The sequence below is a fragment of the Chiloscyllium punctatum genome, chromosome 37 (genome assembly GCF_047496795.1).
Source record: "Chiloscyllium punctatum isolate Juve2018m chromosome 37, sChiPun1.3, whole genome shotgun sequence".
Lineage (NCBI taxonomy): Eukaryota > Metazoa > Chordata > Chondrichthyes > Orectolobiformes > Hemiscylliidae > Chiloscyllium > Chiloscyllium punctatum.
In genome coordinates this window covers 19,295,255-19,356,202 of record NC_092775.1, presented here as the reverse complement: position 1 = coordinate 19,356,202, position 60,948 = coordinate 19,295,255, and the positions used below count along the sequence as shown (strand labels likewise).

The 60,948-nt window shown below is 40.5% G+C and overlaps 1 protein-coding gene across 5 annotated transcripts; it reads left to right on the top strand.

The window, feature by feature from the left end:
- Nucleotides 1-242: 242 nt before the first annotated feature.
- On the top strand, nt 243-28,671 carry slc2a10 (solute carrier family 2 member 10). 5 transcript variants are annotated; one of them, XM_072556374.1, is made up of 7 exons: nt 243-418; nt 5,973-6,125; nt 6,235-6,316; nt 12,551-13,969; nt 17,242-17,364; nt 18,010-18,145; nt 24,850-28,671. In XM_072556374.1, the coding sequence occupies exons 3-7, from the start codon at nt 6,289-6,291 to the stop codon at nt 24,899-24,901; spliced, it is 1,758 nt and encodes a 585-aa protein (XP_072412475.1). In that variant the 5' UTR covers nt 243-418; nt 5,973-6,125; nt 6,235-6,288; the 3' UTR covers nt 24,902-28,671. The 5 variants fall into 5 exon arrangements, with proteins under 5 accessions (XP_072412475.1, XP_072412479.1, XP_072412476.1 ...); XM_072556375.1 differs by having other exon boundaries at nt 267-424; XM_072556377.1 differs by lacking the exon at nt 243-418 and adding an exon at nt 471-541.
- The last annotated feature ends 32,277 nt before the right edge of the window (nt 28,672-60,948 follow it).

Genomic DNA, 60,948 nt, shown 5'->3' with positions numbered 1-60,948 from the left:
CACGGGATATAATTTCCTCGCCACACGGCCTATTTGCAGTTTAATAACAGTATAATTTTTGACGTCATTTCCAATTCAGTCATAAGTAACCAGTTCTGCAGAACACAGTTCGCTTGAAATGTTACCTCTGCTTCTCTCTCTATCGGTGCTTCCAGAACCTGCAATTTCCAGCCCTTGATGGGTTTTTCTCTGTCCTATCCCTGACTTCCAACACATTCAGTCCTGAGCTTCTATTAAACAATTTTGATCAAAATCTGTTGGCTCTCGGTCGTAAATGTTGGAGTCTGCCGCTCTCTGGCGGTCACTCCGCATAGCGATGCTAACATCTCACTAACTCGTTCGTTGCAGTTTAAGTTGTCTGCCACGTCGACTTCGGGACGTCGAAACCACATTCCAAAAGGCTGAAACTCGGCAAAATGTAACGGTATCCCTTTTCCCGTAATGCATTCGAAAATGTTCTCTCCGCTTGTTTGTTTTGACTGCAGGCGAAAGTAGCTAACTCTGGGAGAAAGCTGTAATTGTCCGAAATGTTAACGGAACGGTAATAGAGAGAGAGAGAGAGAGAGAATGCTCAAAGAAAATACTTTTAGGCCATGATTTCTAACGAACCGAATATGTTTAGCAAAGAAAGACAGATCTATTTGTCCTTTCTCAGTACATGGCGTGTTGCAACAGAGTGAGATTTCCGTCTGATTTGATGCAATACGGTATTCCAGTAATTTTGATGCTTTGGGTAATTTGTAATTTAAGAGCAAAGCAAAAATATGGGGAGTATTGTTTTAACACCTGGGAGTATAATCGTGCAAGGATGGGATGGTGAAAGTTGTACAAAAATGTATTTGTTGCAAACTTTACTGTTTAAAATAATGCAGCGAAGATGAAGGTTTGTACCTTTGTGTGTTTTTGGCAATGTATCCATTCCTCTCCCTTTTAGTTTTTACTATTTTAGGAAGTGGAATCCAGTTTTCTGCCTTTGCTGATACCGCTGTAATTTGGAAATGGGATTTTGGTTTGCACTGAAGGCTTATGTAAACGACACATAGTTCTGATTCATTCGTTCCCCAAGTCTGTCCAGACAGTGGTTCTACATCAGGCTACTGTTGCATGGACGTCCGCTTCTCTCGCATCTCGGCTCGGGACCTGCCCTCATGCCTCCTGACTCTGCGCTGGGAGCAAGTGGACCAGGGAGGGCATTATATCTCAGGCGAATTTCCGTGGCGGAATTTTTTTTTAACTGCAGCCGTCTGTACACTGGCAACAAAGATAGAACCGGACGATAACTCCGTGCACTGCTTGATTTTAAAGGAAATAGCTGCAGAAATAGCGCATGCACAAATTGTAATCTTCCAGGAATCCTTAAAGTTGGGAAAAGTTCCAGAGAAATGGAAAACTGCCAATGTAAAACACTTTACAACCTTCTGGACTTAATATTGGGCTCAGCACCTTCAAATTGTGAACTAACTCCCATTCCTTTCTTTTAGCTTGTTGTGTTCTGTGAAACCATGCCCACCCCAGTCTGGCAATTGGACACACCATTGATCAGCCATTCTCACGTTCCAATCACTTAATCTGCACCATCAGCACCCTGCCCACACCACCACCACCGCACTCCACACCACCACTACCGCACTCCACAAGAGTCATCTAGACTTGAAATCTTAGCCTGCTTTCTGTCACTGATCACAGCGCCAGAGACCCGGGTTCAATTCCTGCCTCGGGCAACTATCTGTGTGGAATTTGCACATTCTCCCCGTGTCTACGTGGGTTTCCTCTGGGTAATCCGGTTTCCTCCCACAGTCCAAAGATGTGCAGGTTAGGTCAATTGGCCATGCTAAATTGCCTGTAGTGTTAGGTGCATTAGCCAGGGGTAAATGTAGGGAAATGGATCTGGGTGGGTTGCTCTTTGGAGAGTCGGTGTGGACTTGTTGGGCCGAAGGGCCTGTTTCCACACTGTAAGGAATCTAATCTAACCCACTGTCATACCTGAAACATTGACTTCTCCACCTCCTGATGCTGCCTGGCTTTCTGTGTTTTTCTAGCCTTCTGCTAGTCCACTATGATTTTCAGCATTATTTTTCTGTGCAATACACCCTATTCAAAAAGGAATAAGACAAAAAAAACTCTATTGGTGAGTTAATTTAATATCTGTTGTTGGGAAAATGTTCAAGTCCATTGTAAAGGATGCAATAGCAGAATGCAAGGGTCAGTCCAAGGAAGTGATGTATTGACTGAGAGTACTGAGGGAGTGCCATACTGTCCAAGTGTCAGTGGAATGACTGATATTAAGCTAACTCACTGATTGTTGTTAGTACATTTATCTGCTTCCCTTTTGAATAGGGTGTTACATTGGCAGTTTTCCGCTTCTCTGGGACTTTTCCCAACTCGAAGGATTCCTGGAAGATTACTACCAGTGCATCCATTATCTCTGTAGCTACACCCTTTCATATCCCAGGATGCATCCGTGCATGTCCAGTGGACTCATTGGCCTTTAGCCCCCAATAGTTTTCCTATTGTATTTATTTCCTCTCCTGTTTTTGGCCTTTAATTAGAGTCCATAGAGTCCTACAGCATGAAGACAGGCCCTAGTAATTTTGGGATGCTGTTAGTGAAGGTTGAAGTGAAGTATTTCTTCAATTCCTCTGCAATTCCCTGGTTCCTGATTATTTGTTTCCCAGCCTCATTCTTTAAATGGCCTATGTTTTTTGGCATCTCTTGCTTATATTTTTACATTAGGTGCTGGTTTACCCTCAAAGTTTATTTTTCTCCCATTTTTGGTCATCTTTTGTTGGCCAAAACTTTCTGAATCCTTTGGTTTTACCACTAACCTTCCTCATATTTTTTTTTCTTTAAGTTGAATGTTATCCTTATCGCGTTCCTAGAATGCTTCTTCCTCTCAAGATTATGTCTTTGCTCTGCATCATGTACGATTTTCTTAAACGTCGACCCTTGTTCGTCAACTGCTTTTTCTGTGAAACTACTTTCCCAGTCCACTCCAGCTAATTCTATCCTGATTCCTTTGTAATTAAATTTAGCACAGTTGTTTACAACCAAAGTTTCACACACTCAAGGTGAATACTAAATTCTACCATTTGATGATTGCTATTTACCTGACCTTTTACTCTTAGATCAATTAATCAGTGGGGGAGGCAATGGCCTAGTGGTATTATCACTGGACTGTTAATTCAGAGACCCAGATAATGTTGAGGGGAACATGATTCGAATCCTGTCACAGCAGATGGTAGAATTTGAATTCAATAAATATCTAGAATTAGGAATCTCATGATGACCATGAATTATCAGAAAAACCCATCTGGATCATTAATGACCACTAAGGAAGGAAACTGCCATCCTTAGCTGGCCTACATGTGACTCCAGGCCCACAGCAAAGTGGTTGCCCTCTGGCAGTTAGGGATGGGCAATAAATGCTGCCCAGCCAGCGAAACCCTCATCCTATGAATGAATAAAGAAAAAAAAAATCTGTCTCATTACACATAACCATATCCAAAATAGCCTTATCCCTGGTTGGATACACAGCATATTGTTCTGTGAGACTGTCCTGAAATCATTGTATAAATTCTTCCTCAGACTTTCTCTACTACTCCGACTCTTCCAACTGACGTGAAGGTTAATGTAGCCTTTGAATAACATACTGACTTTCTTATATGCCCTCATTATCTTCTGCTTTATTCTGTGTCTTACTGAATAGCTAGTGTTAGGGGATCTGTAGACTACTTCCCCTTTTTGTGCCACGCCTTCACCCAGATGGAACCTGCATCATCCATCCTAGATAATTTCTTGCTTTTGTACTTATTCCATCCCATGCTCACAATGCTACCCCACAACCTTTCCTTCCTGACTGTCTTTTTTGAAAAGTAACATACCTCTGAATATTAATTCCCACTTGATCTCCTTGTAACCATATCTTTTTAATAGCTATAAGACCATATCTGTTAATCTGTATTTGTGCAGTTAATTCATTTCTTTTGTTCTGAATGCTACATGCATTTTAAATAAAAAACAATTAATTCTGCCTTTTTACCATTTTTGGTCCATTGGCCCTATTTCCTGGTTTTCTCTATGTTTGTTAATTGATTTCAGTCATATTCTGGGTAACTTTATCCAAAATTCCTGGCCTATAATGCCATCATTTCCTAATGCTCTGTAAGCCTACATTTCCACTTTCCCAACCTCCCCTTTTATTAAATTAAAGCTTTCTCTACACCCTTAGTTATTCCACTCGTCAGGACTAGTCACACTGGTTCAAGTGATGACCGTTCCACCATAATAGCTGCCGTCTACTCTAGTATTGATACTAGTGTCCTCTGAACTGAAGTCCATTCTACCTGCACCGATCTTTGAACTAGGCATTTAACTCCTTGGCTTTATTTATCCTTTGCAATTTTACCCATGGCTTAGATAATGATCCTGAGATTATTTCCTTGGAGGTTTACATTAGCTTTTCATGGTTCAAATTGTTTCAACAGAGTCTCCTGTCTAGACCTACCAGTGGTCTTAGTACCAACATGAATGATCCCTCCCCATGTTCCTCTCCAGCCTGAGGAGCTGCCCTTAATTCTCGTACCAGTCAGGCAACACAGCCTTTGGCACTTGCATGCATGGCTGCAGAGAATACTATCTATCCCCCTAATTATACTTCCACCCACCACTACTGTGGTCCTGTGTCCTCCTCTCATTTGAATGGCTCACTGTGCCTTGGTGCTGTGGTCAGTTCACTCATCTTCCCCGCTACCCCCAATCTCCTCCCTGATCACAGACCTGGGCTGGTGGGTGTGACTGCCTCCTGGACTAAAACATCCTAGTAACTTCCCCTTCACTGATGTGGTCCAGTGTTTTCAGCTCGGACTCCAGTTCCTCATCTGACATCCAAATTCCTTATGCCACAAACACTACAGATATGTTTTCCCTCGATAACCTTAATGTCCAATAGTGCCCATATACTGCAGCAACATGGGGATAATTCATTCACAAGAAGCATTTTGATTGTCCATTGTAGGAGTTCTAATGCTATCCTTTGATATTGACAAAGTGAACATCTGGGGCTTTCAGTCCACCTCGGTTCAAAATAAGTTTCAGTCCTTTTGTTCCAGCAATACCTGTAGTGGGCTGGTCTCAGCCCCAGAGAGCGTTCAAAGTCTGATTGTAAGCAATACATTCCAGATGATGAAGATCAATGTCCAGGTGATTACCTCTTGGATAGCCCATTCAGTATGTGAGTCTCAGCCATCCTATTTAAACATTCCTTTGATAAATTCCAGTTGAGCTTGCCTCTTTCAAGTCGTGTAACCTTGGATGCTATTTTATAGTGTCCCAGCTCACAGTTAGCTATTAAGAGTCCAAGGCTTACGTTAGTCAATGAGATTTCAAAGATTAGTGGCCTGTATTTTATCATCATGTACTGTGGATCTGAAGTTACATGAAGACCAGTCCAAGTAAAGATGACCAATTTTTTTCCCTATAGGGCATCAGTGAACCAGTTGGGCTTTTACAATGACCAATGATGGTCGCATGGTCTTTATGACTGATTCTTTTTGTTAATTCAATTTAATTCCCCAAGCTCCCTTTTGTAGTTTATGGTATACTGTATTATTTATGAACGAATGTGTTATTTCTGGTTTACTATGCTCTTTTTAGTCAAAAATGATATTTGTATGCACTTCTTTAAAAATAGCAACTTAAGCTTCAGCAACCAAATGTTTGCATGTGGTAAAAATTACCAGCCATTAATCATCAAATTGAAGTGACTAAATCAATCAATCCTTCATGCTGAATTACTCATGTATCACTGTGCCAATTAGTGCACTTAAATGGGTTTCTATGGAAACTATAACCTCGCTATTCAGCAAAGCAGGATGATGGACGTCATGTCATATCAATATGTATTGATTCCACTGCTAATAATGAATTTACTTATTTTAATTATGCACTGTGTCTCTTTGTTTTGTCCACTGTAGGTCTTGATGCAACTCTGGCTATCAAATCCACTAGTTACCTTGACTACAAATCTCTTTGATGTACCTCAAGAGGTTTCTAGTGTTCATAACACGTCACTTACCAACCTTCATTTTCCCTTGTGTTCAATTGCTGTCAGCACAGAGCAGCTGAAGGTAAAGAGGAATAAGTTACAGTACCGCAGCTCAATAAAGTGGATATACAATAGGAAATTACACTTTTGACTCCGACTATTAATATTGTGTATTGCTGATCCTTTCCCAGGGAAAGAGTGCATGCTCTACAAGACACGAAGCTGCTGATGTATTTTGAAGAATTATGTGGCTTTGCTGTCATGGGGACATGGGTGAGTGGTGAAGTTGAACATCTCTTGGGCTTCTTTCACTGTGTCTGAATTTGTTGAATTCCACCATGCAGCATATCACTGTCAATAACAGTAAAATTACACAATATTTTCCCCTCAAATTTTGTTAAAAGCTTTATTGTATAAGCTGAACATTTTCGCATCAGAATGCTAGTATCGTTATTTTTGGGCTTTGTTAAAGCTGACACTGAGTAGGATAGCACAGTAGTTCAGATATTGGCATAGTAGCCTTGAGACTTGGACTATTAACTTGTTGACTGCATTCAAATCCTACTGTGAGAGCTGGAAAAGCTATATACCGTTAATTAAAATAAATCAGAAATGAAACATTAGTAATGGTGACCATGATGCTTTTTTAATCATTCATGGGATGTGAGCATTACTGACTAGAGTCTAGATTAGAGTGGTGCTGGAAAAGCACAGCAGTTCAGGCAGCATCCGAGGAGCAGGAAAATGGATGTTCCAGGCAAAAGCCCTTCATCAGGAATAGAGGCAGGGTACCTGCAGAGTGGAGAGATAAATGAGAGGGGGTGGGGGTGGAGAGAAAGTAGCATCGAGTACAATAGGTGAATGGCGGTGGGGATGGAGTTGATAGGTCAGAGAGGAGGGTGGAGGAAGTTAGCAAAGAGTACAATGGCTGAATGGGGGTGGGGATGGGGGTGAAGGTGATAGGTCAGAGAGGAGGGTGGTGGGTAGGTGGAAAGGAAGATAGGCAGGTAGGACAGGTCAGAGAGGAGGGTGGTGTGTAGGTGGAAAGGAAGATAGGCAGGTAGGACAGGTCATGAGGGCAGTGCTGAGCTGGAAGGTTGGAGCTGGGGGAAGAGGAAATGAGGAAACTGGTGAAATCCACATTGATGCCATGGGATTGATGTGTTCAGAGGCGGGAGATGAGGCATTCTTCCTCCAGGCGTCGGGTGGTGAGGGAGCGGCGGTGGAGGAGGCCCAGGACCTGCATGTCCTTGGCAGAGTGGTAGGGGGAGTTGAAATGTTGGGCCACAGGGCGGTGGGGTTAATTGGTGCGGGTGTCCCGGAGATGTACCCTAAAGCAGTCTGCTAGGAAGCATCCAGTCTCCCAATGTAGAGCAGACCGCATCCAGAGCAACGGATACAATAAATGATATTGGTGGATGTGCAGGTAAAACTTTGGATGTGGAAGGCTCCTTTGGGGCCTTGGATGGAGTTGAGGGAGGAGGTGTGGGCCCAGGTTTTGCAATTCCTGCGGTGGCAGGGCAGGGTGCCAGGAGGGGAGGGTGGGTTGTTGGGGAAGGGTGGGGCGTGGACCTGACCAGGTAGTCATTGCCCATCCATAATTGCCCAGGGAGCAGCTAAGAATTAAAGTAAAAGTCATATCTAGACTAGGACAGGTAAGAACAGCACATTCCTTCCCAACCGGACATTATCGAATCAGATGGCTTTTTCCCCTGACAATCAACAACAGTTTCACAGTCACCATTACAATCTGAAGTCCAGCTTTTTATTCAATTGAAACTTCACCATCAGCCATGATTGGATTCAAATCTGGGTCCCTATTACATTACCCATGTCTCTGGACTAATAACCTAGTGATATTATCACAAGTCTATCATCTCCCCTGTTAGATGCTACCAGATTGTCATGTTTCTGACTGACTGTAGTATTAAATCCACTGTCTTTACCTAGTTAGGCCCACACATGACTTCAAACCCACAACAATGTCATTAACTGTGTTGGAAATGACTGACCATGCCACCCAGTTGCATTCAAAAAGAAGCTTATCAGCAACTTCTTGCGAGAGGTTAGTAATGGTAAATGAATGCTGGCCTTGTCAACAATGCACACATCATCAGAAGGGAACAAAAAATATTCTGGTGAAAATACTGCATGTATTGTGCTAGGAGCAATAGATAAGATCTGTCCTTTTTGAAAGGAAGATGGATTATATTGGGAAAAGGTATGTGCAAAGCACTATCGTTCATCTACGTTTGAATAGTGGCGAATGAGTTGATGCTTTGCCTTTCTGATGTTGCAGAACAGGTCTTGGACAATGTCAAACAAAACTCCTGCCTGTAATTTGGGTAGATAAAGTAGCTGCATTTGGAATTATATTATTCAATTGGGTTGCATTATTTAACGTTTCCTGTCAGAATCATAGGGAGGACTGTCCAAAGAATGCTTCTGGAGAAGGTTCTGGTTTGGAGTTAATAGTTTGGTGCGGAATAAAAACACTACTGCCAGCCTGCTGCACTTTCTCTTGTTCTTGGGAGGTACCAGTGATGATTGGCTCGCTCACCTTTGGAAAGTTGCCTGGAGAATTGTTAAAACATATCAATTGACCTGTGAGACTTGTCCAGTGGAGGTTGTTGACTTCAGAGTGGTCTTTCCCTTTTAGGAGCCTGAGATGTGGGACCTGTACACCGAATGTGCTTTATTTAGCAGGTGCTATATTATAGCAATGAAGAAAGACATGCTGCAGACCATCGCAATGATTGTGCAGATTGTACTTTGCAATGTTCTAGTTTATTTGTTGGATATTCTAAAAATGCCTGATGAGACACTAGCAGCAGCAGCTGGATAGGATGTTTGCACTGTCTATAGGTAAAGTCACCAATGTCCCAAAGGACCACTCTCTCATTGTAGAGAGACAAATGGTGGTATGTCATCATATCTCAGGTGAGGGGAATGGTTGAGGAGGCAAACCCTTCATGGTAACCTCAGTTGGTGTGGTAATTTAACCCACTATCTTGATGTCACTAGCCATCCAGGCGACTGAGCTGACATCTTGTAAGTACTTGCTCTGCTGAAGTGTGAGCTGACACATCATCCTTCTCTTTGACACAAAGATGAAGCCTGTCAACAATGACAGTGGAACACATCTTGGATATGGGAGGTATTGACAGCCTTTCGAATAGCTCCTCATGGTTTTGGACATTGAAGGTTTTGTGATCTTGCTGTAGCAGGAAGGAGCCATTCTCCAACCATGATCCACTTCAGGAACCAAAGCATGTGGAGCTAGATTAGAGCTCATAGACTTGTAAGACAGCAGCAGAACTGTAAGATCACGGTACAATTCATCTCCTTTATTCAGTGTTGATACCCAATTCCAGTATATCACCCATCCGTCCAGCTTTGCACATTAGTATAACTTGTCACACAGATTTCTGTGTCTAATCCTGTTAAAGGCATGGCAGTACTTCTGACACATGGAGGATTCTGCATAATAATCAGTTTGAATATCATAGAATCCTTGCAGTATAGAAGCAGGCCATTCAGCCCATCAATTCCACACTGACCCTCCAAAAAGCATCTCACCCAGACCCACCCCCTTCCCCTGTAGCCACCATGGCCAATCCACCTAGCCTACACACTATGGACAATTTTGCTTGGCCAATCCTCCTAACCTGCACATCTTTGAACTGTGGGAGGAAACCAGACAAGCCCACACAGACACAGGGAGAAAGTGCAAAGTCCACACTGATAATCCCCTGTGGGTGGAATCAAACCTGGGCCCCTAGTGCTGTGAGGCAGCAGTGCTAACCACGAAGCCACCATGCTGCCAAAGGGGACTATGATAATAAGTTCATTAATTAAAGCTTACTGCTATTTCTGCACATGCTGTAAGGATAAACACAGCTTTCCTAGTGGTCTAATGGTTAGAATTGGATGCTGTCACCACCATGCCCTGGGTTTAGTTGCTGGTAAGTGAGCAACTATTAAAGAGTATTGTGGTACAGTGGTAGTGTCCTGGTCTGCAGACCAGAAAGACTAGGTTCATGAGCTACCTTCTCTGGAGCTGTGTCACAACATACTTTTAAAGAGTTTTATGTTATCAGAAATTTTTACTAAAATAAAGGGTGAGGAAGAATGGGTAGGTGGGGCAGAATCCATTGCAATTGATTTAGAAAATACATCCCAGTTCAATGAAGAAAGTAGTCAGTTGTGTCATTGATCTCTCTGTCCCATTTGATCTTTGCTCCTTCTCCTTCGGTTTGTATTGCAATAATATCTGCTTATCTGCATTGGTGCTGTGCAGAAAGTTCTCACTATTTCAGCTGATCCCTCCGAGGCAGACATGAAGAAGTAACTAAGCAGCCCAGCTACCTGATGTACCATTTGATCTTGACATAGGACTGATTGATCACTGGCCTAGTCTAATCTTGATTTCTGCCAGCCTCTCTGTGTAGGTTATGCAAAAACATGATGAGTTGCAATTTCAAAGCGTAACATAATCGTCCAGCAACCAGCTTTTGTATCACGCTTGCATTTGGAAAAACCAGGTAATGTTAAATCAGGGTTAATGAAGCACAATGCTCCTGGGGGAGAAGGCATTACTGTACAGAAATTGACAATTGCATTTTATCCACACTTACATGAAACTCCTTTTGATGTTATTTGTGGTACTGATGCAATAGAGGTGATCTATTAAGGGGTACAGCAAACAGTACTCTAGTGTCTAGTTATCTGGCTTTGTGACTCTCTGGCAATACTGAACCAAGGATTGGTTTAGAAATCTGTTGCTCCCATGAATGTTGGTGTCTAAAGACTATTTTTGGCCTTGACAGGAAGAGGTAAAACTGTCTCTTTGCCATGTTTCCGGTTTTTGGTCTGCTAAGGGTGAACGTCTGATGGAGTAATTTGGTTTTTATCACATCCTCTACCCTTGGCAGTATTGTAAGAAGTGTGTAGTGCAGAATTAGTTACATGTATTTACCTGACCTTGCGACGCAGTAATTTAGCCTTGTGGAACATTTACAGGATCCAATTCTCCATTAAGGCTGAACAAAGGGTGCTTAACCAATGCTTAATCATGCAGTTTATTAGATAATTGGCAAATTATTGATGCTAATAAAATTGCTAGGGCAGAGAATTTTGTTGGTGCCTTTTTGTCACTTATTTGTCACACAAATCCCCATGGACTCTCACAATGGAGGAAAAACATAGCTCAAAGCAGTCACCAGATAATTGTATTGGTGTCAATGACTTCAGACACACATTTTAGATCCTGTTTCCCTCTGTGGTATGGTTTGTAGTTTAAGTTCTCTGATAATTCAAATTTCTAACATTCAATTGATCGTAATTCATATTAATCTCTAGATAAAGTTATTGTTTTTAATAGTTTGACTAAGAGAAAGGGGGGAAACACAGTTGCAGTGAGTTGAGTTAAGATAAGAGTCCCTATCACTAGGGATCAGTGTATTCAGCCTCTAAGCTGAATATGATCAAAACAGTACTCCAGGATCCAGCCTTGAACTGAATTTTTAATGAAATGAATAATATTCCATGGACACAGTGAAAAGCTTCTGCAAGTAAGTGGCTCAATTTTCATATTTTGAAAGTTGTTTGTGAGTACAGTATTACCTTATAATCACTTCTTCATGGTTGAATAACACTTATCTTTCAAACTTCCTTGTATTTGTCTTCCTGATACATGAGTTACTCTTTTCATGAACTATATCTCAATATGTTTGATATTGCTTAGTCATTTCCCTTACTCGGGTCAGAATTGTTAGTAGCTCTTCATTTTCAACTTTCAAATCCCGCCCCCCTCTCCCCCCCCCTCTCCCCCCCCCTCTCCCCCCCCCCTCTCCCCCCCCCTCTCCCCCCCATAGCCTCTTCTTACCTCTAATTCCACAGACCTCATGGGTATCAGTGCTCACCTAATTTTGGCTTCCAGCTCTTGTCCAGTTCTGGTTTCCAGCACATGTCTTGGTGTTTGTGCCTTCAGCTGAGAAGGCCCTAAATCCTGTGATTTCCTCATTATCCACCCTAGCCTTCTCCAGCTTTTCCACCTTAATGTACTCTTCATCTAATTGTATGTTTATTTGGACTAATCTAATTTTTTATGGTACAGTGTTAAATTTTGTTTCATAAATATAGTATGTTTTACTATGTAAATACAAATTATTGTTCATGTTATTCAATATTTACTTTGAGGACCTCACTTAAAGGAATATAGTGATCTGGTTCAAGAAGTAGGTGGGGCATCAGCTGGGGATATACTTGTGCCTCTATAAATAGGTATAGTTTAAAACTTTAGTGGTTGGGGTTAGAAGTATGCTTGTAATGTGTTTCTCTGTTAATAAATGTTTTTAAAAGTGTGTAAAGATTGGTTCCAGCTTTACCTTTCCACCAACTGGCTTTCTGGCATCACAAGGTTTAAAACTGTTATTCAGTTCAGCTAACTTGCCTTAGGTGAAGCCTGATAGTGGATGTTTTTTGAATGTTTGCTTTCAATTTCAGGTCGACTTTCACATGTCCTACTGCTGTCATCGACAGTGGCCCTTCTTGGCGGACTGATTTTTGGATATGAATTAGGAATCATCTCGGGTGCTTTACTGCAGCTCAAGGAGGTCTTCAGCCTTAGCTGTTTGCAGCAAGAAATATTGGTCAGCGCTCTTTTGATCGGAGCTTTTTTTGCTTCATTGATTGGAGGGATAGCTGTTGATTTTCATGGACGAAGAAACTCAATCATTCTGAGTGCGGTATTACTATGTATTGGAAGCACCATTCTCTTACTGTCCTCCTCATTCGTGCTGCTAGTGAGTGGCCGGATAACTGTTGGATTTGCCATGTCTATCTCCTCCACAGCTTGTTGCATCTATGTTTCTGAAATCGTCAGCCCTCATCATCGAGGAAAGTTGGTGTCTCTTTATGAAGTTGGTGTCACACTTGGCATCTTGAGTGCCTATGCATTAAATTACATTTGGGCGGATATAAGAAATGGATGGAAGTACATGTTTGGTCTGGCCATTGGCCCAGCATCATTCCAAAGCATCAGTGTTCTCCTCCTTCCCTCAACTATTGAGAGAGTCAGAAGTCAAGGTGATGATTCACAGAAAATTCTGCTGCAGTTACACAATGGAGACCATGATGACCCAGACTCAGAGGATTTTAATCCAACACAAGGAATCAGCCAAAATTACAGTTACCTTGACTTATTTCGATCCAAAGACAACATGAGAGCCAGATTGCTGGTGGCACTGGGTTTAGTGTTGTCGCAGCAGCTCACTGGCCAGCCTAATGTGCTCTACTATGCTTCAACCATCTTTAGATCGGTAGGATTTCGGAGCAATGCTTCAGCAGTACTAGCGTCAGTTGGACTGGGAATAATCAAAGTTGTTACAACTGTAGTAGCCATGATATGTACAGATAAAGTTGGAAGACGAACATTACTAATTGCTGGCTCTGTTGTAATGTCCGTGTCAGTCACTGTGATTGCATTCTCAAGCCAGAGAATTACAATGGAATCCCACACAAGCTGCAGAGTAAATGCCAGGGCTAATGGCTCACACCAGACGTTAAATCCTAGTACAGCTTCCTCCAAACCAATTCTTTGGAAATCAAATCCAACATTCACCAATGAAAGTTCACAGATTATGAATCAAACTTTGGCTTTATCTGTCCAGGGTAAACAGCAAGCAGCAAATAATGAGGGAATGAACAGCAGTTCACTCAGTGAGCCAGCAATCCGATTTATCAGCACTGCAGACTCTTTAAATAACACTTCACATGAAGATTTCCATTTGAGGAAAATAAGGAGTCACCTGATACAGTCGGCAGTAAGCTCCACTCACACCTCCAAACATTTAGCCTTAAATTGGATTACACTGCTTTGTATGATGGCCTTTGTCAGTGCGTATTCAATTGGGTTTGGTCCAAGTAAGTGCACTGCTATTTCATCTGTTTCAATAGTTGGAGGAAGGTGTTGCTAAATAACAGAATAAATAAATGTAGAACTTGTGGGAAATGACACAGCAGAGGCAGTTTGTAAAATAAACTGGAGATTGTAATGTCCGGTACTATTTACAAGGGACATTAGCTCAGATAACTACATCAAATTGCAGTATCTCAGTATCATTGCTGACTTGTAGGAATTGTTGAAGCTCAGACCTTTTTACTGACATGACTACATCATGTGTGAAACATCAATTCTACTTTAGCTGTCAGCCCAAAGGCAGATCTGACCCACAGCACCATTTCCCAACCCTGAATGGGGCAAGGGGTCAGGACCTAACTATAGCCCAACTGAAATAGGGATTGAACCGCATGCTGTACCTCTAATCTGATCCACAGTGGCCCATCTAGTCAACTGGTGCCAAGAGTGTTGATATTGCTTTGGCTACTAGTTTGGGATAATGGTCGGCATAGACTGGTTGAACTTAAGGGTCTGTTTCCACGCTATTTGACTCTATGGCTCTATGCTTCTGTCTGGAACTCCGGCTATGGATTGTGATGTTAGCCCCATCCAATTCCTTTCTACTCCAGTGCTGACCAGGAACCTTTCTCACTTTTTAACCTCTATTATTGACATATGTTGGAAATTTTGCTAATTTGATTGTCTGTTTGGCCAGGTTATAAACGCACCCTGCTTGGCCATCATGTCCAGGTTGCAATTTAAACCCAGAGCTTTTGGTTCAGAGGGAGGGACTGACCCAAATGCCACACACTGAGCCAAAAGACTTGTGAAATATTTTAGAAATTGAAATAACAGTTTAGCTTGATATTGATTAATCGTCTTCTTTTTCCCTTCTGCAGTGAAGAATTTTGAAAGGCTTGCATTTGTATAAAGCTTTTCATAACCATTGGACATCTCAAAGCACTCTATGCCAAAAGTAATTCATTGGTCGCAAGTGGTTCCCCATAATAGAAAGAGATGAAGAGGAAACTTCTTTTCTTAAAGCATAGTAAATCTGTGAATTTTTTTGCCAAAGAGGCTGAGTAATTAAATATATTCAAGGCTTCAAAAAATTATAGTCAATAAAGGAATCACGGATTATGGCAATAAGGCAGGGTGGCAGAGCTGAGGGTTATCAGAGCAGCCATGATTGCACTTAATTACAGAGCAGACTGATTGGGCCGAATGGCCTTGTTTTGCTCCTTTGCCTTATGGAGGCAATTCTTTGAAGGTCTCTAGATGACTCCCACCATTAACTTTTTTCCCTTTGCTACTCCTCATTTTCTCCCCAACTGATTCTTATCACGAACTATTCTATTTATATAACCACTTATTACAGCAAAGTGACAACACAACCTTTTCCTTTCTGCCTATTCTTTCAATATTTTGAAAACCCTTGAATGTTGAGTTTCCAGTCGTGGTCACCCTGTAATCCATAATAGCTATCAAGTCATGTTAATTTATTTGCATTTATGCTGTCAACGAATCTACCTTGTTACATGTGTGCTGCATGCATTTATATAAAGTTTTGACTTTTTTGCCATTATTACTTCCTCTGGTTCCAATTTCCGTTGCACTGTTCTGTGTATGTTTTTACCCATTCCTGTCACGCTGTGATTCTCATTCAGCTCTTAAGTACCCTGACCCCCTGCTCTCTCATTTCTTTTTGATTTTTTTTTAAAATGCCCTGCAATTGAACCTTGCCTCCAACCAGTTAGACACTGGTCTCAGCATGGTTCAAATGAAGCCACCCAATTGCAACAGATCTCTCTTTCCATAGTGCCCCTTGAGTTGGAACCTGTTTCTTTCACACCAATACTTGACCCAACCATTTACCTCTAATTTTATTTGCTTATGCCAATTTGCACAAAGCAGTAATCTGGAGATTATTAATTTAATGATTCTACTTTTCAGTTTATCTCTGAGGTGCTCATCAATATTCGGCAGACCTTCTTAACCAGTTCTTCCTATTGTCCTAACATGGATCACAATGCCAGATCCGCCCCCCACCACCACCACTCAGTTATTTTTCCAGCCAGAAGAGACGTCTTGAATCTTGGCACCAGGTTGGAATGGCCACCCTTGGGACTCTCTGTATTTGTAGCAGAGAACAGTTTCTATTCCCCTGACTATACTATCTAGTGTTACTAATGCATTTCTCTTTTCTTCTCCACCCCCCCCCCACCCCTCACCCTGACCAACTTGAATGGTGCTATGCACCACAGTACTCTCTGCAGTCTAAACCCTCATCCACAAAGCAAGAACCTTGCCCCGATTGAAAAAGGGCGCTAACTGAGTCTTCTCCAATGCTTAGTTCTGAATCCCCTTACCTGCCTCAGAAAGCAGCCCTAGGATTATGGTAACTTTTGTCCTTATCTACCTGTCTCACTTACAGTCACACCTTCCTGCCCCTACCATAGATAAAAATTTGATATGACTAATCTAAGGGGTATGACTGGCTCTTGAAACACAGTGTTTGGGTAACTTTCCCATCTCCAATGTGTTGCCGTATCTGAAACTCAGTGTCCAGCTCATCAACTCCGAGACTAATTTCCTCAAATAGCCAACTCTTTCTATTGATGTAGTTGTCATGGATCACATTGGTGTCTATCAGATCCCATATAGTACAGTTACAACACATCACTTCCCCAGCCATTTCTATTCTATTTAATTCATAAATTTGGATGTTAAAGATTTTTAAGTGAATTGTTTAACTATGCTGTTTAACTGTAGTAATGTCTCCTGATTTAAACCACTTGACTTATCAAAAGAGACCTACCTATCTTTGAAATCAGACTTTGGCTCTGCCATGTACAAGCAAGATAAAGGGGTTCTTTGTTCCTGGTTCTTATTTCCTGTCAATGTTGCCCTTCTGCTGCAAGTCTACTCTTCTCTTTATGAAGTTGCTGTCTTCATTTCCTCAGATTGTTTGAGAAGCTGTTGACCTCACTCTCTCTCATGCTCCTTGTGAAGCTGCTGTCTTTGTGCTGTCTCATGCTCTTTATAAAGCTAATGTCCCCACACTCTGTCACACTATTTCTGAACACCAGGGTCCTCACCGCTCTTGCTGTTTTAGGTGCTGGTGATTGAGGAGAAAAGTATTTGAGATTCAATCAATAAATGAGTTTGTTTAAACCTGCCTTTCCTATTTTTGTTGCCTCATTGTCTGATCTATCCATGATAGATTCAACACTAAGCTACAATAGCTGCAACAGTACCACAAACTTTACAGAAAATGCTCTTATTTTTGTTTTAGTGACTTGGTTGGTTCTGAGCGAGATATTCCCTGCTGGGATCAGAGGTCGGGCATTTGCATTCTCCAGCAGCTTCAACTGGGCGGCAAATATAATTGTTACTGTCACGTTCCTGGATGTAATTGGTGAGTGAGGGATGACTCCTTGTGTTTATTTTGGGCCTTATTGTGTCAGAATATATCCACAGAATTTGTGCAGACTGAATGACTGCATTTGGAGTGTACTGGCTGCTGCTACCTGGGCAAATGCAACAACTTTCTGCTGCAGCAAATGTCCCAACATAGCAGTTGCGAATGACTGGTCATTCTGATTGAGGGAGGAATGTCAGGTCCTGAGTATACTCCTATGTTTTCTCACTGTGGTCAGAAATTTCATCCACTGAGAATATATGTATTTCTTATTAAATAATTTGGTATGCAAAGATTTAAGTTCCTCGAATCCTGCTAACAGACAGCGAACCAATGTCTATTGGCGGGAATGGGAAGGAAATGTAGATGGATGTCTTTTATTTTTAAATAAAAGTATAATAAGATTGAATCCTGACCTATTCAAGATATAAGTGTGTCATGTGTGTATTAAGCTAAAAGATTATCTATTGAGGTGACTAAATGCATTGTTTTATAATAGTGGAATGACCCCAATAGAAAGTTATTATTGATTGCAAGTCGCTGAAGTGGAAACCCATTTCCTGGGTGAAGGCCAATATTAACATTGAAAAAACTTTAAGAGTCCACACCTGAAAAATAAATGTTATCTTATTCTTTATACAGATACTATTGGACTGTCCGGGACATTCCTATTCTATGGACTAGTGGGATTTATTTCGGTTGGTTTTATATGTCTGTACCTGCCTGAGACCATGGGAAAGTCACTGGAAGAGATCAACAGATACTTCATGGCTAGAAAGTAAATCTATTCTTCAAATTTTAAAAAAAAAGGCAGGAGTTGAAAAAAAGATTCAGCATTAAGTTGTGATTTTAATGGCATTGGGTTGTAAGTAGAAGGAAGCAGGCCTTTCAAGAAAAAGCATATCTTATTAATACATTCAATGGTACAGAATGCATTGCTACAGAATATCTGCTGTCTGTAAAGACAAGACCTCTGAATCACTCACCAGATCACATGGGGTCTCTCTCTGTCTCTCAGTGGCATCCCTACTGTCTATGAGTTGCTAAACCTGACTTGTATATGATATTACTATGGCCTCAGGAACTACTTCAGCTTGTGTGATGATTAAAAGCATACTGTAGACATTATTGTATACCGTTCACCAACCAATTAAGGTAATAGACCTCCACAGGACTTTAATCTAGTTTAAAACTATAACATTCAGTTATATTCAGTCATGGGGCCTGAGGCTGTGGGTTTATATCCCAGTAGACAATGACTCTTATTTAATGCTGCTCCTTGCTATTTCATCACCTTAAACTCTATATCCTATACAGGGGCTGAGTCTAAGCTTTCTTTAATACTTTTCCATTTAATGGTGTTCAAACCATCATGACTTCACTCGTTCCCAATGTACAGGTGCCACAAAATTTATCGCCAACCAGAAGTTTGCTGAGAGTGTGAACTGGAAAGACACATTCTTGCTGCCTGGCTGCAGGAAACCATAGCACTTTTGAAAACATTTTACATTTCTTTTACATTGTGGATGTAGCTGTTTGTTATGAGATCAATGTAATACATACAAGGGGACAAACACAAAGAATCCTGGAGAAGCTCAGCTGTTCTGGCAGCATCTGTGGAGAGAGAAACCGAGTTAATTTTTTGAATTCAGTTTGATTTTTCTTCAAAGCTGGCAGTAATGATATAACTTCCTACTGCAACAGCCAGTTAAGAGTGCTAATGTTATTTCTTCAATCATGTTTCAAATGTGTTCCAATTATGTGCTAGCTGGCTGTTGGGGCACCAAAGGACAATCCTTATTAATTAAAAGGTTTGAATCTTCCATTGTCAAAGCCATCGAGTTACCATAGAAACAGGCAGCAGGTTCTCAGTACTCCTTCATTTATAATGGGATTTGTTCTCTGGTGGTTTCAGTAGTCAAGATATTTGTTGATTTTTGTCCTTAGATTTTTTTCAGAGGCTTTCACCAATGGCAGAAGAAAGTCCTGCAGGGAATTGTCCAGTCATGTCTGCCTTTTCAGAGGTTTCTCAAAACTTTGTGACTTTTCTAAGCCATGAGACTTCTGCAGCCATTTCAAAACAATATCCTGGGTAAATTTAAAGTTGTTTTCCTTCGAACAAAAGTCCAAAGTAATAAGTCAGTCAATAGAATGAAAGATTAATAGCCCATATGTTATACCTTTGTGACAAACTCCATGACATTTGGTCAGCATGCAGTAGGCTATAAACTGGGCTAAATCATTAACTCCAGTGCCTGCCAAGTCTGCAGCCTTTGGTTAAAGCTTTATCATCCCATTACATTTGGTTCTTCACAGATGGGGCAAAGCTGCAGTGAAACATTACAAGCTCATTACATGGTATTCTCCATGCAGGATAAATTTATCCTTCCATATCGTCTCATGTAGAAATCCACAAATAGATCCAGTAATGCCATGTCCATAAAATTGGACAGGCTGAACTTTACTTTAGGATACAGATTTTCAGGACTGAGCTATGAAGTGACAATGTGGGGCCAATTGAAGTGTTTTCCTTCGCAATTCATATTTCTTAAGTTTGGAACTGAACTGATGGCCAGGTGTGATGTATAAAAGTGAGGGTTGATAACAATTGAAGGGGGAGATGACATTTACTTTAACAGCTGCCAGTTGCTGAATGCCTTGAAGCGGAAGTCAGTATGCTTTTCCTGAAGATAAGGATCAAGAGGTTTTGAAGAGATTTAAGGCATTTTTTTTTTACCCAGTGGGTTGCAGGTATCTGGAACTTGCTGCCTGAATGGGTGGAGAAGGCAGAAACCTTCAAGACATTTAAGACTACTTAGATAAACACTCAAAACACTGTCCATACAAGGCTATGAGCTATGTGCTGGAAAATGGGATTAGAATAGATGTTTGTTTGATGACAGGCATTATGACAATGGGATGAAGGGCCTTTCTCTGTGACTCTTTCAATGAATGAAAGGTATATGATTTATAAATTTTAGTCTTAAATTTCAAACTAGTAATGTGTAGGTATTTGTTTACTTTTCTGCGAAGGGATTTAATAGTTACTCAGGTCAGTCTTTTCAGAATCCTAATTTGAAACCAGTATGGCACCAGAGAGCAGCCAGCCGAAGGCCTCCTGGAAAGTAATGGAAGTTTGCTTATGTTGTGACATTGTACAATAGGAGAGAGAAAACATTGAAATACATTAGCTTGCTTTTGTGTTTAAAATAATCGGTGTCCTTTTCTGTATGTTAAATAAAAAAGACAAACATATGATCTATCGGGCCAGATTTCATGTTCGGAGCTGATTTCTAGCTGATCAGCTAGAATCATAACAATTATGACTAACTTTTCTCATTGCTAAATTGTTTCACATAAGGACTGGTAGGTAGTGTCTGAACTCAGGGTTGGGCTTCAACATTTGCAACATCAAGCTGACCATTCTCTATAGGTCCTTCTATCATATTGAAGACAGATGTCTGTCACCTAGTTGATAAGACTTTGCAGTGAAAGGCATTGTTTGCAGGGTTGAAATGAGTCAAAGGTCTTATCTATCCAGTACTTGTTCAAAGAATTATCAAATTATTATGGTACAGAAGGCCATTCAGCCCACCATGTCTGAATTTCCTCTCATAATGAGCTTCATGACTCAGTGTCATAATCCTGCCCTCTCCCCATAATACCGACGATTAGATGATTATCTAAATAGATATGATGCCCTCTTGAATGCCTCAGTTGAACCTACATTACCAGGCAGAGCATTTCCAGTTCTGAACTACTCCTGTGAAAAAGTTTTTTCTCATATCACATTTATCTCTTTTTCAATATCACTTTAATCTAAGCCTTCTCATTATTGATCCATTTATGAATGGGAACAGGTTAATTTCTGTCTATTCTGTCCCAACCTCTACTGTTTTTGAAAACTTGAATCAAATCTCCTCTGAGTCTTCTCCCCTCCAAGAAAAACAATTCAACTTCTACACTGTATTCACTTGATAATAAACCATTGCCACTGATACAATTATACTTGTTTGAAAATTTCTTATTATAAACTATGGTGTAAAAATCTGAGTGCACCTAAGGTATTATTGGGTCACTTACTTAAAAGTAACTCAACACCTTTTACTCCAAATGAAAACCTAAATGCATGGGCTCCTTCAATGACATATTGGATAAGGTCAGCCCCTTCGTCAGGTGAACTAAAGAGAAAACTGAGCAGACACAGAATTTATAGGCAGATAGATCAAAGGCAGAGAGATCAAAAGATCATACAACTAGTATGAGTGGAGTCTCTGCAGGTGACCAAGTGTGTTAGACAGTGAGTAAAATGTCTACAGCTGAATAACAAGCAAAGGGATGACCTGTAATCTGATTAAATGAGGCAGAGGGATAATTACAAAAATTAAAAATAAGGTGGTGCTGGAGACAAACTAAATGACTAGAATAATATGCTCAGTATAAGAGTTGCATGCTGAGGGTCTAACCAAAGTAAGAAGTAATCCAAACTGTACAAACTAATTAAGGTGGAGAGAGCAAACCACTATATCAAGGCGATAGTATCAAAACAGGACAATAAGGAAGACTTTACAGATACAGAACAGTATGGTGGGGTCACATGTAGTGCAACATGAACCCAAGATCACAGTTGGGGCCATCTTCATGTATATGGGACTTGGCCATCAGTTTCTGCTTGGCGATTCTGCGTTGTTGTGTATCTCAAAGTCCGCCTTGGAGGACACAATTAACCAAAGATCGGAGGCTGAATGTCCTTGATTACTGAAGTGTTCCCCGGTTGGGAGGGGACATTCCTGTTGCGCGATGTCCATTCTGTCAGTACTCATCACCAACAATTGCCAATTTCCAGGTGCCATCCTACAATTCACCTGCTTCGTCCTCGATCACAACATCTTCACCTTTAACAACCAGTTCTTCATCCATACACACAGTTCAACCGTGGGGACCAAATTTGTACCTCAATACACCAACGTGTTGATGCACAAGTTTGAGTAAGGTGTCTTTGTTGTGCAGGACCTCTGACCAACGCTGTACACCAGATACGTTGATGACATTCTCCTCATTTGGACTCATGATGAGGAATCACTGAAATTACTATGCAACGATATCAACACGTTTCATCCCATCAGCAGACTTAACATGACTACTCTTCAGAATCAGTCTCATCCTTGGACACACACATCTGCATCAAGAACGGACACCTCAGTGCCTCATTCTACTGCAAACCCACAAATAACCTCATGATGCTGCACTTCTCTTGCTTCCACACTAAACATATTAAAGAAGCCGTCCCCTATGGACAAGCCCTGCACATACACAAGATCTGCTCAGATGAGGGGGAACGTGATGGACACCTTTGAAGGGCACCCTCAAGAACAGAACACGATGGTCAGCTCATCAATCACCAGTTCTGATGTGCTACAGTGAAAACATGCAACAACTTCCCCGTAAGACAGATGACTGATAGCATACTCTGTGCCATCCAGTACTTCCCCAGAGCAGAGAAACTGCGCCATGTTCTTTGCAGCCTTCAACACATTATCAATGAGGATAAGCATCTCATCAAGATCTTCCCTACGCCTCTACCTCTTGCCTTTAAATAACTGTAAAACCTTAAACAGACCATTGTTCATAGCAAACTGCCCAGTCTTTAGGACAACATCAACCATAACACCACACAACCTTATATTGGCAACCTCTGCAAGACATATCAGATCATCAACATTCTTACTACCATCACACGTGGAACACCATCCACCACATACACAGCAGATACTCATGTGACTTGGCTAATGTTATCTCCCTCATGCACTGCAGGCAAGGATGCCCTGAGGCATGGTATATTGGTGAGACTATACAGACGCTATGACGACGGATGAATGGATATCATGCAAAAATCGCCAGACAGGTGATTGGGGAACACTTCAGCAATCAAGGACATACAGCCTCTGATCTTTGGGCAAGCACGCAACAAGGCGGACTTTGAGATACACAACAATGCAGAATCGCTGAGCAGAAGCTGATAGACAAGTTCCGTATTCACAAAGTGTGATCTTGGGTTCACGTAGCGCTACATGTGACCCCACCATACTGTTATAAAACATTTTCCTTATTGTCCTGTTTGATACCATCCCCTTGATAAATTGTTATGATCTCTCCACCTTAATTAGTTTGTACAGTTTTGGATTATTTATTACTTTGGTTAGACCCTCGGCATGCAACTCTTATACTGAGCATGTTATTCTTGTCATTTAGTTTGTGTCCAGCATCACCTTATTTTTGTTTTTTTGTAATTATCTCTCTGTCTCATTTAATCAGATTACAGGTCATCTCTTTGCTTGTTATTCAACTGTTGACACTTTACTCACACCGACTAACCCTCTTGGTCACCTGCAGAGACTTATTATTTGACAATCCACTCACACCAGTTGTATGATCTTTTGATCTCTCTGCCTATAAATTTTGTGACTGTGTGCTTTTCTCTTCATTTCACCTGACAAAGGGGGTATGCTCTGAAAGCTTGTGATTTCAAATAAACCTGCTGGACTATAACCTGGTGTCATGTGACTTCTGACTTTGTTCTCCCAGTCTAACACTGGCACTGCCACAATCATATAGGATAAGGACAATATCTGATTTTGTACTAAACAATGCTGAACAGGTAGCCCCATTTTTGGTTCCTGGCCTATATTGAGTTTACTGCTGTCAACTAGCACAGCAGTGAGGTATTGCATTCTGGATTAGTGGTGCTGGAAGAGCACAGCAGTTCAGGCAGCATCCAAGGAGCTTCGAAATCGACGTTTCGGGCAAAAGCCCTTCATGCCGAAACGTCGATTTCGAAGCTCCTTGGATGCTGCCTGAACTGCTGTGCTTTTCCAGCACCACTAATCCAGAATCTGGTTTCCAGCATATGCAGTCATTATTTTTACCTCAGTGAGGTATTGCAGTCAATCTCAATGCTCTTGGACTAGAGAAAGGAATTCCTGCACCAGGTCACGAATCTAATGAACTTGACCTCTAAGCATAATCTGTAGAAGTTGGGTGAGAACAAGATCAAGATTAGCTGTGGTGGCTTTTGTGAAGACATTACCCACAGAGACCTTCTGTTGCTTCTCATCCATGCTGAGAAGGTTAAAAATCACACAACACCAGGTTATATTCCAACAGGTCTATTTGGAAGCACTAGCTTTTGGAGCGCTGCTCCTTCATGGTGAGAAGGCGTTGGGTGAAGTGCTACGCTCCAGCTGGCATCATCATGAACTAATGTTGTTGGGAGAGAGAAAAGCAATGTTTCAACAATCCTGGAGAAATGTTTGCAAAGGGTTCATGGGGTATTAAAGTCAGAAACTTTAATTTTCTCAATTCCTGCTTGTGATATTGCTTGCTATGCAAAAGAGGCTGGAGCTGAGAATATAGACCTGCAATAAAATGCTGAATTATTCCACAGAAATTACATTTCACATCTTTGCTGTACTTACTTTCTAGAGTCTCAGAAGTGAGGTGCTGCTGTCCGAATAGCAACAGAAGAGGAACATAAATGAATCGTTACAAAAGAGCTGATGGTTTCTTAATTCAGACTACAGATTTTCTTTTTTCAACCTAACTGTGATGACACAAATTGGAGTGATTTTTAAAAAAAAATTGAAACCTGGCGTCAAAACCTTTATCATATATTGGAAGTAATATCCCAGCAGCATTAGAAGGAGAGTCTCCTGATATTTGACATCAGTTGTCTTCATTCTTCATTGTTCATAAGGCATTGCCATCAGAGTCAGCAGTACACTGGCAATACTAACAGATTACGTTCTGAATCAACTGGAAAGTAGCAGAGGGCAAAGGAGGTAGAAGCATTGGAAGGGTTGATTACTCAGAGGCACTCCTACTATACTCACAACTTTCTCACTATCAACGTATGAGCAAAATTAGCAGAGGCCTTGTGAGATTGTGATTTACTGTTGTTGCTTTAGTGTGCTCTTTCTTTAAAGCATTATTTTGTCACACGGAGACCTTGACAAAAGGGATTAAACAAGATTAAACAAAACAGAGGGTTCTGAAGAAGGTTCACTGGAACCGAAACATTGACTCTACTTTCTCTCCACGGATGCTGCCAGCTTGACTGAATTTCTCCAGCTATTTCTGTTTTTTATTTTAGATATCCAGCACCTGCAGTTCTTTGCTTTTTTTTAAAGCTAATTTTTTTGAAAATATTAGTTTTTATTTTTAGGTTTTAACTTGAGTTTTCCACACTGTGTTGTTCTCAGAGCTGCCAAGCTTTGACAGCTGTAAATGCTGGAAGATGGCCTTTTGATTTATTACTGTAATTTTTTTCCCCGAAGTCCCCTCTTAGTGACGTTATCATACTGTGTGACATGGCTGAGAGGACATGTATCACACAACTTTCACGTCTTTCCAAAGTTGACATTTTGTGGGATGTGAAAGTGTAACTCTAAAATGATGGCTACTTACTGCTACCATGTGACAGTCAGTTTTAGTTCATCTTGAGGGGAATTTCAATTGTCAACATGCAACCTCGTTTTCAGTCTCAGTGCTAGTGCTTCAGTCAGTTTGTGCTATTCCTCCAGGTCACAGAAGCTGCATTTTAAAATCACTACAAAATTTTGAAACAATATAAGTATTACAAAGAAATATACATTGACTCCTGGCACTTTGGGCATTGCTTGAAGCAACAGATGGATGTGACATTGAACCCACGGTTAATTTGGCCATTTTTTTGACTTCTCAGTAACTAAGCTATTACTCTCATGTGAGAGAAGGTAGAAAGCATTTAGCATTGTGCAATAATAATTATCTATTTGGATCTTTACCAGAATGAGTGTTTAGTTTAGATTTAATGTTTTTTATCAACCTGTGCACAGACTAGTGCAAGTTACATGGATGTGGAGATTGCCTTTCTACTGTACTGTGCTCCAAATTTTACTGGTTCTTACTGTTTGTATATGTTGATTGCCACCACAATCTTTATTCCATAACTACTGACCCATCTCTTCCCTGAGCAACAGTCTGAGGCTGAAACAGACTGTTTGCAACCTTTCTGTTGTACTCTGGATTTCCTTCCAAATACTCATGTTAACAGTAAGACTGATTATTTCCTCCTCTGTAACGTGGTCTAACTCATCATTGCGTTGGCTTAGCTGCTCCTGAACTTCACGTCCATGCTTTTAATAATTTCTAGATTTGACTATTTGCAATGCAGTCCTGGCCGGCTGCCTACATTCTAGCCTCAGTAAACTTAACAATTAACAAATCAACTGCCCATGTTCTTATTCACACTAAGTTTTGATCTTGTATCAAGTGCGTGTTTGCAGACCTATATTGTGTGCTAATTTTAAAATGGTCAACTTCCCTAAATCTGCAATCACCTGCAGCCACAATCCTCTGAGATATCTGTGCTGCTCTAATCTTGGCTCTTCGTCAACACTGTTTTTAATTGTACCACCATTGATGGCCACACCTTCAGTTACCAAGGCACTAAGCTCTGGGATTTCCTCACTAAACCTCTCCTACTCTCTGTTGCACCTACTTCTTTCAAGACTGTTATTTAAAATTTCTCTCTTTGACCAAGCTTTGGTTCACCCACCCTAATCTTGCCTTATGTGGCTTAATGCCAAATCTTGTTTACATGGTTCCTGCGAAGTGAGTTAGGACATCTTGTGATATTCAAGGTGTTCTGTAAATACTTCTTTTTGCTGTATTATCTTAAGGTAATGTTCACTTATCAGCTGCAAAAAGTTAAGTTATTTATAACTGGCATTGTTTCAAGATTGTTCTTCTCTAAATTTAACCCTTGCTTCTCTTTTGGACCAGAAATGGTGGTGTTTCTACCTATGACTTTGCATAATCAGGGTTTCAAATTAGATGCAATAATGTTACTTTGGTAGCCCTTGTTCTGGGAGGAATTTGATAATCAGAACCAAGATGAGAAATGGTTTATCTATACCATAGGGTTTATCAATAGCATATTGTTGATGGTAATGGATGGGGATTTTATTACATTTTGTGGTGTTTATTATGTAAATGTGCTGAAGGAACTGAGTTATGGAAGGGTTGTGTTTCCTTTTGTTCCTTCCATTCCGATCCAAGTGTGACAGAAATTATTGAGTGCTGCAAAGCTGTTGGGGAACAGTTATGGACGAACGTCATAGCTAGATCTGTAGTGGCCTGACCTGATATTCATGCCTTTCAATGATGTTACAGATTTGAGTACATCATTCAAATGAGCATGTTTAATATGGGCCTATGTACAGAGGAATCTCAATTATCCAAAGGCCACGGGGGAGAGGAGGGGGAGGGGTGAATAGTATTTCATTCGGTTAATTGAATTCCGGATAATTGAATGCCGGGTTACATAGTTTAGCCATGTATCGGGACCTTGCGATCTTGCCGGACAATCCAATATTCGGATAATCAAATGCCGGATAGTCAAGGTTTCTCTGTCTACTGTCCACTAGAAAAACAAAACGATGATGTAAAAGCACAGCTGGTTGAACAGCATGAGAGACAGTTATTGCTTTTGTAATCTTTCACCAGAGTTCTGCTGAAAGCCTGTGACTGAAATTTTGAGTATTTGATTTCAGATGCTGATCAAGCTGTGGGGCATTCCAGAATTTCAGATTTTTATCTGTTTTTCTTTAATCACGTTTTCCCTATTAGTCAAATTATGTTATGCACTGTCCAAATCAGTAAACAATCGAGGAAATTGCACCTATTCTTTGCAGCTCATTCAGTCTGTCATTAATCGGTGTAAGTCTGTTACTGAGGGATGTGAAGTGTTTTAAATTTCAGTCATAACTTCACTGAATTTCTTCTGGAGGTATTGGCTATTTGAAATAAGAGCAATATTCATTTCAAAAATGCTTGGTAAATAAATGTTGCACGCAGTAGCAGAAACAAACGCTGAACATAACTTCTATTCTCTTGTTGGCCCAATGTAAAGGGGGGGATTTTACATTTCCAGGGATCCACATTCCAGTACATAGGACCCAGACATAAATACGCATCCTGCTCACAATAACTGAAGAATTTTACTGTCCTGTAGGTTCAGCCTAAAAAACTGCTGAACTTCGGTGTAGAGTGGTGGACCAGCTTGATAAAAATTATGAACCTGAATCGCTTGAGTGGGATCAGACACAGCCCACCATTACATTTTTAAATGCATCACGTCCTGCTTGACAGATGGCACCTCCATTAGTTTCAGATTATGTTTAATTGGAACATCTGTTCAAAGCAGTTGGCTGCATATTTTCGATGATTTCTTATGGGTGGTCTCCTGATGGGGGAAGGGAATTGTTGCGGGCGGGAGGGGACAATGGGGGAGGTGAGGGAACATAAAAAGCCACGATAACACTGCTCAATTACATATTATAAAGAGCTTGCTGACTGTATTTTCCAAGGATATATTTTGTTATACAATAAAAAAATGAAAATCTGAGTCCTATTGTGTTATTTTATAAATGATATTTAAAACCTGACTCAAGTCTATGATATTTCACCTCTTTGGCTGTGCAGAATAGAAGGTGTGTTGTAATCATTTCAAGATCTTTTTCCATTTTCTTTTGGCTGACCTGCCTCTCTCCTGCAAATCTCTGATCTACTCTAAAAATAGTCACTTGATAGTACACAGTTGAAGTAATGCTGAAAAAAGACACATTCTAAAGATATATTCCAAAACATTCCCAATTTACTACAATTAGATGCCAATTATTGATCATTGTTTTTGAAAGGCATATTAAGTTATACAAAAGAATGTTAACTCTCCATAATTTCAGTGTTGCCTCCTTCTCATTTTTCGATACTATTTTCTGATGTAATGCATCCATGTTGGTTGTAATTTTGCCATGCTTTTCAATGTCCTTCCTTAGCTCTGCACTCTTAGCCTACAATCATCTGTGGAAAGATGGAAAATGTCTTAAGTGGAGCATGTTTGTCAGCATGGACTACTTGGGCTGAATAACCTGTTTCTGTACCACACAGCGATAGGGACCCAGTTTCGATTCTAGCCTCGGCAACTGTGTGTGGAGTTTGTACTCTTTCCCTATATCTACATATGTTTCCTCTGGTTTCAAACCACCATCCAAAGATGTGCAGGTTAGGTGGATTGGCCATGGGAAATTGCCCATAGTGTCTAGGGATGTACAGACTAAGTAGATTAGCTATGGGAAATGCAAGGTTACAAGGATAGGGTAGTGAATGGGTCTGGGTGGGATGCTCTTCAGAGAGTCAGTGTGGACCTGATGAGCTGAATGGCTGCTTCCACACTGTCGGGACTCTGTGATTCTATGGAACATCCCATGTGAGTCCCAGATGATCATTTCCCTCCTTCAATAGCATTCACCTGAGCATCTCCTATTTTAATTATTCCATCATTGATGGCCATGCTTTTTAATACCTAGGCCCTAAGCTCTTCACTTTGGGAGGTGGTGGTATCTTTTAAGTGCCCTTTAAGGAAGAAAACCTGTACCCTTTACGTGATCTGGCCTACAAAGCAGTTGGTTCTTAACTGCCCTCTGAATGGTCAAGCAAGCTACTCAGTTCAAGGGCAATTAAGATGGATAATAAATGCTGGCCTCGCCATTGATGTTCGTGTTCCATGCGAGAATAAAGAGAAAAGATGCTTTCTGTGATTTTCTCCTTGACATTTCTTAATATCTGCCACTTTAATTGAGCTTTTGGTCATTTACGCTAATACTTCCTTATGTGGCTCAGAGACAAAAGCAACATGGGATGTTTTACTATGTCAAGTGCACAACATAAATATGCTTATTGCTGTCGGTTGGCCTTAATCTCCTGATTTGAGGAGAAGGTGAGTAGAAGCCAAGCCTCTTCGCTACAGTGGGAGAAAAAGATTGGAGTATTCATGACTATGATGTGCATCATTTAATATTATGGATTAAGAACACCAAAAGCACGTATTTGTGTAATCGATAAGAAATGAAAAACTGAAAGAAGGAAGGCCAGTAAACCTATTGAGCCCAATTCTTCCATAAAATCTTCTGAATGTACTTTATCTTAATCCAGTTAGTCCCTAAAGTTAGGTTGCAAGTGTGCCTCCATTCCCCAAAAGGCAAATCTATTGAAACATTGGAACATAATTATCTAATCATTACCCTGCATTAATTGCCCTCGCTCAGTTATTTTCTGCTTGTGAAATTTGCATGGATCTTGCTCACTGAAAAGCATTGATGGGAGGACATTCAGTCCATTGTGCTTGTGTTGATGCTTTGAAAACTGTCAAATTGGTCCCATGCTTTCATCATGGTCCTGCATGTTTTCATTTGAATGTTTATCCAATTCATGCTTAAAAATGATCTGTGCCACTGCCCTTTCCAACGATACATTCCTGGTCAGAACAACTCTGTATAATAGTTACATTGTCCCTTGGGTATTTTAGCCAATTATTTTAAATCTCTGCCCTGCAACAGTGGAAGCAATTTCCTCTCACTTTATCAAAACCCTCGTAATTTTGAACATCTCTGTTAAATCTTCCCATAACCTTTTTGTTCTTATCAGAATAATCGTAGCATCTCCATGTAACTTAAAACTGCTCAAACCTGACAAACAGTATTTATGTTGTTTTGCATAGTTAAAACAAAGAACTCCAAACATCCCTGAATTAGAATCCAAGAAAAACCTGACAGAAAAATACTACGAAAGTATATAATACCTGGCTGTCTTGACGTGTGAAATCGATGTATTTGGATTAATGTCAGTCTGTGAATATGATGTGCAGTTTCCAATAAATAGAGACTGCTATCTACTATGACACAATTAGATTAGATTCCCTACAGTATGGAAACAGGCTAGTCAGCCCAACAAGTCCACACCAACCCTCTGAAGAGTAACCCACCCACACCCATTTCCCTCTGACTAATGCATCCAACACAACAGGCATTTGAACTTGGCTAATTCACCTGATCTGCACATATTTGGACTATAGGAGGAAACCAGAGGGAACCCATGCAGACACAGGGAGAATGTACAAGCTCCAACCAACAGTCACCTGAGGCTGGAATTGATCCTGGGTGCCTGGTGCTGTGAGGCAGCAGTGCTAATCACTGAGCCACCATGCCACAAGTGTATATCTGATCACTATTGTGTATATTTCATATTCTGGTGGTGCAGTGTTGGTATATATGGTGCATCTGGTTCTTGATGGTTTTAATGTTTTTTTATGTTTTGGGTCTAATAGAACTGACCCGGTGAGTAAACCTGGACACTGAAATCATCAGTGAGTTTTCTTATCACAAACCAGCATCATTGACTTGTTCAAAATAGAACTCAAGAAAATAACCCTAGATTAAACATTTATAGTCATTTGAGGCAATAATCCTTAGCATGTCTTAAAAACATTCCTCCACCTGACTTCATAAATAAATGTGTGGAGATCATTCAAATATAGCTCAGATTGCTTAGAACTTTGAGCAACTTATGTTTATTTTTCCTAGGTTTTGCTGTCATATTTCAACCGATGAATTATTTCTGGTGTCTATTCAAGATTGTAGGGAGTTTGCAGTAATGTTTGAATAAATGTGCTATTTAAGTAATCACAATTCAGAATGCTTTTGACCATTAGAAGCAGCAGAAGACTTTTATAGCACTACTTCCTCAACTACAGAGATACTACAAATCAGTAGTCTGTGATTTCCAAGTAATTTTATTTATTTTTCCAGCAACTCCATGCCCAGACTAATTAACTTTTGGGCTACAGCCTCACTAGTTTGAAGTGCGGACTCAGGAATAATATTATGATATGATGTTGGAACTCTGAAATAATATTTTTTTGTTATTTACGTCAATAAACTTAGATTGGGGCTAGTAGTTCTATGATTGGCATAAAAGCTGAAATGCTGTCTCCTAGATTTGTGTGAGAGCCTATTTTTTTGGTGCATGTCTGATTTATGTGTTCCATGAGGCCTAATATGCTGACCCGTAGGACTGTGGGTTTATTTAGGCTGTTTCTTAGTAAGGGAGGCTTCCTCTCTCTTCTAATCTTTCCCTAAGGAGAGATGAATGAGGAAAGACTCAGATACTCATGTGGTGAAAAAAGAAACACTCACTCCAAATGTTGGTGCAGCGGGTCAAACCCAAGGAACATCTGTGTTAAATGAAGCCCTGAGAGAAAAATAAGGCCATACAGCCATTGTAAACAGCACACTGCAAAGCCCACTTGTGATTTACAACACAGCAAACTACAAATGCACATACTGATCTATTGCATAGCAAGTAGTATAAATTCACACTGATCCACTGTAGATATCACAGTATTTGTCACTGAATTCTCTGACTGATCAAAGATGGATGGTACTATAGAACTCATAATAACTTAGTGCAAAATATAAATTGAACATTGCAATATTTTGCAAAATGCTCACTGTTCTGCTACTGACCAGGCTGCAAAGGTTTGTCTAGTCCACAAGAGAGCACACTTTACCAAACTCACAGTCATTTACATGTGAGCAATGTAGATCAACCAGAGTAGGTTTACAACAATGTGTCTGTTCCAGACAAACTTAAATAATTAAGCTGATAACTATATATAGTTTTGAAGTGAATTAAATAGTGAGTTAACTCACATGTTGTACTGTCAATTTTGATTGACATAACAAATGTGTTTGATTAGTTGCATTTGATCTGTATTGAGGTGACACTTGGGACTTAGGCTGGTAGTCAGACTCTCAGGCATACCCACATGAAAGCTGTGATACTACTGCCAGAAGATTGGAATTTTAAAGATGCTCAGTTAGTCTATTGGACCTCTTGGAAACCTCATAAGTTAAAAATTCATTCTACAGATAGGAGGAGATGAGTGGTCTTGCTGTGTTGTGATAGCATAAAGTAAACAGCTACTAGAGGTGCACAGCACTGCACATATGTCCAAATTTATGTACTTAATCCTCCTCAGTCAAATCAACTCACTATAGTCTTACCAGATGATAGGGCTGCTCTCTCATTAGAGAGGGATGACTGGTGGTGATTTAACCTAAGGGTCACCACACTTCAGGTGAGGGGTGAGGTTAAGAAGGAGAGTCCTTCAAGCAAGGTATTCTCAGCCAGTATGGGGATTGAGCTCATAGTGTTGGCATCACACTACTTTGCAAACCAACTGTCCAGCCAACTGAGCTAAACTGACCCACACTTTCCCCCCCCCCCCCACCAAGCCTCCTCAATATGTCATGTAGCAATGTATCCAAAGAGTAGATTTTGTCCCTGCCTCGCTGAGGGAAATACTGCAAACATTAATCTGACAACATAGGATAGAAATGATCATTGATTAAATAAGCAAGCAAACAATAAAAGACTTCTAATAACATACTTCTTTTATTTTAATGAGGCATTCACCCATTTACAACAACTAGTTTGACAACTCCGTTAAAACAGACTGAGGAGTGCTTTAAGGTGGTATTGAAAGGTTTAGAGGGATATGGGCCAAATGCAGATAGATGGGACTAGTTCAGTTTAGGAAACCTGGATGGTATGGACAAGTTGAACTGAACAGTCTGTTTCCATACTGTATGACTTTGAAAAAGTCAAAGTATTTTCAGTAGATATTTCCAATAGTAATTCTAGCCTTATACATATAGTATTACTGCAGCCTTCTAATCAGACAGTAAGCAACAACAAAAAAAATCATGGACTTTGTAATTTTTTCTAGTTGTAACACATCTCTAAATTACTATTACCTTATTAGCCCACAGGCTATTTCTAAAAATGCTATTCTTTTTCTAGCCAGTTACTAGATAATATTGTTGAAAACTGGCTGTTCCAGTTATTTAGGAATAGCACTGAATAATATTGAGATCTTGGGGTCTGAAACTCCTAATGAATTCATACTGAACATTACCCCAAGCAGAATTCATGTGTGAAAAGTTAAATCAGCACATACAAGTTACTAATGCACTTAAGTGTTAAAGCAATTATGTTTGCAGAATGTTTAGAGGGGATATCATGCACAAATAACATCTGAATTGTCTGCTAAAGTTGTTGAATACAACTGCAAAGGATACTGTGCACTGGACCTGGTTTGTTCATAATGGGTTTAATGCAGCTTAGTCTGTTTAATCAATGAGGGTCTGAGCAATACAGTGCTATAGACCTATATGGTTTTCAGCAAGCTCTCTTTGTTTTATTCAACACTGAATTTAAAAGGTTACTTTCTGTCTTAAAATCTGCTTTATCAGTCCTTTTAACTTTTCTCAATCTCTCCTCGTCACTCAAAACGATTCCACAACAAAATAACATGTTTGGAAGTACCACCATCTCCAACCTAACACATATAAAAATGTAAAAGAGTTTGAATCAAGTAAAGGCCATTTAGCCTATTGAATCTGCAAATATCAATGGACCTTCATATAATTTACAAAGAGATGAACTTTGCTCAACTTTCCTTGAGTGAGTTGAATACTGCTAGAGAAATCTTGCAGCAAGATAAAACTTAAGATTTCTTTATATCCCCCAAAGGCAGTTGATTAAATAAACACTTGAATATTAAGCTAACAAGGGCTGTATGCATTTTGCCAGTATGTCAGCAGTCCATTGGATTAGTACTGATGTTACATCGACAGGCAAACACTAAAGAAGGTCAGAATGAGTTAGCCATACAGATCGATATTTTAAATATGATAAATACAAAATAAAAAAATAACAAAAATTAGATCCAACAGAAAATCAGGGGACATTACGCAAAGTATACCATGTGATAGTCAGGATGTAATATAGAATTCTACAACACACAAAGTCAATCAGACTAAAGAGACTGTGCTTGCTCTTTGAAAGAATCCCACTCCCCTGTCTTTTCTTATACCTCTACACGTTCTTTTGCTTTCAAATATTTATCCAATTTCATTGTGGAAGTTTTTATTTTGTCTGCTTTAAACAAGGAATTCCAGATCAACTTGCTGAATAAAATGATATTTCCTCAGGTCGTCTGGCTATCTAACCTACATTCAGAAAAAGACCACAGGGTTTGGACATGGCCTCAAAGCAGCATGAAGAGTTATTGGGAAACACGTACTGAAGTTTTCCCAGGTAAGCTTCTCTATGGAGACATTTAATCTCAGGATGCTAACACCCCTGCTAAGAAATGTCATGCTGGAAGATGATGTCTAAAAGTTTGGTGTATGGTCCTTTTTCACATGGACCGTCAGATTAGTTAAAGCCCAGCTCTATAAAGGTATTTCACATGTCTTCCATAAAATCCAACAATAATAACAATATCAGGAGATAGAAATAAATGAACAAAAAAAATCAAATCAAAACATAACAACTGTATCAAATTAAACAGAAATTGCTGACAGTGTGCAACAGTCAAAGTAGACATCCAAGGACTGGGATCTGGGCGTTTAGGAGCTACCAGACAATAATAGATGCCAGTACTCAAGTTGGGCAGAGACTAACCTGAATCACAGGAAAGGAGGCAAGACTTGAATCTGTGAATTGCAGTGTTGGCTAGGACCAGTAGAAGACTCTATGAATTATTTGACCTATCCATCATAAAAGAAGTTAGAAAAAGCTAATTATATAAAAGTAACACTCACAATAAATGATAGATGATTGCAGAATCTGGCATGAATGTTGAGATAGAACATTGCATTAGCACAGGCACTGGGAAGGGGCTCCGATATATGGGATCTTCGAGCAGGACAGGGGAATATATGAAGAGAAAGTATCACATTATTATTTAAGGAGTCAGTTACTGAAATAAGGAAGGATGATACCTTGGAAGGGTCTTCAAATGAGTGTTTGCGGTAGGGTTTAGGAAATAAAAAGATGGCAGTCATTTTGCTGGGAGTGTACTATGTCCCTGAAATAGTCAGACAACAGTTGAGGAGCAGAGATGTAGACAATTCAGTGAGATGTATAAAAACAGTAGTAAGGTAATTATGTTAGGGGATTTCAATTTCTCCAACATTAACTGGATTAGATAAAAGGTTTAGAGCAGATAGATGTCTTGAAATGTATTCAGGAGAGAGCTTTTTATATCAAATGCAGAAGGTCCAACAAGGGATGGGGTAGTGTTTGACTTAATTCTGGAATCAAAGCCAGATAATAGCTTGAGGTGGAAGTGGGGCAACATTTTAATGATAGTAACCACAACACTGTATTTCTTAAGTTTGTTATGGAAAAGAAAAAGATGGTTTGTTAAAAAGGGTATTGAATTGGGAGAAGACAGACTTTATTATAATAAGGCAAGGTCTGGTAAACTAGACTGGGAACAGCTACTTGAAGGTAAATCTACAGCAGAATAATGGGAGGTGTTCGTATAGGAACTAGGCAGAGTCCTAGGCCCATGATGTTTCCGAATGGCTTGGAATATATTCAGAACTGGATAAAAAAGAAAAGTGAAAAGTATAACAGGTACAAAGGGAACAAATCAGTGGAGACCTTAGTGGAGTATAGAAAGTGCAGGAAGAAACTTAAGAAAGCAATGAGGAAAGCTAATTAAAGAGGGGTCATAAAAAATCACTGGCCTGTAAAATTAGGGAGAATCCTAAGATAGTCTACAAGTATATCAAGGTGAAGAAAATAACCAGGGGAAAGAGTAGGCCCCGCTAGGGTCCTAGTGAAAACTCTGTGGAGTGGAAGGGCATTGGTAGAGTGTTAACGAGTACTTCTCTTCTGTCTTTACTCTGGAGAAATAGGAAATAGGTACAGAATCCAGGAAATGGACTGAGGTTCTTGAGCCAATTGATATAGGGAGTGAGGAGGTATTGGAGATTTTGGCAGGCTTAAGAGTGGACAAATCCTCAACTCCAGATGAACTGTATCGCAGGCTGATGTGGGAGGCAAGGGAGGAACCTGGCCCTGATTCAATTTTTGAATTCCACTCTGCCCACAGAGGAGGTGCTGGATAACTGAAGGACAGCTAATGTAGCTCCACTTTTCAAGAAGGGTGATGGTGATAAACCAAGAATTACAGACCTCACATCAGTAGTAGAGAAACTTTTCGAGAACATTCTGAAGGAGAGAATTAATCTCCATTTTGATCAGGGATAGCAACTTGGTTTTGCCAGTGGGAGGTCATGCCTAACAAATCTAGGCAATTTTTTTGTTGAGGTGATCAAGTAAGTAGATGAGGGTAGTGCAGTTGATGTGGTTTATATGGACTTCAGCTTTCCTTGACAAGATTCTGCATGGGAGACTGACAGACAATAAAAACACATGGGATCCAAGTTAACTTGGATCTAAAATTGGTTTAGTGGCAGGAAACAGAGGGTGGTGGTGGGAGGCTGTTTGTGTGACTGCAGGCCAATGCCGAGTAGTGAGTTACAGGAATTAGTGTGTGTTCCTTATGGTTTATGATATATGCAAACAATATAGATGAGAATGTTGGATTGATGATAAGTAAGTTTGTGGATGACAAGAACATTGGCCAGCTGTTTGACGGTGAGGAGGAAGGTGTTACATTGCATGAAGATATGAATAGATTGTCAAATGGGCAAATCAGTGGGAATTAGAATTTACCCATGATAAATGTGAGATGATGCACTTTGGAAGAAGTAACAAAGCAAAGAAGGACTCAATGAAAGATAGGACACGAGGAAGCTCAGAGGAATAGAATGATCTTACGTTGCCTGCATAAATCACTGAAGGTGGCAGGACAGGTTAATAGGATAGTTATAAAGGCACTTGAGACACTTGCCTTTTCTGGTTCAGGTATAGATTATAAGAGCAGGGAGTGTATGTTGTAGATGTACATGACTTTAGTTAGGCCACAACTAGAGTACTGTACACAGTCGTGTTCACCAAACGATTGGAAAGAAGTGATTGCACTGGAGGGGATACAAAGGAGATTCACCAGGATGTTGCCTGAAATGGAGTACTTTAGCTATGAAGAGAGGCTGTTTTCTTTTGAACAGATAAGGTTGGGAGGGAACCTGGTGGAGGTGTTATAAGATTATAAGGGCATGGACAGGGTAGATCGAAAGTAGGTGTTTCCATTAGTTGAAGGATCAATACCAATGGGACACACGTTTAAGGTGAAAGGCAGAAGGTTTAGAGGAGATTTGAAGAAACAAATTTTAACCCAGAGATGGTGGGAGTCTGGAATACAATGCTTAGGAGGGTAGCTGAGGTGGGAAACCTCACAATCTTTAAAAGTACTTGATGATCACTTGAAATCTCATAGCATTCAAGATTATGGGCCTAATGACGGAAAATGGGATTAGTGAAGATTCACTGTATTTTAGCATAGATATTTTAGATTTAGCATTTTAGTTTTGAAGGGCTGTAGGTCCTCTTCAGTGTGTTATGATTCTATGATCCTTTGGTCCATGTGGAAACACAAACTAGGCATCAGAGAAGAGGTTATTGCTAAGCATGAGCCATTTGATAGCACCATTGAAGACACCTTCCATCATTTTGTTGATGATTGAGAATACACTGTTGAGCAACAATTGGTTGGATTGGATTTAGCTTGTTCCTTGTGTATGGACATAGCTGGGCAATCTTCCACATTATCCTGTTCTTGGTGTACCCACTTGCACTTTTCATTGAATCTGGTCTGACCCCTAGCTTGATGATAATGGTTGACTGTGGGATATATCAAGAGATGAGGCTGCAGATTGTGGTGGTGTGCAATTCTGCTGCTATTAATGGCACACCATACCTCGTGGATAACTAGTCTTGAGTTGCTAAATGGTTTCAAAATCTGTCTCATTTAGCACAGTGATAGTATCACACAAAACAATATAAGATATTTTTAATGCAAAGTCAGATCTTTGTGGTCACTCTTGCTGCTGCTGTTGTGAACAAATTCATCTATGGCAGGCAGGTTTGAGTCATAGAGTCACAGAGTCATAGTGCTTTATATCATAAAACAAGGCCCTTCAGTCTACCACATCTGCACCGTTCAAAAACAGCTATTCAGAATAGTTCTGAGTGTGAAACTGACTTGACCAAATTCATTTTGAGTGTGAATCTGATGAGTCCGGAGTCATTGATATTATTATTTTTGTTCATTTTTTTCTATCTCCTGATATTGTTATCATTGTTGCATTTTACGGAAGGCATTTGAAGTATCCTTATAGCACTGGGATTTAACTAATCTTGGTTGTCCTGCCCAAGTGTATCACCTCACATTCATCTGTAACTGAACCAGAAGACACAGTTTAAAAATAAGGTGTAGGCCATTTAGAACAAAGTTGAGGAGAAACTTCTTCACCCAGAGAGTGGTAAGTGTGTGGAATGCTCTGCCCCAGAAGGCTGTGGAGGCAAAGTCTCTGGATACTTTCAAGGAAGAGTTGGATAGAGCTCTTAAGGATAGTGGAATCAAGACTTATGGGGATAAGGCAGGAAGAGGATACTGATTAAGGATGATCAGTCATGATCATAATGAATGGTGGTGCTAGCTCAAAGGGCAGAATGGCCTACTCTTGCACCTATTGTCTATTGTCATATTGTCTATTGTAATGAATTCCATTTGCCACTGATTAGCCCATCTAACCAGCCTGTTTATATCCTGTAATCTAAGGTTATCTTCCTCACTATTTGCCACCCCACAATTTTTATATCATCTCTATACATATTGATCAACCCTCCTGCATTCAAGTCTGAACCATTTACGCAAACCACCAAAGGCCGGGGGCCCCAACCTGACCCCTGTGTGACCCACTAGACACAGACTTCCAGTCACAAAATACCACCCAACCATTACCCTCTACTTCCTGTCACTCAACCAAAGGTAGATCCAATTTGCCAAATTTCCTTGGATCCTATGGGCTCTTAACTTGGCTATCAGTCTCTCATACAGGGCATTGTCGGAAGTCTTACTGAGGTCCAAGTGGATTACATCAAAAACATTGCCCTTATTAGACACCTGGTCAACTGTTTGAAAAATTCAATCAAATTGGTCAGATATGACCTCCCATTAACAAAACCATTCTAATTGTCCTTGATTAATCCCTGCCTTTCCAACTACAAATTAATTCTGTCCCTCAGAATTTCTTCCAATAGTTTTTCTTTCATTGATGCTGGGCCGACAGGCCTGTAGTTTCCTTGGTTATCCCATGGTCCCTTCTTGAATAATGACTGTCCTCCAGCCCTCCACTACCCTCTCCTATGGCCACAGAGGAATTGAAAATTTTTTGCAATTGCCTCTGATATTTCCTCCCTTGGCTCTCTCAACAATCTAAGATACATTTCATCCAATCCTGGAGAATTATCTACTTTTAAGCCTGCTAGACCACTCAAAACATACTCACTGTCTATATGAGCTTCTGTAGGGTCAAGTGAGGATGAAGTCAAATATATTTTCCCCACTTGTTGATTCCCTCATCACATGCTGCAGACCCAGTCTAGTATATATGTCCTTTGGGTTTTGACCAGCTTGATTAGTACTGCTGCTGCTGACTCTCTTGGTGGTGAGCATTGAAATACCCCAACTAGAGGACATTCTATGTCCTTGCAACCTTCAGTACTTCCTCCAAGTTTTGTTCAACATGAAGGTGGACTGACTCATGAGCTGAGGGACGATGGTATGTGGTAATCAGCAGGATGTTTCCTTGCCCATGCTTGACCTGATGCCATGAGACTTCATGATTTCCAGAGTCAATGTTGATGAATCCCAGGGCAACTCCCTCCCAACTGTATGCCACTGTGCTGTCACGTCTGTTGGGTCTGTCCTACCGATGGGACAGGACATATCCAAGGCTGGTGATAGTAATGTCTGAGACGTTATCTGTAAGGTATGAATCCATGAGTACGATTATATCAGGCTGTTCCTTGACTAATCCGTAATTCAGCTCTCCCGATTTTGGCACAGGTCCCTGGATATTATTAAGGAGCACTTTGCAAGGTTGACAGAGCTGCTCTAGTCATTGTCATTTCCAGTGCCTAGATCACTCCCAGATAGTCTGTCCAGTTTCATTTCTTTTTTGAGACTTGGTAACAAAATGATACAACTGAGTGGCTTGCTAGGCCATTTCAGAAGGCAGTTAAGAGTCAACCACATTGCTGTGGGTCTAGAGTCACATGCAGGCCAGACCAAGTAAGGGTGACAGATTTCCTTCCCAAAGGAAATTAGTAAAACAGTTATTACCGTAAAGGCTAATCAAGTACTTTATATATGTGAAAGGAATAAAATTATAAACTGAAGGAGATTCACTTAAGCCCATATTTTTCATTAATAATGTTACATTTGGAATAATGCATAAAATTTTGGGATCTTATCTTCAAAAGGAAATTGATACATTGGAATGGCAAAAGGGAAAAAGCCCATAGGACATTTCTGGATTGGAACTTCTAATTGAAAAAAAATGCACCATGGAGATAATTATTGCTCTCATTACTGTCTGAATTTGTACTGAAATTGATGTTGATAGTGACTGAATTCAGCGTTTATAGAAGATCTGTATTGCACCACAAACAGAGTGATTTGTATCAAATAAGTGCCATTGAAAGAAGCTTTTGCATTCATTGCTTTTTAATTGAGATGGTAGGAGTACAATGCCTATATGCCAGTTGTCTATTTTCACATTGACAAGGCTTTATTCTTATCTTGAGAGCAAATTCATTGACTCACAAAGACAATTATTGTTCCGCACTTGAAGAGAGTTTTAACTGTGTCCATATGCACTAATTTTACTGCATGGCAATCTAAACTGCAGAAGCGCTACTTGTACAAAATGTTTTTCTAGGTGTGCTAGAGGATTACACTCTCACCTTCATTTTAACGAAAGGAGTTCTAATATTGCTTCTGAAGTCAATTCACATCATTGCACCAATTCATTTATGAGAGTTAATCTGACTCCCTTTGGTCTGGTGGGCATCTACCAATACAATGTGTAGCTGAGTGAAGCTGACTGTGAACACTCAGCAATCTGGCTTCCTACCAACTTGGAATGATGCTTCGTCTCTGTAAGTGCAGAAATGTAATGTTAATCATCATGTCAGAATATTTTCAGGAAGAAATCAGAATATACTGACTACTGACTTCTTTAGTCCATCTGATTAAGGTAGGATAATGCTTAATATGCTTTTGTTAATGTTAGGCTGGCTACATCAGGGTTTGGCACCTGAAAATTTTCAGTCATGCCGAAAGCTTGATAACAAATAAATATAGATATTCATGGCTGCAAGATTGCAACAAAAAATAATCTTAATTCATTTTTTCCACTTACCTGTTTGAGCATCCAACAGAAAACTGAACACTTTGGAAGGCAATGAACAGGAAAGAATTTTGAAAATTATAACAATTTAAAACTCCAAATGAGTCAATTTGCTTTAATTACAGTGATTGTTCCAGTGAGTTTCCAATATTTTCACTGTAAGTGTATAGTTAAATTAAAAATTTCCACTAAATTATTTTGGCATGATGCTTTGATATCACTTTGATTCACTTCTTGAGCTTTTTTCATCAAGGTGACAGGAGCTCATTAAAAGAATGAATAGGTTTCTTCTTCTGTTAGCTTATTGCAATCACTAGTCAAGCATTTCAAAATTATGATTACAGATTTATTTCAGATTGTAATTGCCCTATTTTGTACTTAAAATGGCTTTTGTACAAGATCTTTTGGACTTGTTTATAAATGACTGTTTCTACTCACACTGGAATGTCATGAACACACTGGGTCATATTAGAAACAGCGATGGCACAGGGAAGGAAATAAGGTCAGCTTTGTACCAATATGACTTTGCCTGAATGTGAGGCATTCTCACACCCAATCTAAAGTAACTAAAAGCAGTCACAGAAAAGGATGAAACCACAACTTCTCCAATCAATCCAAATTTACTTTAAGTTCAATTTTTTTGCGTGTTATTGAAGTCTAATTCTCTGTCAAATAATTCACAAACTTTTAATTCCTTGGTATCTGTGTTTGTGACTTTATTCACCATGTTTCTATTAAAATATTCTGTAGAACCTTTTATATTTCCTTCTTGAAATTCTCTGATATATAAGGTTTGAGATTTGGTAACTAAAATCTTGCATCTTTTAAACCTAACCATGAAATGGTCTAAGCCAAGTCAACATTTAAATTATAGTAATAGATTTCTGGAGAAACTGGACAATCATTATTATTAAATGGCAATGAATAGATGTTTTGGTTCATTATTATTATTAACTTCTTCAGTATAGTTCATGAACAGCAATTAGGATTGTCACCAGTTTCTGTGATAAAGACAAGGTCCCATATTCCCGACCAGACTATATAGGATTGCTCTCTCATACGGGAGAGATGACAGGTGGTGGTTTAACTTGAGATCGTCACACCTCAGGCGAGGAGAGAGATTGAGAAAGAGAGTCCTTCATGGTAGCCTCAGGCAGTGCAGGATTGCTTTGCATGACAAACCAACCATCCAGCTAACTGAACGAATTGACTTAATAGGGCAATGAAGGACAAACAAGGTCAGTAAAAATGCGCTTTCACTCATGCAATGACTTTTACATCCTCAGGATGGAGCAACACACTACTGAGGCAGTTAAGACTTGAACTGAGGTCTCTTAACTCAGAGGTAGGAACGCTGCCACTGCTCCAAGAGCCCTCCATGCCCCTTAGATCCATTTTCTAATCAAGCAGTTCATAGATGTTATCACACGTTTCTGTAGCAGGTGGGACTTGATCGCAGGTCTCCTGGCTCAGAGATAGGGAAAGTACCACTGCGCCTAAGAGCCCTCCAGGCTCATTCTATAACATGTTGAAGTACAATGCACACAGGTGACATATTAAACACGTGGATATATGGTAGTACCCTTAAATGTAAGAAGCAAGTATCTTGCCTTGTTGGAAGATCTCATCCAACAACAGGTTTTCTGTAACGGGTTTTCGGGTGTTTTATTGCAAATATTAAACACTTTTTTTTGTTTGGAAGAAATGATCCGCGCTATAGAAGATTCCAGAAAAACTTCCCATATTTTCTATTTCTTTTAATGTATTTATATATATATATGTACGTTGTATTGAAAGTTGAGAAGTTTCCCGGCAGGCAAGTTCCCAATCACGTCTGTTATGTCTAAATGGTGGTTACGTGATTCAAAATTTATAATCAGTCTTTCTAAAGAAAGAATATACGACATGAATTCAGCACATCCTCTAAGCACCAACTGTTTATGCGGATTTCAGTTCATTTATATGTAGTCAGTTTGAGGCGTATTCTAACCAAATCGGAAGTACACATCACACTGGCAAAATGGGCGCAAACATTGGAGGGCATTTTTAAGCCTAATTTACTCGGACGCATGAACCACCAGCACAAACTTAGACTGAGTTACCGGGAGGGAACTTATGCGTCCCAATGCTTACTGCAATCCACTTGAATAGAAATAAAATGCTGAAAATCGGGATTAAAGAGCGACATCTCCTCCCCGCTTTTACTTTTGTCTTTTCACTGGCTTAAATTCTGTTACTTCGCGTAACTGTTTCCAACGCTTCATGAATACTCATCCACTTCAAACGTAAACTTTCTCCCCTCCCTCCACAAATGCAGAGTATTTGTAACATTTTCTGTTTGTATTCTCTCATTCGCGTGGCTGTGTGCTCGAGACTGTCCCGCATTAATCCAAAACAGGAGCACCTTAATTAAAATGAAACAAAGTACCACGGCTGCTAGAGATCTGTGGCACGTTTTAATTAACTCATCTTGATCTTTAGCGCGCTGTGACATATCGAGATTTAAACGTCTCCTGTTGAGATAAAATTCGTGTCTGTGAATTTCCAGCAGCATTAAACTCACACGAATTTCTCAAATCCGAATTATCCGTCTGTTTTCCGGAATTAGCTACCCTGATTTTGAAATAAATCGGTTCAACTCGATGATTGATTGCTTTTGGTCAGCTTTCTCTTTGAGTACTTGTCCCACGTCCCTTAAAACGTGTTGATCCCCCAGTTATCAAAATGATACATATATTGTTTCTTTTTTCTGAATTACAATTGCGCAGCGTTTCGTTTCTTATGCAAGTGAACCAGAATGTGTATGCGTATATCCAAGTATCAGACAGCAGCTTTAATTTAATTAGGACAGCAATTCCTCATCTCACTCAGGAACCGACTCAGGTTTAAACACACTCGTATGTTTTTTTTTGCGTTCTGTCAATTTACTTTTAGAACATGGTCAACCAGTACACACACAGACACTGCAAAGGGGCATTTTGTAGACATTCTCCGCGGCTTAAAATTCGTGATCTGAAGCTTTGAACTGTCCTTAACAAAGTAGATTAAAAGGGCGTCTATATGTTAATTTCATTGAGCTTGACACTGCCCGCAGAAGAAGGAGCAGGTTTCCAGATGCTGCTCTGACATGATTTGTCCTGTAGGTGTCGCAGAGTTAACACAAGCTGGTCTGAACAGCAGCTTCCCCCCGCCTCACTCCTCAAACCTCCCAAACATACAAAGGAAGGCAGATCTTTGAGGCTCCTGATGCTCAAGTTAAGTACAGCGCCAAACTACAACCTGTTACATACAGATTTACAACGTTACACGTCCGAAAGAGTTGAGCCGACCGAATGAAATATTTAAGATCCCAACCTCTCGTTTCCGAGGCGAGTTTTTTTTAAATCGCAGTTTGGGGTCTTAGCATTGTGATTTTTTTTCTGGTTAGCAGTACGTAAAATTAGCGCAAGAAGCGAAGCCCTGTGAATGTTTTTGTGCTTGGCTTGTCCATGTGACGGCAATTCATGCAGACGGAATCTTTTCTACTTTAAAGAGGTGGAAAAAGTAACATTGCAATCTGACGAAATCACTGCCTGATTGTGAAATCCCAACGGAATCCAATTTCTCCCAAAGCAAGTAAATCAAGTTAGAAACGCAGTAGACGTTTAGTTGCGGAAATCGATTATAGAATACAGAAAATATAAAATGTTTTGCGGATCTTGAAAGCCAGGCAATAAGGTGACACTTTGTCAGACTGCTTTGAAAAGCAACATGAGGCCAATGTTTAAAATGTACATGGAGGGCCTAAACCCTGGCTCTCTCAGTGTTGGCCATGTCGTCGGATTGTGGTGTTTAAATGTTGTTCCGGACTATTGACTATAAACCTTGTTAAAAAAAACCTCAACCTGTTTAGAATGCCGAGATAGAAAATCTCACAAGTTTGAAGATATCTAATTCCCAATTTGTTTAAATGTGATTTAAGAATTCCCGCACTCAGACATTCTGGAAAATGAACCCGCGGGCTTGAAACATTGATTTTTTTTTCAAATATTGTTGAATTTGATGAAAATCTTTGGATGGCGCGCGGTGTATATTCGAGCGCTCTCATCTGCGTTTATTATCTTGCAAGTGCTGCATTATGATTGCCAGCCTCCAGTTTTTTGGAAGTTAAGCTGCAGATAGTCGCTTTCAGACTGGAGTCAGCCTTCTCAGTTTTTAAACATGAGCACTCTGACAGTAAATGATTACACGGCCACAACAAAATGCTACAATAAAACATTAGTTATCTCCCAGGCTCAACCTGCAATTTTAAAGCACGCATTTCGATTTCTGCTCATACATTGGTCTTTCTGGCTTGAGAGATTTCCAAGGATTTTATTCGGCTCAATTCAAATTCCAGGCCAGGTGGGCAAATACCCGGGGCTTACCCTGCATACCGAACACTCGGTACGAATGAGACAGAGGCGGGAAAGCTCATAGAACAGCCCAGTCTATCGCCCTAGATGGGAAACCCAAACAACTGTTTGGAGGTGAGAGAGAGAAATTCAAACTCTGACCCTCCTTGGGAAGGAGAAAGCGTGCAGGGCGATTGCTCAGAAAACCCCAAGACATTTCAGATCAAAGATTGCACCGTTTAATTCGGAACAGCTTTGTTTTTTATTACTAGAGTTAAATCGGATTGCTGGTTGTGTTATTAATCTGATGGCTGGGAGATTTCCAACCTCCCACCCCCCTTCCCTTTCAGAATATTGTGTACAATCAACTGGTGGCGGCTGGAAAGGGTCAGTGACCAAATTAGATTTAGATGCGTTACAAAGAAAATCTGGTATTCTCTCTCTCTCTGTCTCTATCGCTGTTGCGTGCGGCCCAACGCGTTGCAAATGACCTAAAACACACGATACCGACCATCATATGGGGGCAAAAAAAAAACCGCGAGACAGTGCGGCTTCCCTCCGGCTTTCTTTACGAAAAAGGAGTGTGAATGTGTTGGGTCAAAACTGACGCTTCAGTTAAACATTTTAAATATAGGATCTGAGGTGAATTAAGTCAGACCATTTGTATTCCCATTTCTGAGCCGCGGGTTGGAATTGACTAGAAAGAAAACGTCCCAATTTTGAACGAAGAAACGTTCTTATTTTTGCAGGGGGAAAAAATAACATAAACTGGTGATATTTTTCTCACCGAGATTCTTATTCAGCGGTATGTCTTATCACAGAGAATAAAACTGATGGTAATCCGCGATATAGGTTTGAATCCAATGAGCAATTTGCTTGTGGGTGATACAGTCAGTATTTGGATGCCAGCCTCTGCGCTATATTGGAATAGGGTGGGTTTAATCATCTCCAGGTCATTCCATACTCGTTTGTCGGATGGGAATAATGTGCAAGGTTTGGGGGGAGAAAAGGCACACAGCCTGAGCTTCGGTCGCCGTTTATCTGAAGGGAAGTGGGAAGGGTTGGAATTCCTGCATTGGGCCGAGCGGCCCGTTCCCATCTTCCAAACAGTGTATCGCTGCTCCTGGTGGGGCTGCAGGCGGATGGTTAAGACACTTTCTAACTTTCGGTGTTTGTTGGGCTTTTGACAATCTCCATGTTCATCCATTGGAACCAGCTCCCGCCCGGTCCCTGTAAATGTCAGACTCTGTCCAGTGGAAAGGCCAACTCATGTAATGAAAACACCAGCTGTTGACACGCAGAGGATATTTGGAGTTTTTTGTTGCATTAAAATAAATACGTTTTTATAGCGTTAAAGCAAGTTGGCTGCATGCATTTTGAATTATTATGATTTTCCCCATATTCCCCTATTGAATACACCCTGAATATTGCCAATTAAGTTTCTTTTTGAAGTTTAAATTCCTGATGAATCCGGTTCATTGAACCTACCCTTTTTAAGAAAAACATTTCCCTTGACTGCGATAGTTAACTGGGTCTCTACTGATTCTCCAATCTCCGCGGTAGTAGACTTTGGAAGGAAGTCAGGATGGGAAACAGCGAGAGACTTGGATTCAGTGACATTGTAATTTTTGTGTGTTTATTTTTCTGTTTGACAGTTCTACGAGTCAGTCTTTGGAGTTCACGCAGTAACTGCTGAGGCTAGTTTGTCGGTTTTGCTTCACCTCAGAAGTAGCCAAAAAGGTGCAAAAACCAAACAAACCTCACCCTTTAATCTATCCTTAAGACACACAGAGTGTCCTTCACTATGCCCCTCGGATAGATTTTCTTAAGTTCCTTGGCTATGAATGGGCTGGAGTTTTTTTTTGCAGATTGCACATTGGCATTGTATGCCGGCCGTGGCCCAGCAAATAAGAAGGTGTGAAATCCCGGTGGTATATGTATCACCAGGTGGCGGACCCTCTATAAACGGTCTAAGTACCGCCGATCATGCCGTTCAATGAAAATAAGTAAAAAGCGAAAGGTCGCTTTAGGAAGAGCTCTGGAAGTTGGCAGCCCTTCTGTCTTCCTGATCCTGACAGTTGCTGCCTCTACCCAACTGATTGGCTACAAAGAGAGAGGTGCTCTTACTCGCTCGATCCCTCCTGATGAAATTCTAGAGTGACACAGTCAAACCCGAGCCATCAGTGCTGAGATCTGGAACTATCCATCTGAATATGAAGCAGCCACATTTTCAACGCGGAGGAGATATAAACCCATACAAAAACATTATTAATTACATTATTAATTGTAATTCCAATGCCTTATTAATTATAATACCGTTGTATATTAATGGCAATAGTTTAGGCATTTTTGAAGATGAGATATTATTACTGAAGTCTGAAATTTTGTTGCGTGTTTAGCAAATTTCTTCGACCAAAGACATTTTGAATACATTTTATTGAAAGTACTTTGCGGTATTTGGAAAGTAACAGAAATGTATTATCTCATTAACCACGCAGATGTTTTCACATTTTCGCACTTCGTCTACATGTCAGTTCATATGAACAGATGAATAAGAAACGGCAGCAGTTATCATTTTCTAATTAAGTTTAGTTTAACGATATTCCCGAATATACTTTGATCTAAATCAAAAACGCAGGACAGATGGTTGTCCAGTGATGCAGAAACTCGATTCACTACTTGTTGACTGTGTTGACATAATTTGCCTTTACACCGTCAGTTCTCAAAGCTCGATCTTAAGACTCCAGACTCTGGTACTGAAAAGGAAATGTGACTAACTTTATAAGTCTATAACATTATTATATTATTTTTTAAAAAGTTCTAATTCTGTGCACAAGGATGGTTGGTTTGTTTGTCATAACGATTGAGTAAGTCTCCACAAATTTTACAGTGGGTCAAAAATTTCGATTGAAATGCATAACATTTACTCCATGATTTGGCAAAAGGTTCTGAAAAATTTCTTAGGTGAATTACTGAGCTATAGCACTGTACAAAAAGCCCTCTTTTATTACAGAGGCTTGACAGTTATAATCTCATCCTGTTCTTTGTTAAAATATTCAATTACAGTAAATATTGCTTTGGTGAAGCAAGAATGACTCTGTTAGAATCTGATTTTTGGACATTGAATTTGGCTTTAGCATCAATCATACCATCTGTCATTTTTATACTTTTTCCAATATTTCTCCTTTCACATCATTCCTCCATCTCATCAATGCCAACATCCTCTCTGAAAATAAGTATTATTTTTCACATGGACTTTAACACAGATGCTGTTGATTTCACACCTTGTTGTTATGAATAGATCCTGTGTTCCCAACTAACGGTATTGGGGTTAGTTGAACGAGTTATCAGATGGCAGCCATGATTGGAAAATAGGGATTCAATGTAATGTCTTACGTTTCCCCGGCCTCCAACGCCTTATCTTCACCATGGATATCCATTCCCTCTACACCTCCATCCGCCATGTCCAGGGCCTCCAAGCCCTCCGTTCTTTCCTCTCCCAACGTCCCCAACAGTACCCTTCCACCGACACTCTCATTCGTTTGGCCGAACTGGTCCTCACCCTTAACGATTTCTCCTTCGAATCCTCCCACTTCCTCCAGACCAAAGGGCACCCGTATGGGCCCCAGCTATACCTGTCTCTTTGTTGGCTACGTAGAACAGTCAATCTTCCGTGATTACACCAGCACCATTCCCCACCTCTTTCTCCGCTACATTGATGACTGCATTGGCACACCTCGTGTTCCTGCGAGGAGGTTGAGCAATTCATCACCTTCACCAATACATTCCACCCGGACCTTAAATTTACCAGGACCATCTCTGACACCTCCCTCCCCTTCCTGGACCTCTCCATCTCCATTAATGATGACCGACTTGACACTGACATTTTTTACAAACCCACAGACTCCCACAGCTACCTGGATTACACCTCTTCCCACCCTACCTCTTGCAAAAATGCCATCCCATATTCCCAATTCCTCCACCTCCACCGTATCTGCTCCCAGGAGGACCAGTTCCACCATAGAACACACCAGATGGCCTCCTTCTTTAGAGACCACAATTTCCCTTCCCACATGGTTAAAGATGCCCTCCAACGCATCTTGTCCACATCCCACACCTCCGCCCTCAGACCCCACCCCTCCAACCATAACAAGGACAGAATGCCCCTGGTGCTCACCTTCCACCCTACCAACCTTCGCATAAACCAAATCATCCGCCGACATTTCCGCCACCTCCAAAAGTACCCCACCACCAGGGATATATTTCCCTCCCCATCCCTTTCCCCCTTCTGCAAAGACCGTTCCCTCCGTGACTACCTGGTCATGTCCACGCCCCCACCCCCCATAAGCCACCCTCCCGTCCTGGCACCTTCCCCTGCCACCGCAGGAATTGCAAAACCTGCGCCCACACCTCCTCCCTCACCTCCATCCAAGACCCTAAAGGAGCCTTCCACATCCATCAATGTTTTACCTGCACATCCACCAATATCATTTATTGTATTTGTTGCTCCCGATGTGGTCTCCTCTACATTGGGGAGACTGGACACCTCCTAGCAGAGCGCTTTAGGGAACATCTCTGGGACACCCACACCAATCAACCACACCACCCTGTGATCCAACATTTCAACTCCCCCTCCCACTCTGCCAAGGACATGGAGGTCCTGGGCCTCCTTCACCTCCGCTCCCTCACCACCAGATGCCTGGAGGAAGAACGCCTCATCTTCCACCTCGGAACACTTCAACCTCAGGGCATCAATGTGGACTTCAACAGTTTTCTCAATTCCCCTTCCCCCACCTCACCCTAGTTCCAAACTTCCAGCTCAAACTGTCCCCATGACTTGTCCTACCTGCCTATCTTCTTTTCCACCTATCCACTCCACCCTCCTCCCTGACCTATCACCTTCATCCCCTCCCCCACTCACCTATTGTACTCTATGCTACTTTCTCCCCACCCTCCCCCTCCTCTAGCTTATCTCTCCACTCTTCAGGCTCTCTGCCTTTGTTCCTGATGAAGGGCTTTTGCCCGAAACATCGATTTTACTGCTCCTTGGATGCTGCCTGACTGCTGTGCTCTTCCAGCACCACTAATCCAGAATCTGGTTTCCAGCATCTGTAGTCATTGTTTTTACCTATTCAATTGACCCATCTCAGAAATGCTGGTAATATCTATGACAAGTACCAGACAGTGTAAATAATGAAATATATATAGTCCAAACACTACTGAAATGGTCTGCTAAATGTTACTTGAAGGAATCTAACCAAATGTGAGGCCTGTCCTAGGGCCACTCTGGGTATTTTATGACTCAATTTCATAGTCATCCCAGAGACGACATGTACAGGAGTGACAAATTCACCTTAACAGGGGATCATCAGTCCTGATAGAAATATGAACTTGTTCCCTCAGTGAAATTTTATTTGTTTTGACTGCTGTAAGACAATGCTAACACTTTAAAAATAAACACATGTTCTCACAGTGGTTTTAAATAGTAATGCACGCTTGAACTTTCTAGTCCATATTTGGGATATGGTCAGCAGAATTAATTAAATCTTGTATTGGACATCATGAAACACCTTTGTATGCTCTCATTTTTCGGTCAAGATTCCTATCGACATTCTGCTGTGAATAAACTGCAAGAGGCTGAACCATGAATTTGGGATTGGGTACGGAAGTGAAGAGAGAGTTTATGGCTACAAATCTTTCAAATGTTGCGTGTCCATGCTGCTGTTGACTGAATAAGGTTGTGGAAAAAACAGGGAAGGGGAGAAAACGTTCTTCAATTGCTCAGTCCTTCTGACCTAGGAAATTTGCCAGTGTGTCTCTCACCCTATGAATCTCAGGCATTTTGTCAGGAACAGTATGTTCCTCCCCTGATAATTTCAAAGTTTGATGTTGTTGGTGATTGGAGAAGGATTTAATGCTCTTTCAATATCCAGACAGCTGATGTGTCTGGTAGCTTTAAGAAGATTTCCGTCGTCTAGTCCATTGGGTGTTTCTGGTGGCTGTGTTCACATCGGTCCTCCAACCTATGCCCCAGAGGTCAAACTACAATCAGTTCATTTACAGGCTAGACCTATTCCTCTAAGAGTATTTACATTTAATGCTAATAGACCATTTGTATAATCATTTTCATCCAAAAAGCTTGAATTACTGGGTTGCTTGTGTTTGCATACTTAATTTAGCTAGTAAACCTGAAAGGAATTATGAAGCCAATAAATGGACAATATTTTCCATTTTGAAAGCCTGTTGAATAGAGGATATGGGTCATCATGAATTTTTAGTTTCAACAAAGCATGATCATAAATATAACGTTACCTTCCAGGGCTCCTCTGCCAGGCGTAGCCTGTCACATGCACTTGTTATCATTTTTATTTACACTGCGATGGTAAACAGATTTCTTGGCACTGATGACAGCTCACCGATGCCAGAAAGGAAGTCCATGATGATAGATAACTTCTGGTGTTAATAGATTTTTAAGATCCAATGGGAGCTGAGTCCATTTCTGCTAAGCAAAGTTGCACCTGATTGTTCTTGATTTCAATGCGTAGTGCAACAACTGGCTCAACAGGAAACCATTTGCTTATTGTAGAGGCCTTCACTGTGTAGTACAAGTGAACAAATAAGGCTTTACATTAAAAGAAATCAATGTAAAATAGAGTGGGGTGACTTAGTACACTGTAGTAATAGCACACTTCACTATGGATTGCGCAGTCATGTGGCACTTGAATTTGACAGTCTTAATTTTGATGAGGTACACTGGTTTTCAGCTGACCCAGACAAGCCTAAGTGGAACTGCAATCTATTACATGCTCTGCCTTATTACTATGCCAATTGCTGCCAGTTACAAAGTAATATGAGTTGTATCTGTGAGATACTTGGCCATCTAATAAGACAGAATTTTGCAAAATATTTGAAGGACTGAGTATACAAAGTCAAGACAGTCCAGACAACAATAGGAACATCAGTAACACATATATTGATTGCCCTAGAATATAGGAGCATTTATTCTGATACCTGGAGTCCAGCTTGCCTCAGTAATATTGTGATGTTTGCAATATATACCAGAATTAGATCAACTAAAAGACCATTGACAGCAGCAGCTCCATCCATCATCAATGATTTGTTCATCAATGATCAGTTTGGGTTCCATGATCACTTAGCTTCAGGTCTCATTACAAACTCAGCCTGAACAGGGACAAAGGTGCTGAATTCCAGATGTCTATTTCATAGACAAGCCTTTGGGATTGAGATTGATGTGCTTCCAATCTGGTTCAGGTGAGATGACTGAGTTGCAAGACTGTTTGAAATCTCTCATTTAGCATGGTACTAATGCCTCAGAACATGATAGAGGATATCCTTAATGTGAAGATGGGATTTTACCTGGACAAGTTCTGTGTGGTGGTCATTCCACCAATACTGTCATGGTCGGATGAATCTGTGACAGATACATTGGTGAGGATGGAGCCAAGTAAATTATAACTTCTTATTGGTTCCTTCACCACATGCTGCAGACCTTGCCTAGTGGCTGTATCATTTAGTATTCAACCACCTTCATCAGTCATAGTGCTATTGAGCTTCTCTTTGTGACAGACATTGAAGTACTTCAATTAGAGTATCTTCTGTGCTCCTACCATCTCAATACTTCTATCAATTGGTGTTCAACATTGAGGAGTTCTGATTCGTCAGTTGAGGTGTGTGTGTGTGTGTGTGTGTGTGTGTGTGTTTGTGTGTGTGTGTGTGTGTGTACACGCGATGATGGTAGTTGGCACTCAACAGCAAGTTTTCTTGTCCATGATTGACCTGATGCATGAGTAACCATGGGATCCAGAGTCAATGCTGAGGACTCCCAGGGCAACCTCTTCCTGACTATATACCATTTTGCTGTCACCACTTGTGAGTTGCTATTGCCTGCGTGTTGGTGTGCTGGTGATGGATGACAGTGGTGGTGTCTAGGACATTGTGTATGAAGTATGATTATGTGAGTATGACTGTATCAAGCTGCTGTGTTACAGCATTTCCAGTTTGGTACAGACCAGTTGGTGGAAAGAATGAAGACTATGCATGGTAGGACTGGTTTACCAATGTTGTTTCAATACCTTAGTGGATGATGCTTGGTCAGTCTGTCTGGCTTAATTCCTTTCTTTAGACTTTATAATATGTTTTTGATACAACTGTGTAGTTTTCTAGATCATTTCACAGGGCATTTATCAGTCAAACACATTGTTTTACTCTGGATTACGTGTAGGCCAGATCAGGTAAGGAGGCAGATATCCTTCCCTAGAGGTCATCAGTGAACCTGATGAGGTTTTACAACAATCAGTGGTTTCATGGTCATCATTGGACTAGCCTGTAATTCCAGATTTTATGAATTAAATTCAAATGAGGAGGTGATAGTGTAGTCATTGGATTTATTATCTAGAGACTCATGCTAATGCTATGGAGGCATTAGTTTGAATCCCACCATGATAGATTAGCTGCTATCATCTACTTTCTTGATATGGTTAACAAGTTTGGAATATCAAAAAAAACAATAACATAGAAGTTACAGGCAGAGAGGAACAGTAAGATGGATGATTGTAGCCAGTCCTCTGCTAACAGCTTAGGCACATAAAGTGTTTATATAAGGTGCCAGAATTAAAGAGTTATGGCCCCTTTTAAACCGAGCAGCTAAAAGTTCCCCTTTTTTGTCTTGTTAGCCTTTGCTCTTTGGAATTACCTGTCCGTCATGGGTCCAAGCTGCACGTCAGAGGCTGAATCTTGTCTGATGCTCTGTTGCAATGCTGAATGAGTGCAGCACCATTGGAAGTGGCACCTTTGGGTGAGATAGTAAAATGAGATCCTAGATGTTACCCTCAAATTGATGTAATGGATTCCAAGGAACTACTCAAACAACAGCTGGGCAACTTTCCTGTTGCTATTGTTAATAGTCATCACTTAGGCAGACTAGAGTCATAGATTCATAGAGATGTACAACATGAAAACAAACCTTTCAGTCCAATTCATCCATGCCAACCAGATATCCCAACCCAATCTAGTCCCACCTGCCAACATGCGCCCCATATCCCTCCAAACCCTTTCTATTCATATACCCATCCAGATGCCTTTTAAATGTTGCAGTTGTACTAGCCTCTACCACTTCATCTGGCAGCCCATTCCACACACATACCACACTCTGCGTGAAAAAAGTTGCCCCTCAGGTGTCTTTTATATCTTTCCTCTCTCACCCTAAACCTATGCTCTCTAGTTCTGGGATCCCCCACCCCAGGGAAAAGACCTTGTCTAATTACCCTAACCATGCCCCTCATGATTTTATAAACCTCTATCACCCTCAGCCTCCAAAGCTCCAGGTAAATCAGCCCTAATCTATTCAACCTCTCCCCATAGCTCAAAACCTCCAATCCTGGCAACATCCTTGTAAATCTTTTCTGAACCCTTTCAAGTTTCACAACATCTTTCTGATAGGAAGGAGACTAGAATTGCACGCAATATTCCAACAGTGGCCTAACCAATGTCCTGTACAGCTGCAACATGACCTCTCAACTCCTGTACTCAATATTCTAACCAATAAAGGAAAGCATACCAAATGCCTTCTTCACTATCCTATCAACCTGTGACTCTACTTTCAAGGTGCTATGAACCTGCACTCCAAGGTCTGTTTGTTCAGCATCACTCCCTAGGGCCTTACCATGAAGCGTATATGTCCTGCTAAGATTTGCTTTCCCAAAATGCAGCACTTCACATTTATCTAAATTAAACTCCATCTGTCACTTCTGTCCATTGGCCCATCTGATCAAGATTCCATTGTAATCCGAGTTAACCTTCTTAGCTGTGCACAACACTTCCAATTTTCATGTCACCTACAAACTCACTAACTACACCTCTTATGCTCACATCCAAATTATTCATATAAATGATGAAAACCGATCCTTGTGGCACTCCACAAGTCACAGGCCTCCAGCCTGAAAAACAACCCTCCACCACCACCCTCTGTCTTCTACCTTTGAGCCAGTTCTGTTTCCAAATGGCTAGTTCTCCCTGTATTCCATGAGATCTAACCTTGCTCATCAGGCTCCTATGGGGAACCTTGTCGAACACCTACTGCTCTGCCCTCATCAATCCTCTTTGTTACTTCTTCAAAAAACTCAATCAAGTTTGTGAGACATGATTTCCCATGCACGAAGCCATGTTTACAACCCCTAATCAGTCTTTGCCTTTCCAAACACATGTACATCCTGTCCCTCAGGATTCCCTCCAACAACTTGCCCACCACCGGAGTCAGGCTCACTGGTCTATAGTTCCCTGGCTTGTCCTTACCACCTTTCTTAAATAGTGGCATCACGTTATCCAACCTCCAGTCTCCTGGCACCTCACCTGTGACTATCAATGATACAAATATCTCAGCAAGAGGCCCAGCAATCACTTCTCTAGCTTCCAACAGAGTTCTTTGGTATACCTGATCAGGACCTGAGGATCTATCCACTTTTATGCGTTTCAAGATATCCAGCACTTCCTCCTCTGTAATGTGGACATTTTTCAAGATGTCACCATCTACTTCCTTACATTCTGTATCTTCCATGTCCTTCTCCACAGTAAACACTGATGCGAAATACCATCATCTCCTGCGGCTCCTCTGGAACTGTTTAATTAATTATTGATTTCACTGTTGTTTGCAGACTCTTCCTGTTTGTAGTTACAAATCACACAACACCAGGTTATGGTCCATCAGGTTTATTTGGAACCTGTTGGACTATAACCTGGTGTTGTGTGATGTCTAACTTTGTCCACCCCAGTCCAACACCACATCACTCCTGTATGTAAATTGATTGGTGTATTTCCCACTTCAAAAGTACCATGTTTGAAGACATTTGGAAAACCCTGAGCTATTAATAGATGCTGGTTTATTCTTGTAGAAGGAATAAAAAGTCATTTTGTTACTACTGTCTTGATTGGAATTTCTCCAGCTATTTCTCACTGCAAAGTGCAAAAAGAAACAGATACTTTTTCAAATTGTTTGCTTACATTGTCGCTGGTGCAAGTGTGGTTTAATGCTTGTGAATACCTATTTTCTTTCACGCTGAGCAGCCTCAAAAGCTGTGCACAGGTGAATGGTGGTCACCTTTTTCATCCTGGCTGCTGTTTAAATGAATGTAAACAGATCAGGTTTAACAGCAGCAGAGTTGGAATTTGAATCAACACAGCTACTTCCTGGAAAGTTTGTGTATTATATAAAAGGGCTATTAATTTAGATCCTTACAGCTGGGCAAGGAAGATTTAGCTGCTTTTCTATTGCATTTATTCGGATGCTGGGCCCCATCCTTAAAGTGCAGGTCCATGCAGGCAACACCCCCAATGTAAATAGCTATATCCGCTAAGGCTGATGACTAGGAAGTAACATGTAAGATATATATATTTATGAAATGTGGAGGCCCTTAGCATCCTACTTCAAACAATTAAAAAAAGCTCTTTCGCTGGATTAGGGATAGGCCTTAAAAGACAAAGGACAATAGTGGAGAATGCTAATAAGCTGGACATAATACTAAACAAGAAATTAAAGAGTGAAATTTTCCTAATCACATTAAGTTTCATGCAGGGTTCCTTTCTTTTAACTGTTGCACTTACACCAAACGTTCAATATAAGATATTAATTTTATGACTTTAACAAGTGCATTTTAAATCTAAAATCCGAGATGGTATTTGAATACTTTGTGCACGGTGAAATTTTCATCTCTCCCCAGAAGGCTTCATCTCCCACCTCCAAAGTGTCCATTAGTGGAATTATTGGGGGAAGTTATGAATGGCTGAGCCTTCAGAAAATGTAGTTTTAAAATTCCTCTGTTTAACTCATTTCGTGAAAATGTACAAGTGTAGAAAGTGCTGGCATCTAATATCATTTGATCTGTAGTGATCATTTCTCTAATAACTAACACTTCAGTAATAAACATTTAGCAAAAAGTAAGTTGCTAACAAGTATATTGCTTCTTGAAAAGCAAGGATATTGTGTTACAATGGCAGTGGTCAGTAATCATGAGTTCAAATTCTACTGTGGTAATTGGTGAAATTGCATTTGCTAAATCTGATATCTTCTGAGCAGCAGCAGGAAAATGAATAAAAAAGACTATGAGTGTTGTTGGATTGTATAAGGATCTATTATGTTTGCTAATACTTAAGCAGAATCTGCTGCCTAGAATTTACCCTATGCTGTCTGGATTATATATGACTCTGGTGTACATCATGAGTTTGACTCTTAGGCCTGGACAGTAATAGGAGCAGGATATGTGCGCAGAATGAGAAAATTCAGATGGGAACACTCAGCTACCCCTTATGTAACAAAGTGTGTCACTAGTCATTGACAGTTCCTGACCCTAGAAATCCTTGACTTAGCCTCAGTCAGGCAGGAAGAACCTGGTATAAACTGTCGGTAGGTTTGATCCACAACGCAAGGGTTTCAGTTCTGGGGTAAAGAGTTGTCTGATTCCCAACTCTAGTGTGGCCTGATCTAAGAACTGGTGATTAATCCCGTGAGGATTGATCCCTGAAGTTGCGGTGTTTAATTTGGGGAGGGGGGTCTGATGGGGGTGAGAAGTTTGAGCAGCCAGAGGTTATAGGGGGACAGGAGGAAATATTCCTCTTCTTCCTGACCCACGAGCAGTGCTGTAAAGGCACTAACCTTGTCCCAGATCTCAGTTAAGCCTCTCACTAGAAAACCCTCAAAGCAGCTTAAATTAGAGATTGTCAGCAGCGTTGAAATCTCTAAACTACCTTCTGGAAGTGGGTAGGCTGGCCCTGCCTTCTCTCATTTCCAGTAGTTTTGAATGTGGTTCACATTTTTAAAACTTTAATGTCCATCGTGAACTGAACTCACCTACTCATGGCTGTTAAAATGTAGCCCTTAATGCAATCTGAGATGACTATTTGCAATTGCTCTCAAGAAGAGGACCTGTTGCCTTCTTAATTATATAGTCTTATATATTTCATCCAGAGAAAATTATTTTTAGAAAAATGAGACAAACAAAATTACATTGTAATTCAGATTAAGTTTCACACGTGGAAGGTAGAAGAAGAAGCTTAAACATTCCAAGATTAATTCATTTGGATAGGTACTTCCTGCATCAAACTTGCATTGAACTGTGACAATAGGGCAGCAAAGCAACAACAGTTAAAGAGCTGCTGCTTGCATTTTGAAGGGGAACTGCAAGCCATGTGTACTGCAATATGATTCTACTGTGGCACAAGGCTTGGGGTCAGAACAAGAAAGACTAAGGAGTCCCATGTGACTATGCTGTTCCTGCAATTGGAGCAGCAAAGAAACTCAGAAATACTATTATGAGGGTTGGGGCTGGGGTGATGCAGAGATGGGTTGGGGGTGGTGGTGGAAGGGGTGAAAGGTTAGATATACCTGTGTTGGAATGGCTGAGAAAGAGAACGCAGTCCTCTGCACCGGCAGGTTGCAAGAAAAGCTACAAAAACAACAGATCTGGGACTCTGGGTGATTATCAGGATGATTTGTGTACATTAAATAAGACTGCCTGCATGGTCCAAACAGTGTAACAGCAATTAAGTGCAGTTGTATTCATGTCATATTTTATGGTGCTCAAGTCACCTTTTACATACAGATTCCACTTTGTTGGAATGCCAACATGCATCTAATGTCACACATCAACACCTAAAGCATCTATTCATAACATCAGCCATTTACTAAAAATAGCGAAGCTACCTTGTAAGTTAATGATCTGGAATCATGAAAGGAATTGAAGTTGAAGAGTATACCATAGAACCTTTTTGCTGTTCTTCATTCTCCCATTACTTACTCACTTAGCAACAGACAAACATAATCTCATAATGTGCCTGTTTTGTCAGAACACATTCCTCACAGTTGTTATAATAATGATTGCTTCTTTGTTGTTTGTGCAGGAAACTCCCAAGGTGAAGTATCATAAACAGAACCCTCACACTAGCCCAAATCACACATCCTGTCAGCAGGTTTATCGAGTATCATTGAAGGAGTAATTGTATGGAAGCAAAATGCTGACAGTAAGGTGGATTCTTACCCTGTTGTAATTTCGTAGAATCCCTACAGTGTAGATAAAGGCCAT

Coding starts and splice junctions, on each gene's coding strand:
- slc2a10 (XM_072556374.1), top strand. CDS start 6,289: ATGTGGCTTTGCTGTCATGGGGACATGG. Junction 6,317..12,550: donor TTGCTGTCATGGGGACATGG/GTGAGTGGTGAA, acceptor TTTCAATTTCAG/GTCGACTTTCACATGTCCTA. Junction 17,365..18,009: donor CACGTTCCTGGATGTAATTG/GTGAGTGAGGGA, acceptor TTCTTTATACAG/ATACTATTGGACTGTCCGGG.